Genomic DNA, 72,089 nt, shown 5'->3' with positions numbered 1-72,089 from the left:
GACTGCTTGTTCAGGAGGGGGCCACCATGCCACAAGGCCTTGCTCAAAGTGGGGTCAGAAGCCCGGGTTTCCTTGATGAGCTCACCTTCCAGAAAACAAAAACAGGAAGGGATTAGGACCTGCGGAGTGTAAGAAGCTTGTAAAGTTCCAAGGTTTTATGATGTCCCCACACAGGGAACGTTTTGGTGCCCCCGTCTGTTTCCACTCAGTGATTTGTGGAAGGGCCATGCAGACGGTGGGGGCCTCGTGCCTGTGTTCAGGTCTGTGAGGAAGAGGGCTCCTGGGAAGACTGTGTTCTGCTCTGCCAGTCGGCTGTTTAGTGCGTGTGCTCAAGGGACAGAGCATGGTGGCAACAGCAGAGCAAAGTAGAGGCTTGTAGAAGGAGGGAGAGGCTAGAGTCACACAGTAAGAAAGGTGAGGGCAGGCCAGACCCCGCAGGACGCCTTGCCGCTCCTGGGGCCTCCTGTTCCCTTTCGTTCTGTGTTACGGCTGCCTTTGCCCAGAGACCAAACTACCTCAGCTGCCTCACTGCCCTCACTCCTCGCTTCAAGGAAACCTGCTAGATTGACACTGGCCATTTTCTTCCTCAGGGATATCTGCAGTTTTGAAGATTACTAGGTGGTAAGAGGCATCATGACGCTTGTTGAGACTCTGGCTGGAGGCACCGTAGGCATCAGTTAAAGGCCTAAGAGTGACTATTTTACCTGCAAAGGAATTGCAAAAGAAGAAGGAGAAGGATAGTTTGACTTGGTGGATCCGTTTTTCAGAAAGACAAAACTCAGGCCAACACAAATCTGCTGTGCTGAGTTTATCCCCCTGCCAGCTGACGTATGCTGGTCAAAGGGCCTTCCCCGGACCCTTCAGGCACTACTGCATAGAATTCTGTCTCTTTTATCTGTAAGATCAGCCTTGTGCGCAGCTGGGCTGACCATGAAAAACTAAACATTCTTGTCAGATAGTAAATTCCACCCATTCTTGGGCATAAATTCTGAATGTTTAGTTCAGAACTGTGCATCTCATGGTCACTTAATAAATATTTGCTGACTTGTTGACATACTGCTCAGAAAAGCAGTGTCCCTGAAAATAAGCATGGACAGCATTTATGTGTGTGACCTTGGGCCAATTCTCTAGGTTTTGTTTTTTTTTTGAATTATTGTTTCCTCATCTGTAAAAAGTACAGTGCTTAACATTTATTGGGTTCTAACCCTGTACCAGGCACTGAGCTAAGCAGTTTATAGTCATGATCTCATTGGGTCCTTAAAACATATTTACAGAGTATGAACTATTATTACTTTACAGATGAGAGGACTCTAGCATAAAGAAGCCTGAGGTTGCTGAGCAGTTAAGTGGCAAAATGACAACCTGAAGGCAGTGGTCTGGCTCCTGAGCCCAGGGTTTAACTCACTACCCTGTAGTAGGAATAATGAAGGTACCTGTAACTAACCTATTTACACATTGATTCAATATGTCTCTGAGGTGTGCCCTTTGCTCCAGTTCCGCTAGAGCTCTGGCATGAATTCAGTGGGAGAAGGAGAGCAAAGCTCTTGGGTTAGGAATGCTTTGGCTGCAGGTAACAGAACACCCAACTCATGGTGCCTCGCAGGCGGTGGGCTTTCTGGGAGTGGTGACCCTGCTGTGTGTCCTTGGGCATTCACCACCCTGAGAAATTTCTGTTGAAAGGGAGTCTTTCTCAGGCTTCTTTGTGGTGGTAACAAAAACATGGAACAGCTCCTGTGTGAGCTTTGATTCTTCACCGACTCCATGCAAGCCACCGGGGTAAGGCCTTGCCTGCTCCCGTCTCCCACCTACCAGGCAACATGCCTCCTCGTGGGTGGGGAACACAGATGCCCTTTCACTGACGGAAGTGGAGGGGTCTTGGACTTTCCTATATTAACTTTTCATTCCCTGTAATGCCTGCAGCCCATTTCTATGAAAGTGGGCCAGGAGTAACTAACTAGAAAGGCAATGCTTTGAGATTTTAATAGTTACTGTTGGTGGCAGCCCCTGATGGCTCCCTTCATTATTTAAAATTAACTTTTTTTTCAGATGAACATTTGAAATGGGGAATGTAGTGATTAAATATTTGGCTGCTGACACTTATGAGGGTCTATGTTTCTCATTATTGGCTCTATTGTTTTCTATTAAGAGATATCTTAAAATGTCTCTTATACCCACCCTTTCTGTTCCATTGTTATTGCCAACGATAATGCTGTCATCGAGGCCCCCGTCAGCTTGTGGACATTGTGTAGCCTCTCAACTCATCTCTCCCCTTCTAACCTATTCTGTTCCCTACAACCAAATCAATCTTTCTGGAATACTGCTTTCAGATGTCACTGCCCAGCTCATAACCCTGTGTGCGGCTCCTCTCTATCCAATGAGTCACCTCTAGAATGTTCTGCCAGGCATTCTGATCCTCTGCCCTCAGGCCCCAGTTGTCTCTCTTCGTCCCTTTTCTCCCCAGGGAGAAGTCATTCCCCCACGTGACACAGCTCCTCGCCCAGGTCTACTCCTGCCCCTCTGCTCCGCTCTCAGGCTCTCCTACTCAGCCAGTGCTGAGGGCTCTCGCCTACTGTGTACGCTCCTCCGGCCAGCCTTGCCCTCCTCAGCAACCTCTCCTCCCTACTCCAGGATGTTCTGTGGTCCTTATTATCCGGGGACATTTTCACAGCAATTAAGGATTGAGCAAATGCTAGATGAGCTTATTACATATGTCTCCAGGACTTTACCATTTTCCCTACTTATTGTCCCAGCAGAAGTTCATTTTTAATTAGTGACCTTAAATGCTGACTTAAAGCCATGCATATGGAATTCTCCTGGGATGTTTCTTGAGTGTCAGAAAAACCAATCTTGTCATTTTTGGAATAATAAAAATAATAATAATATTTTTATCTATTGGTCATTTATTTATTCACTTACTCAGTGAATATGTATTAAGTATTATATATGATATAAATATGCTGAGTATAGAGTGGTCAGCAGAAACAGACATTAGTCATATAATAAAAACCAAATGTCAAATTAGACTACCCCGAGTGCTACTAAAGAGAGGGACAGAGGCCACCTTCCGCTGGCCTGCGGATCGCTAGTGCCCTTGACCTAGCTCCCTTCTGGCGAATCTCCTCTGGAGGAGGAAAACATTACCCAGTGTCTCAAATTTTCCCTGTCAAACACTCAGTCAAAAATAAGTGGACATCTATTTCCATTTTGTTCCTCACATCACTCACTGTGGGGAAACCAGCTGCTATGTCAGAGGGCTCCCAAACAGCCCTCTGGGGAGTCCATGTGCTGAGAAACTGAGGCCTTGGATTTCCACCAATAGCCATATGAGCGCCGTAACTCAGACGGGGACCCTGCAGTTCCAGTCAGGCCTCAAGATGACTACAGCTCTAGCTGATACCTAGAGAGTAAGCTCATGGGAGATCCCTAACTAGAACTATCTAAGTTGCCCTTGAGTTTGACTCACAGAACCTGTGTGATAATGAGTGATTATTGCTTTAAAAGAAATAACTGGGTGCTTAATAAAAAAATAAATGGGCCTACAAGAAGACAAGACTTGACAAACAACCAGGAGTTTTGAAAATGGCAATATAAATAATCCCACAGGCACTAGAGTATTTAGACATAAAATTTAAGAATAACTGTACTAAATTTTTCAAGAAATGATTACTGTTTCATTCTAAGTCCATGATCACCACCTCAAATGGGTCATTGATTCTGTTCAATAATACAAGTGTCCATACATGAGCATCAGTCAACCCAATCTCTTGTTTTCTATGACTGTACAGACCTTCTTGTCTGTCCTCCTCCCCCACTCACAGCCTCCCTGTCACATTCAGCATACGATCTCATTTGCTTCAAAGAGGACATCTAGCAAAGATGCACTGGCCTTCTGATCTACAAACCTCCATCATGCTTTTCTTGCCTCCTTTTATGATGGAAGAGCTATTCATTCTCCTGCCTAATGTCAGTTCTGCTCTTTGCTTTCCACCCCCTCCCATCTTCTTAGGAACCTCACACTAATAATTATTCCTTTTCTTTCATACCTTCAGACTCCTTTTCTTAAGCAAATTCTTCCACTGGACTTGTTAAATTACCTTAAATTACATAAAAATACTCTCCAACTTCAGTTCTACCTCTCGTTTTCTTCCCTTCACAGTAAAATTTCTAGAAGAAATTTTCCTAGATTTCTTGTTTCCTCTTTTAACTACCTCTCACTCAGTGTTCAACACACCCCAACAGGGTTCCTGCCCCGCCTTTTCAGGGGTGATGTTCTCACCAAGGCCTCTGTGACTGAAGTCAGTCAATGAACACTTCGTGGCTCTCTTCTTTCCTGTCTTGGCGATGCTTCTCAGAGTTGAGCACCCCTCTTTTTCAGCCTTTCCTCTTGGCTTCCACAGTGTTCTCCCAGTTTTCCTCCTACCTCTGTAATTTATCATTGTTAGTCTCCTTTTCAGGCTCATATCTTTCCATCTGATCATTAAATGTTACTGTTCTGCAGGTCTTGATCTTTTGCTGTATTTTGTATGAACTTTCTCCAAATAAACTCACCCAAGCGTGCAGCTCCATGCATATATAATTTATCTGCTAGTTTATATATCTACAGCCCAAGCTGCCTACCTTCACTCAAGACCCACACATTCAATGGCCTATTAGACCTCCTTTTCTGTATCTAAAAGGCTTGAACTCAGGCTCAACAGGTCCAAAACCAAACTCGCCATCTTTCCAATCAGGAATTGAGATGATAATAAACTTTATCAAAAGTTTATTGAAAAGAAAACTTTTATTTCATTTTTATTTTTTTACTCCTTGGGTGTGGCGCTTTGGGGTCTCAGCTAACCTCCTGAGGTGTTTACCAGGCAGGTCTTGAACTTCAAGTTTTGGATCCCCAGACCCTTGAGACCACCCAGATTCCTGCCCAGCTTCTCAGTCTCTCCACTGTACTTCCAGCATTGTAGGCGCCGACAGCACCACGGTTCTTTCAGGGTGCATCAGAATCAGCTGGGGGGTTTGCTAAAGCAGGTCCTGGTCTTACTCCAGAGTTTCTGATTCAGTAGATCTGGAGTGGGGCCTGAGAATTTGTATTTCTAACAAATGCCCAGATGCTACTGTTTACTCAGTGTCCACACTGTGAAATCATCCTTCTAGAGGAAAGGCAGCCTTAAATAGGTTTCTTTCTTTCTGGGATGTTGACAGAATGATTTCTCACTGCCACGGTAATTTTCCAATGTCCTCAAACTGATGTTTCTTTTCACATACTTCTTGTGGTCAGAGAGAGGGTTCTTCTGAACCACCTTTTCTGCTGTTGCCAGAAGATAAACTTCCAGTATGATGGTTAATTCTCACAGATTAAGTGCTATGTGTCAGACTGTCTGGCATGGCTGTTGATTGTACAACTCTAGGGGGCGCCATTCACACTGTGTTTTGTATGACTGGCTGCGGAGTGTTGGTGGAGCTGTGCAATGCAGCAGGCCTGTGTGGCCCGGCAGGTGCAATGAACTTTACATGTGTTATTTCATTTATTCTCACAAACTTCCTCTTATCCTTATTTGCAGATGAGGAAACTGGCCCTTAGAATGAGTAGCTTTCCAAGGTTCATAGCATTTGTCAACTGCCAGGACTCTGTTTCTTGACACGTGAGAAACAAAGTTGGCATTACACCTTGAACTTCCCACTTGCCCTACCTATAACTTGGGCTCAATGATATTTATTTGCCATCTCAGATTGGGGAGAGTGGATTAATGAGGCAGGGGCTTAAACTCTTGAGAGTTTTTTGGGATAAGAGAATTCACTTTCATTATCGTGGTTCTGTTCAAGAAAGTGGTTTGTTACGAAGGTGTAAATACTTCCAGTTGCTAAACCAGAAAATGAAGACGACCACCGAAGCAGAGCGAAGGCCAAGGCAGGTGTTTCAAATAGCACTGCAGAGTGAGCGCGAGAGGCATTCACCTCCCAAATGACACCTTGCTTTAAAAAGCAACAGCTTCATTCATGTGAAGGCATGTAAGACCAAGCCTGTCCTCTGGCTCTCCTCTTTCCCTTAAGGATATCAGGTATTCATTTCTTCTTTCATTGCTTCTGCCCCTTCAGTGACTAACAGTGTTAGTTTAAAAGGGAAGGATTTTGAAAGTCTCTATATCCTTCAGACATTTTTATTGCAACATAAAACCCTTTACCAAGGGGTCACAGGTTCAAATCTAGGCTGGGTCAGTAGTGACCACAAGTCCAGTGATTGGCCATCTATTGGCAGCTTCACAGTTTGTGTGAAATGAATTGATAGTCCCAATTCATTCACCAGTGCCCAGAAGAAGGGGCATTGCCAGACACTGGTTGGCATTCTCAGCACAGAAACCAAGACCTCAGTTGGAAGCTTTACCCCTCTGAGATTGCTCCTAAGACAAAACACACATGGGGCAAGGGAGAAAGGTGTGAACTGGTTGGGAAAAGACAGAGAGAGGCTGGTTGTCTGCCCTTCTACCTTTTTGACTACAAGATGCTACGTTTTTTTCAGATGTAGGCAAAAGGTTGGCTCCTGCTTGTCATTCACTTTTGGAACTTGTTCCAGCAGAGGAGAGATGACAATTGCCTGTAGTAAATGGTGCAGGTAACTTGCAGAGGAAACTGCTCTTGCTCTCTTGACTAAATAGAGGGGCCAGACTGGAGAACACACAGGAAGAGGAATAGGACAGGGAAGAACAGGAGTGATCATACGGAGAGGTAGAGACTTCCATTTCTTTTTTGCACAAAGAAACAATCATGCGAACCTCAAAGGCCAGAGAAGAGAGTGGTAGGATGTTCTGTTGTTTCTCATTTGCTGGATCCTCTCCCAGCTAGTTGCCTGCTCCCTGCAGGAAGGCCAGGTCTCCATGCACTGCTCTTGTCATCAAGCAGGGGGTCATTGTCAAAGACAGGCACCAATGCAGACATCCTCACTCCTACCTTCTCCATGGAGGTGCACTATTTATTGCCATCCTTGGGTCTAGGCATTTCCAGACTTAGTTTTGGCTCAGGAAACAGACAAAAAGGCTTTCTTTCTTTTTTTTTTCTCAGAAGGAGGAAGTTGAGTTTTAAGTTCCACTTTTTGTCCTCATTTACTGTATTGTCCCTATTACTAAAGTCCTTGACTGAATCCAAGGGCCTTCTCTGATTTTGTTGAGCCTCCATCTTTTCACACTGTGAATAGAAAGGAATATGGTGGAATCCACAATTCAGTGGGTCAACATGTGAAAGAATTTGGGAAGCTAGTAGTGAAGACCATGGACTATTCTCTCCCCTCCCCAAGAAATCTGGTGGCAGAAGAGAAAGGGAGCAGTAGGGAGGGTGAGGTGTGGCAGGGAGCTTTGATGAGGGAGGGCTGTGTGTATTTTCAGTTTGAGAGCTGGTAAGGAGGGGGAGAATAAAAATGCATGGGACAGGAGAAGAAATAATTTTCAACAAGTTCCAGAAAAGGGAAAAAGGAAAAGAATCAACTGCATAGGAGGAGGAGGTATTCCTGAAAATGATGAGTTTCAGAGGGAAGGAAGGGTGTGATGACGGGCACATTTCAAATGTGGAGAGGCGAGTCTGGGCCCTTCATCAATAACGTGCTCTGTTTTCTTTGTGCAGCAGAAGGAAAGTCTCTTCACTGAGCAGTGGCTGGGAGCCTGAGGAATGTGTCAAAGATTTGTGGTAAAAGGGAAAGGAGGCCACAGGGGACCAGAGGAGGAGAGCTCCTGGCAGGCTGGGTTCGGATGGATTTGCACCCTCTCTCTGTATGTTAGTGTTATCTTTAAAGCCATCCAGCATTGCTCGGCTTCACTCATGCTGCGGGATCACTGCTTTATATTACATAGAGGGGTTGACGTGAGGATTGGAGAGAAAACAGACTATCGAAAATTCCACCCAATCTTTACAAGGTATGGGGGGAAAAGCCCAAATGGGATTGTCAAAAAGTTTTTAAAGAACTTCACAAAAACTTTTCTCTTGTTTAAGTCAAAACAGCATGGAAAACAATAATGTGGCGTTAAAGCTCCATTCTCTCTGTTGGGGGTCACACTTGAAGAAAAAGGAAAGCATATTTTGTAGTTAGTCATATTTTAATTAGTCACAATATGAAGCAAAAGTTCAAACTAAATGCTAGAAATATCTCCCCTCCGGAACATTCAATTAAAATCTGTGAGGGGAAAAGCCTCAAAATGACATCCAGAGAATAACATCAACAAAGGTCACTGTCAGCCTAGAATTAGGAAGGCAGGTGACACTGACGTGAGGCACGTGTGCACACATGTTTGGGGGCATGGACTAGGGGCGGGCATGGTTATCCCAGCCACTCCTGGCTATGGCTCAGCCTTAGCCTAAGCACTTAGCATGAGCCCCCTGCAAGAGTGTTTGCTCCTAGCAGATGTGTGGTGTGGACAGAGGTCGTCCTAGCGCTGGCAGTCCTGCCTTTCCACGCCCTTTCTTAACCACTTTGCGGTCCCTGCCTTCCACCCTTAAGGATTGATCCAGTGCCTTCTCTCATGCCTTCACTCATAAAGGATTTGAAATGCATTCACACTAAGGTAAAAATAACTAAAGATAGTGAAGGTCTGTTACTTATCTCAGGAGTATTAGCCTAAATAAGGTGGGTGTTAGGTAAAATGTTACCAAACCCTGGCATCACGTGGATAGAAGCTTAGTCTGCTTATTAATAAAAGGCATTTTGAGTCCATTCCACACTCCTGCCAGCAAGAAGCCTACGTGGGATAGGTCAGAGAATTATTTGAGTTCTAGAAGGGACCTTAGAATTTTTAACATGTTGTATTGGATAAGATGATGTCAAAATCACCATGATAAAAACTAAGGGTTGTTATGCACAAAATGATCTATGAATTCTCAAGCATTTAACATTACTCTTGACAATACTTGTTTTGGTTTGGCTTTTTCCTCAAGGGAGAAAATACATGCCTTACAGGTGGGGTTCAGGTGTGCCCACATGTACGAGCACATGCACATCTGTGGCCACAGGTTTGGCAAGATCCTTGTACAGCACACATTCACCCTGAAATCCCCATGCAGAGTCAGACCCTGTCACCTGTGAGCTTACTCGGTCCTCACAGCCACTCCATGAACAAGGAACTGTTATCTCAATCATACAGAAAGGGAACTGAGACAGAGAACTTGAGTGACTTGTCCAAGCACACACAGCATGTAGGTGATGGAGTTGGGATTTGAACAGCTCTAGGAGGCCAACAGGGGTAGAGTGTCTGGACTCTTACCACTCTGCAAACTGGCTTTGAGGACTTGATTTGGACCTCACAGTGGCAGCTGTTTCTGAACTCAGTGTTGAAGAATGGGTTTTCCAGGTTGGATGGGGTGGGTGGGGTTTGCTTCATCTTCCACACACATGACAAAGCTGGTGGATTTGGGGAATGCAGTCACTCAGGTGGGCAGTGTAGGATGGACATGGAGGTGCTGGCTGTACATGCCCATGACAATCTGTGATCTTGACTATTCTCCAACATAATGACAAGTGGCGCCTGCTTTTACTCCCAGAAGGGTCTGGGTTTGGCTGGTGTTTCATGGTTTCCTCACCTATGGGGAACCTGTTCATACAGAACCTTGAATGGCATGCTGTGGGGTTTAGATTTTATTTTGTGGGGTAGGAGAACATGTTCTGTGCCCAGAATTGCTTGTGGTAAAGGACAGGAGTAGCAGGACAGAGACCTGTCCTTATGGTATTAAAGGCCTTATTTTGTAGGATTGCTGTGACAATCACATGAAATGGGCTGAGAACAGGATGGCGTGCAGTAGATGCTCAGTCCACTTACCCTCTTGTTGTTCTTCTTTCTCTCCTTCTCCCCTTCCTCATTCCACAACCTTCCCCACATCCCTTACACATCACTCCTCTTTTTTCTCCCTTTCCTGGTCATTATTACCAGGACCTGTAGCACTTCCCCCTTTTTCTCTGCAATTGTCCTCTTTGACCTTGTCCTGTCTAATTTCCCTTCCTTCATCAGTAAGCAGGGTCTGGTGAGTTTTCAGAGAGGCAAACACAGCATAGGATGGTGAACCCAACCTATGAAATAGAATCCAAGATGTACCTTAAGGTAGTCTGGAGGTGGGGAGCAACTTGAGATAGGAAAAATTCCCAGATCCTGATTTTTGAATTTTAAAAGCTCAGCAAACTCAGCTAAAGGCTGTTACATTGATGCTTATTCAGCCTCATCCTGGCAGCAGCAGGGAAAATGCCCAACAAAAACTGGAGCCCACATTTTAATTCTCACAGCTGGGAATCTGATAAGGGTCATGCTAAACAGCATAATGCCAGCAGTCTAACATTAATATCTAATAGATTCAGTATCACACATCAAACACAATTGTTTTTGAAGCAGATATCAAATAATATTTGATATCTTGATTATGTTCTAGGGTGGTAGAGAAGAAATGAGTGAAGCACCCCTGGCCACATTATTTTGGGAATTGATAACAGAAGGCTGAACAGTGAGTAAGGGAAGGACTGGGAATGGTTATTTATTGAACACCATCAAAGCACTGGAGACATAGTGTCCATTATGTTCACCTTGCCAATGGCCTTATGAGCAGGGATTACTACACCTGTTTTACAGATAAAGAAACTGTACCCAGATGTGGGGTAAATGACCGAATTTCCAGAATCTCCCACCTAGCCTTAGTTCATTTACGTATCAGGTGTTTACCACTGCAGAGCCTCCCAACAAGCTGGGGCAAGGGGTGGAGAGAGAATGGCCATTTTCTCCTCCCCTCCATTCCTGGTATGTAATTGGTCCGGTGTCTGTCAGCCACTAAGGACCTGTCAATGGAGTTCCTCCTGGAGGGGGCAGGTGGGAAGTAGAGACTGTAGCAAGGCTGCAGAGTGCGAGCCCTGGCAGAGCAGACAGATGGTGCTGAGCCTGGCCACTGAATTCAACAAGCTGTGAGCAATAAAAATGGTTCCTTCCAACATATCCTTTCCCTTGACTTATTTCAGTTTGACCAGTTTCATAGGGGGATTTGCCCCAGGCTAGGAACCCCCTTCCCCTTGGAACTACACCAGAGATTAAAGAGTTGATAGTCATACCAGTAGTAAGTGCTAGAGCTGTGATCCAACTATAAGTGCTTTATAAGAACAGCCACATTTTTGCAAGTACTAAAACCTTAATGTCATCAAAGTATATCCACAGATAATTTCATAGTGATGGGTCTGCCTGACATTGGACCTGCTTTTGGCTTATCTTCAGTGAGTAGGAGGGACATAGACACCATGAATTAAAAATTTTGAGAGGGGAACAATGAAGCCAAAAAGGAGTGGCTAAATTTGAAAACCCGGAGAAGGTCCCATGCTAAGCAAAGTAAATAAGAAAATGATAGAGTGCAACAGAGACTGTTGAGTGCTATGGAGAAAAATAAAGCAGGAAAGGGGTAGGGAGTCTGGGGGGAAACTTGATTTTATTTGAAATTAATTAACAGTATGCATATTAAGTGTATATCTTTATTCTTCCAGATTGTAAGCTCCTTGAAGCACCTGGCATAGGAGGCTTTCAATCAGTATTTGTTAAACGAGCAAATGAATGAACGTGCACAGGCATTAGGGTGCATATGCAATGGATTAGACACATTTGCTTGGAAAGCAATCTTATGGATGGTAAGATCCAAAGTTGAATCATGCGCTCTCTCCGGTCTTAGTATGGTTTTCCAATTCCAAATTCTGAAAGCTTAAAGGAAAAGACTACAGGAAGCATTAGGTAAAGTGAATAACAGGAAGATGCAGGGGCAAGAGACTGAAGTGCCTGTGGTGCGGGGCAGGGGGTGGGGGGAGGGAAGATGGCATTCAGGAGCTGGAGAGTCCTTGTCTGTTTTGCTTCCGAGAGAGTCCTGCTGTCCACAATGAATGGACCTAGTCCATCCATCCCTTTGCTATGGTCAGGAGAGTGCTGATTCTGCACAATGGCTCATTCAATTTACATGCTTCTTCATCATGACATAATTCATACAGCATGAATTTTATCAGTTCACTGGTCATGTGGTCCAGATACATAATCTTGGTGACTATAAGAAACTGATGTCAACTCAAGTCTTTTTGAATGACCAAATTGCCCATATTCAGGGAACTTCTTGATCAACTGGTTTCACTGTTAAAAAGTTGGCTCAAGTAAATGGCTAGAATCAGAATATGGCCAGCTCTTTGCTCAGTTGTGTGGACACTTAGATTGTTCATGCGTTAATTCATTACTTGTTAGCTCAAAACACAAAACTGACTGCATTTGGTTAACTTCTATAGATAAAACATCAACTATCTATCGCCTTGTTTTTTTCACTTGGAGAAAGTAGCAATATTAGTATGTGACAGGACCAGGATAAACTAAGTGAAAACAACAGTGCTTCATTGGCTTGCAAGGAATAGAGACATGAGCTGGATAATCCTAGTGATGGAAGGTTATTGCAGGCATTCAGAGGGAAGGAAAGAAGCAAAGACAATCATCTAGGTGTCCTTCCTATGGGCCTCTTGAAGCCATGGAACCTCATACAATGCTACAGAGTGAAGTGGGTTTGAATTCTGTTTCTTCTACTTGTAAGCTGTGTGACCTTGGTCAAAGTGCATGACCCTTTCAGTTTCCTCAGCTATTAAAGGGAACTAGTAGTATCTACCCAACAGGGTTGTTAGGATTAGATGAGTTAATGCATGGAAATATTTATAGTGTCTGGCATATGTGATACACCTTCTAAGAACACTGACCCTCATTACCATTACTGTCATTTTTCAGCTGGGAAAGCTCCCAGTACCAACATTAGTGATGCACCAGCAGCTCTGGCTGTCGCATTCTTGTGACTTTGGAAGTGGGTGCCCTCCTCTTGTCATTTGGCCGCATTTGACCTGAGTTGAACTCGACCTTGGCTCTGTGTCTCCTCTTACCACTTCTTCACTTCTCTGGTCAGTTTGCTCCCCACTCTGTGCAATAATTATTCCTCAACGATCATTTCTAGAAACTTCCCTTCCAGCCATCCTTCTCGCCCTCTCACACACATACACACATCCCATGAACACCACAAACACCAAACACACACAATCATCCCTTTATTTCTCAGAGAAACCAAAGGAGTCACAAAGGAATTCCCTCAAGCTCTTGCCAGTAGATTTATAAAACCCCCTGGCTCTCTCGCCATCCTGCCACCTTGCCTCTTTTTATATCAAAGAAAGTGTGCTTCCCACCTAGAATAATCCCTCACTGCACCCTGAATCCCATCTCCTCTTACTTCTTACAACTTGTATACCACCACCTGCTTGTTATTAAACCTCCTTGCCTTCCAGGATTCCTCCTGAACCCAAGTTCAAATTTCCCTCATCTTTAAAAACCTCCCCTGTTCATATCTCTCTTCTTTTCCAGAAAACATCTTAACATCTACGTATGTGAGCTGTCTCCATCCCTTCTCCCACCCTGACCCCAGTCAGTGCTTGGCCCCTCTGGTCTCACCTCCACATCACCATTCCATCCAAACTGCCTGCAGAAAGGCTCCAGCGATTTGGCTTTTGCTAAACCCAGTGTACACATTTCAGGAGCATTCAACCTATTTGACCGTTCCTTCATCCAGAAAGCACACCTTCCCTGTTGCTGGTTTCCTGCTCTTTCTCCTACTTCTCCAACTGCTGTTCTACTTCATCTTCTCCTTCAGGAAATTTAAGTCTTTTTGCCCATTTCCTTCTATCTTCATTGCCATTTCCTTAGTCCAAAGCATTAACTTCTTCCACCTTGACTGTTCAATAGGCCTTTGAATACTCTTAGCATATGAGTCCTCTACCTGAACTTGTGCTCAGAATAAAATGAGGTGATATTAATGATCCTGATCTTGGTACAGAAACCTCTACCGACATTGCCCCCTCTCCAGTTCTGTCTTAGGGCCCTCTACTCCTCACTGTCTGCTCCTGACACACTGGCTTTCTCTTTGTTTCTCAAATAATCACATTTTTTCAGCAGCAAGGTGAGCTTATCCCTTGGTCGAAATGCTCCTTCCTCACTCTTTGCCGAACCTATTTATCCTTCAGGAACAAAACTTCCTAAGGAAAGTTTCCCAGGTGACTGAGAACTAGGTCAAGTCCTTCTGTTAGAGCCTCCCATGGTTCTTTGTACTTCTCCTTCATGATAATTATTACAATTGGCTATTTATGTAGTTTTTAGTTTAATACCTCCCTGCTGTTGGTTTTTAAGTCCATGAGACTCGTTCAAGCCTGTCTATTTCACCTTTGTGCTCCGAGCAGCTAGAACAGTAGCTGGACCACGTAGAATAAATGAATGAAAGAAAACAGTTCACCTTTGATTTTCAAAACCAGTATTCTCAAGGTAAATTTGTAAAGCTGATGTGTATAATATCAATGTACTTCTAAGGTTTAAACTTAGGACTCCTGCCTTCCCTACCCCTACATCTTCTTAACTCCCTTTTTTCAATTAATTTCAGCACTTTATCTTAAAGTCTACCATCACCACCTAATCTATAAGCCTTGCTTTGAATATGTTTCCCTCCCAAATCCTCACCTTCTCCATTTCAGCTATTGGTGTCATCATTTCCTTCACTTCTTTAAAGTCAAAACCAAATAAGCTTTGAAAAGAGCATTTAGGGCACTTTTTTGATTACAGAAGTACTATATATTCATTGTAGGAATTTGAAAAGTATATTTATTAAAAAACAAGAAAATAAAAATCAATTATCTGTCTAACCCATGATAATTATAGTAACTCTTTTGGTGTATACCATTACCAGCTTTTTTTAAAGTGTGGCAGAGTTCTGCCTTCCTTTTTTAATTGACATTTCTTTAATGGTAATTTTCATAACAGAGAGAATGATATAATTAATAATTATCAACATTTTGTCATTCTTGTTTTATCTAATCCCCTTACTTTATTTTTGAGTGTCATAAAGCAAATTCCAGATTTCATGTAATTTCACTCTATAACACACTTTAACACTGAAAACTAAAAAAATTACTGAAATTTCATTGTCAAACTTAACAAAACTAACAGTAAGTACTCAACTTCATCTGATATTTTGGCCATGTTTGGTTTTCTGTGTCTCAGAAATATCTTTTTTACAGTTAGCTTGTTTGAATTAGAATCCAAAGTCCACATATTGAATTTGATTTATGTATACAGATTCTTAAAAATTGGAACATATTGTGCAAGCTGTTTATAGTCTGCCTTTTTAGCTTAACATGTTATGCACATTTTCCTATGCATTAAAAATTTTTCTTCAATGATTTTAAAGTCTATATAACATTTCATACTTTTTATATGCAGCATCATATTATTGGATATTTAGTTTATTTTCAGATTATGTCATCTATGAGTAAGACTTTGATGACATGACTCATGAGAAGTAGAAAACCTGGGCTCAAGATGAGTAAGTGTATTTGTCAGATTTTTGATATTGCCAAATTGCTCTCCAGAAGGCATACACAAATTTACCTCCTGTGAGCAGTGTATTCCTTGCAAACTCTAGGTATTATAATAGAAAAATTACTTTTACCACATTAACGACAAGAATACTATCTTGTTATTGTTTTTGTTTGCATTCCTTATGTGGCTAAATATAGCTTTGAATGCTTAACAGACTTTCAGATTTCTTTGGAAATTTCCATGTTCATAGTCTTTGTTCATTTTTTCTGAATTGTTTTACATTTTATTATTGATTTGTAAGGGGTTTTTTTTGTTTGTAAAGTTTACTGAGGCTAGGTTATGAATGTTGCAAGTAGCATATTTTTGGATTTTGTTGTTTACCATTGGAGAATTGTGTTTTATTTTCCCTCTCATATCCTTCATCAATTCTAATTTTTAATCCTTGTTGCTTCACAGTTTCTTAAATGTGTCAACTCCTCTTTCATATCACAATGCTGTGATTCTAACTGAACTTTTCTTCAGACTGATTTTTTTTTAAGTCTCCATTTTCTTTTCTAGTCCATTGTGAAGCTGCTGCCTGGTGAATATTTCTATAGCCACTTTCATCATAGTGCTCCTCCATTCATGACTACACAATGGCTTTTTATAGCACATCAGATGAAATCTAAACTCCTCAGACCCACATTTAGTAACATTCGCAGTTTGACACTAACTCTCCTTACTAAACTTATTTCCAATTCTTTTTTTGGCACAGGGGCCATCCATGGCAGCCCGGATGAAGCTCTCACTCACCCCCTCAGTTGAGTTTCCATGGTAAGACTCTTGCTTGTCCTTCCTTCACACCTTGCTCCATCCAAACCTTTTTAAGTTCAAGGTCATCTTCAAATCCCACCTACTCTGTGAAGTCTTCTGTGAGTTGCCTCAGCCAGAGATCTCTTCTTCCTCCATCTCTCCGAATACTTATGGTGAGCTCCATGTATCTTTGAGCATCTCCTAAGGTTCAACTGCTTGATTTAGGTCTCCTCAATAAAACCGTGATGGCTTTTTTGGGAGCAGGTGCTGTATCATCTTCTTTTGATTCTTCTACAGTACGGGGGCTTGACCCAGGTTTGGACACTGACTTACACCAAATTCTTGATGACTTGACTCTAAAACTTGGCACTACTCACCTGGCAAGAGCGGAACAGGTACTTTGGAATCACTTCCCTGCTAGTGATAAAAATGGTCACAGAATATCTATAATCTTTAATCCTGCCTTCCTTTTGACTAGTTCCATACATGCAAGCCATGAGTGATTGGATTGTATCTCCATTCAGTGGGACTGGAATTGAATTTTCATCTGTACACAAAGCTAACTGACTCACTGAAAGTAATTTAGTGATCTCAGTAGATGGACCGGCTGTGTCGAAAGGCAGCCAACAGATGGGGAGTGTCCCTATCTTAGCCAGGGGAGAGGAAAATATGAGATTCAATCTGGTTTCTTTAAAAGGTGAATGTTAACCTCAAAACAATGTTCAGAGAAGCTGTATTTCCATTGTTAGGGGGAAAAAAGACAGATGAACTCAACCCTCATTTAATTCAAGGGAAACATCCAGTAAGAAAGGGAATCCATCTGTTTATGCTCACATCAGAGAGCACCGAAAGTCAAGGGGGTATGTCCAGTGGTTTTGTGAAGAGGTGCCTCCTGAAGACCTTGACTGATTTGCAAAAAGTCACTGTCTTTCCTAGAGTGAAGGACAAATCATCTCCCAACTGGTCTTGTCAAGATTCCATGATGAACTCTACTGTGGGAAACGTCTGAATTGAAATAGAATCTTAAGGCCTCTAACTCTAAATACAAACTTAAAGTAAGAGAGTAACCTGCTCTGGTTTATGGCAGGTTTTCAAAGAAATTATTAGAATAGCTTTTTTTTTCAGAGTGCACATTGTTTTGTTCACTGAAGTATCCAGGTACCTAAACAAGTGCTTAGCACTTCATCGATGCCCAATACAGAGGTGCTGAGGTTAATTTAAACGAAGTATTTTTAAATTCTTGGGCCTATGGCCAGGGAGGTACACGTAGGTATGTGTGTATATGCATCTGAATGGAGAGAAGAACGAGCCCCTGCTCGCTCCCTGGGCTCTAAGGTTCCAAGCGCATGTGCTGATGATAATGGTGGTTTTCAATTTACAAAGTCATTCACCACTCATTCTCCCATTCAGATGATATTTACTGGGTGCCAATTATGTGCCAGGCACTGTGGATATCAGGGGCATAGATGTGGTGCCTGCTTGCATGTGTTTACCAGCTCGGTGGGAAAAACCAGTGAATGAACAGACAGTTACAGTGTCTGTGTCAGACACAGGGGTAATCAAGGGGACTTAAGGGCAGCTACCCAGTCATAGGGGATCAGAGATGGCTCCCCCAAGGAGGTGCTGCTCAAGCTGAGACTGAAGGAGGGAGGCCCCAGGGTAAGGAAGGCTGTGTGTCTGCCCTCCTGTCTAAAGAAGACCCTCATTCTGCTCTTTCCGCATCTGCCTCCGCCTGCTCTCCACTGGCGGTGAGATGGGGCCACCTGACATGGGATGGGTGGATCCCAATAAAGTGCTAAACCCACGCTGGTGCAGAGGTCCCATGTCTGGGAGGGCAGGGGTGGAGGCTCCCGTGCCTGGGAGGACAGGGGTGGAAGCTCCCGTGCCTGAGAGGGCAGGGGTGCAGGTGCTGGCTGAGGGTTGCTCACCATGTAAGTAGTCTCTCCTCACCTCCCCATCTGTGCTTGCCCAACACCCCCTTCCCATGGCGTGGCCCTCAGGACCCTGCCGCATGCTGCAGGGCAGTGCCACTCTCCCTGCCCAGGCGCTGTCCTGGGCTCCTGGGTCGCCCCTGCAGCTTCATGTCTTCAGAGCAAGCGCTTGCTCCCGGCCGCCATCCTCTGAGTGCTCTAAGCAGGCTGGCATCACTGGAGAGATGCCCACCTTGTTCTCAGTTTCGAGGAGAGCCGGGAAACCATGTGCTGTGCTCACTCACCTGAACTTGAGGGACCCACAGGTCGTTCCTGGGAACAGTTGAGGCTCTCTGGTGCCTTTCATCTAGCTCTCCTGTCTGGAGGAGCGACTCCATGAGTTCTGCGTGCCCCTGATTGACTGTCTGGAGTTGAGACTGTACAATCACAAAGGCCGTTATCTAGTGAGTACCAGGCCTTTGGGGATCATGAGCTCTAAAGACATCAGCAACCCCGCCAAGGAGCCATCGGTGATCAGGTGAGAAAACCGAGACCCCCAGAGTGTGCCCAGGGTCATCCTCAGGTGTAGACTTAGGGTTCAAATCTGATGCATTGCACTCCAAAGCATCATGTGGCTACCCTTTTACCCCATCATATCACCTCATTTCCCAGATAGTAGTCCTCTCACTGAAACCTTCACCGTTTTACACCCTCCTCCTGTGATAGCAGGAAAGGGGTTCTCCTCCAGGTCTTGTACAGCCCCCCACCCACAGCTCAGCCTACTCCAGGATACCCTGGCACACTCTCTCATGGCCTGGGTCCTCATCTCCCACCTCCTCACTTTTGGAAACAGTGGCAGATTATGGCTTTGTAATGCCTTTAAACCTCTGGCTTTATTATTAAGTGGTCGTGATGCACCAGTCTCTAGGAATGCAAAGATAAGAGATCAATCCTGCCTTCAAGCCCAGTAAGAGAGCCAGACTCAAGGTCGAATAACGGCAGTGTAGTAGAGAACATGCACCCGTCAGAGTACATATAAGGGGTAATGGTAAGAGAGAGGCAAGACCAACCGTACTTCAGGGTGGGGAGGATCCACTAAGAAGGAGCTGTGTGGGCCAGGCCACCAAGGTGAGCAGGCGCTGGGTCAGCAAATCAGGGAGGCGCAGGATACTGGAGACACAGGGAGTTAGAGTCAATCTCAAGATTCCATCCTGGCTTGGCCAGCATCACAGGCAAGATAAGACACTTGGCCCTGTAGGTCTCAGTCTCCCCTTTACAGGGAAAATATGCTGCAAATACACCAGCAGATCTTCAGTAATGTCGGTTCTGGCTCTGAATGCATGATGTGGCATCAGGGTAACCTGGGCGAGCACTCTTGCTTCCTCAGGAGCACGCACTCCTTAGTCCAATGCCCTCTGCAGTGGGAAGGGCATTCACCCCTGCACTCTTCCAGGAGTCCATTTAGTAAATGAATGCTGGAGCCGCCTCGGGATCGAATCGCAGTGGCAGCTGTCATCAGCTTAGTACTTCTCCTAGAGATGCACTGACATGAGGCTGCCCAGCAGCCAAAGAGGAAAACGGGGCTAATTACCTTCCCATTTCTTCCTCTGGTTATAGGGATTCTGCTAATGATAATGTGGGAAATGCAGCATTTCAAAAGGAAGGACAACTTAATGTTTTTAACTAACATTTCTATATCTAATTGCCAAAGTAACACAAATTCATTGTAGAAAAGGTTGAAAAGTAGCAGGCAGCAAAATATTAGCTATCAGTTCTTTATTAAGAGATAATTATATCAGTTTTCTGTTCCTCATGTACATATTTTAGAAAAATAGAGGGAGAATAATAATGCTCTATACATATGCTTTGTAACCTATCTTCTCCACCAAGCCATATGATGAATACATTATTTCATTAGTACCCTTTGGACGCATTATTTTTAATGGCTTCATGGTATTCCCTGCATTATATGGCTGGTTCATGATTTATTTAACTTGCCTTCTGTCACTGAGTATGGAGATTGTTTTTGAATTTTTCACAACCATAAACAACACAGTGATGAACATCTTGTGGCTAAATATTTGTGTGCATAAATGATTAATCTCAGGAAGGATGTTAAGCAGGCAGACTGGATTTAGAAGCAAGCCTTCTGCAACTCCTTGGACAGCAGCTTCGTTTAGAAGGATTTCTCTCTTGTTGCATGTGCTCAGGATGACTGGCCAATGGAAACCATAACTCCCCCTGCTGAGGTGGGTCTGCCAGCTGGCACCTCCCTGTGTGCTCTGAACCCCTGCCATGGGGTTGGGGACTCCTAGCTAGAGAGCCACCTCTCATGGTGGGACAGCACTGCGGGGAGAAACAGGAGAGGCCTGCAGCAGTTTTTCATGTCACCTGGCTTCTATTCAATGCTTTGGATAATTAAAAGTAAACCCTGGGCCAGGCCACAGCTTTAGTCTAAATGTACTGTGGGTGGATTTTGGAATTGGTTCCTGAGGGACAGGATGAAACACAGTCCTCTGGGGCATCTAAACTAGGTGGAGAAAGATTTCCAAAGTGCTGTGTGGCGATGGACCCTGTGCAGCCTGTGACCTCATAGGCCCTTCCCATCTGTAATGCTGGTGACTGTGATGCTGGTTGCAACTGATGTTAGGCTATGGTGGACTCAGAAGACAAACATTTAGCCACCAACCCAGCCTCTGTGGAACTGCAGGCACATCCTCTTTCCCCATATTTTCAGCCCGAAATCCACCTCCCTTCTTTCTGATATTTGGGGTTCGGGGGTTGGGGGGCTCATCCCATCCTTGGTTTCCCAGGCTGGGCAAGCTCTGCCTTCCTGCTCTGATGGCAGCTGCACCTTCCTGAGCCCACTCTGCCCTGGGGACCCGAGCTTCCCACTGTGGTCCTGCCAGAACGTGAGAGAGGGAATAAATTCATACCTAACCCCGCCACCTCTTACTAACTGGCCTCAGCACAACTGAGGGTGGGGGCCACAGACTGCCTGCTTCTCCCTCTGGAGGCGTGGTGAACAGCCTCAGCTTTGTTCCCACTTGGAGTGAAAACAGTGAGCCCAGAAGGACACCAGTGTGGTTGTGGCATGGTGAGGAGGCTCCAGTATTACTGCTAAAGGCCCTGCCTGCATCTGGCCAAACCTCATTCAATACACCTTTATCACTAGAATGGGATACGTTTCATCTATTTATCACTAAAATCTTTGAAGGCAAGAATCTTTATCTAACTTGTTCACTGCTATATGTGCAGGCAGGTAGGATGTCCTCAGTAAATATTAGCTGGACGGATGAATGAAGGTTCTACCTGCTAAGGCAAGGTGCTGCGCTAGATGCCAGAAAGCAATATGGATCAGTGGAAAAGCCACTGGGTTTGCAGTCACACCATTCTAGGTTCTGGTCTATGCTGTGACCTCCATTTCCTCTTCTAAAAAATGAGACTCACCCTGCCCACCTCACAGAGAGGCCGCGTGATTAAATCTGCCGGTCAGATGCCTAGTCCAGCACCAGGACTCGGCAGGTGCCGCGTGAGTCCTTATCGTCCTGTCCTTCTGTGCATTCTGGCCTGCGCATCTCCCTGCGGACTCAGCCAGGCTGGGAAGATGCTTGGGAAGGGAGGGCTGGCTGTTTCTATGTTCTGCTGTCATTCCCTTGTACCTGGTGGAGGAAACTGGCTGTACCTACACGAAGTCATCAATCTCTTTTCAGGCCACACACCTGGAACTGGGAACTGGAAAGCATCTGCTCCAGCGGCAGCTGGTTCATCTTATAGCTACAGCTCAGACACATGGAGAATTTAGAAAAGAAAGAGGAAGGAGGTTTGCATCCCTCTCCGTGAAAAAAGAGCAAAGCCTCACTTTCATTATGTACACAGGCATATTGGCTTGGCAACTGAGATATTCCTTTTACAGCATTGCTTTGTCTAAGACTGCATGCTTCCAACTTAGGGTGCACCAGAGTTTGATTACATTAAAAAGTCAGCCATGGAAGATGCCCCCTGTCCACATCAGAGAAGGAGAGACAGCAGCATGAATCACAATTCTTTGTACACGTATATTCCCCAAACTAATTGCTTATATGCTTAAATAAAAGGCTCCACATTGAGTACCAGTCATTAGCAAGTGCAAGCTGATTACATTTCAGGGAGACGTCTGAACTTCCCAAGCCTTGTATTTCATACCAGAATCCTAAGCTGAAATATTTTCCTGTAGTAACACTTTTGATAGAGGCAAAATAATTTAAACAAATAATTAGCCTTGAGAATAAAAGTGTACACAAAAGCACAATTAATGAATTTACTAATTGTTCCTCCCTGCTGTGGACATTGCTCAAAGTTGAATTTTAAGCTATTACATAAATATAAACTACTGTACCAAGCCACAAAACTGGATGACTCACCATTAGTCATTAATGTTGTCTTAAAAACAAACTCAAGCTCTCAGAGAGAAAATGTGTTCACCTAGGCAGACATTATTTTGAAAATAAAACAAGTCTTAGATGATAAACTGGTCTTTGAGTCTTTGGGAAAACACACATTCACACTAACACACACAAGAGATCTGCGGGTTTTAATGCCCTCTATAAATATCAGACAAGCAACATTTACCTTGTTTAAAATTCTCCACTAGCTGGACAGGAATGAATTTGGTCCGTCCCGACCATGTGGTAGAAAGCTTCCACCCCTCCCCTCTCCCACCTCTTGCTGAAACAGAATACAAATGTGAACTGAAGTGTCTTTTGTGTTCGACATGCTCTGTATGTGAAGGGGACAGCTTCTTCCTCTCCTCCCTGTCCTTCTTTCCATCTTCTTTTTCTCCTCCTTTCATTCCTACAGAAGTAGTGCTTCCTGGCTTTGCCTAGAAGGCTGCAAGCTATAGAAACTGTAAAACAGAAACTATTCTCATGTTTTCCCAGCCTGGGAACAAAAGTGAGAGAAGGCAACAGAGGGATAGTCAGGGGTTAGATAAATTCCTGGCCGGACTGCTGGGTGTTTCCTTAAACAGAACAACAACAAAAAAAGATTTTTGAATCCCTTAGGGTGATTGTTTTTAATACAGCTCCAAAAGATTATTTGTAATTTTTGTATTTTACATTAAATAATGCTCCAGCAATCACCTATAAGCAATGCACTTTAAATTAAGCCTTCTCTGTGTAAAGAATTAATCATTCATACTCCTGGTTTTGATGTCTTAAGGGATTGCATGTGGATTGATATCAATTCATAAACTACAGACACGAGTGGCGAGGCGGGTGGGGGCTTCTCTCACCTACACCTGATATGTGATACACTCTTCTATACTGTTGTGGTCCGATTTCAGTACGGACTGTTGCAAACAATAAGAAGCCCTAGAATGATGAGAGGACCTAATATTTGAGGGGGAAGAAAAGGAGGGAAAGCAGTCGGATGAGGGTGAGGGAGTCCGAGTACTAGAGCTTACCTGGAAAAGCTGCTTCCTGGTACCCCACTGGGTGGGAGGGCGGAGGCCCTGGGGGGCAGGGGGAAGGCGGAGGAGGAGTGGGGGCAGCAGCTTTTCCTCAGCCGGCCAAGTCCCCACCGGGTCTGCAGTGTCCTCTTCAGGGCACAGGGGCCTGGTTCCCGGTGTGGCTCGGCAGGGAAGGGGGCAGCGTGACAAGCTAATTGTAGGGGCTCCTGCAGGGTCCTTTCTCCCCACCAACGTGAGCTTTGTACTGTAAGGCTTTGCTCCGCTCCCCTCACCAGCCCCGTGCCTGAGCGCTGGGAAGCAGATGAGACAGGGAAAGGGGGGCCGCCCGCACGGGGCCTCGTGCCCCTCAGGCCGTCCTTACTGGTGGGAACGCTGGCGAGGTTGTCCAGACAGTACATTTCGGATGATTTGGGTAATTTCGGCAGAAAGGGGGGCCTGTGCCCCTGTGCAGGGTAGGAGAGGGAGGGTACCTGCCTTTGAGGGAACAAAGGACAAAGAAAAAGAAAAAAGATGGGAGAGGCAGGCAAGCCAAGGTATTTTTCCATCTTTGCATTTTGCTCAGGGCCATCCCAGTCCAGCAGAGCGAGGCCCAGCTCCCCTGAGATGGACTGGAAAGACATTTCTCCAGGCAGGAAATCTTAGCAGCCGGGCCCCTCTCAGGCCACACAGCTGGGAGCCGCCGCCACGGCGGCACCCTGTGGAGGACAGGGCCTGGGGGTGGCTGGGGCGCGGCCTCACAGCCAGCTGGGGCTCTCTTCCGATTCCTTTACCGCCGAGTTCTGTACTCAGGATCCCAGAGGAGTGACTGGGTGCCCAGCGTCCTGTCTTCTGCCTGCATTTGGATCCTGGCTCCTCTGTCGTCTCCCACTGGTGGGACCTTGGGGCACAGTTTTTTACCTTTCTGTGCCTCAGTTTCCTCCTCTGTAAAGCGGGGATAGTAATAGGACCTACCTGATAGACCTGCTTTAAAGATTAAATGAGATAATCAATAGAAAGCACTGGAACAGTGTCTAGTACCAAGTGTTATAAATGTCAGCTAAATTCCCACTTGCGTTCCCCCCCCACAGAGTTCAGAATGCACCCTTATATTCAAGAAGAACATATCAGAACTGCTCTTTTTTTTTCCTGGAATGGTTTCCAGAATCATTTGGCTTCTGGAGAGGGAATTATAAGGCAGCTGAACTTCTCTGGTTCTGTCTTCGACTCATTACCATGCAGGAGTAACACAGGTTAATCGCATAGCTAATTAAGAGATAACATTAATGGAATCTGAGTTGGCGCCCTGATAAAGCCGAGCTCTGGCAGGTGAATGCTGAGGAGGAGCCAAGCTACTTATTTGAGGAGCAGCAGGCCTCCTATCAGGGCACCCACTCTGGTTCCATTCAAGTTGCCGATATTACACCCCCAGCTAAAACCATAAGAAAATTCAGCCCATCTTTTTCTCTGTTTCCTTTTTTCTGAGGCAGCCCAGAAGTAGCAGGACCACTGATAAAACGTTAAGAACAGCTAGGCAATATGAGCCCTTAAAATTGAACAACACACTGAATAATGAATTAACAAATAAATGAATGAATGAACATTAAAGAAATTCATTCAGAGCAAACACCACTGCAATTAATATGCTGCCATTGGCAGGGGGATGTTGACAGGGTGTCCAGCAGACCCGATCCCTCCCTGAATCGATCAGTTGTTTTTTTTTTCAGAGCTTTGCCTCTGAGCAAATCAATGAAGGACCTGAAGTACCGTTTCTATATTTCTCCTGTCTCCTCGCAGTTTACCTGATGAAAGGCTTTGGGAGATTTCCTCTCCTCCTGGCTTTAATAAATTCTCTCATGGCTTCTTTAATTGTTGCTTTTTTTTAACCTTTCTTGGGGAGTAATGATCAATTACTGCATTCAGCAAGCTGATGGTTGACAAATTCTATCTAACATAATGGAGCCATGATTTAAAGACAGAGCCGTCTGTATCATGGCATATGGCTGCTTCAGGAGGGGCAGCAAGGGTTACATTGTGCCATCCACGAGGGCTCGGGCATCCTGCACTTAGCCAAGGGCATTTCAGAGAGCCACCAGCAGCCTGAAATATAACCGGACTCCAGCTCAGGACACTGACCTCAGCGCGCTGTCATCTCGGGTCGTGGGCTTGCTGACCACCTCACAAGCTCCCGCACCCAGGCTGCTGTTGCTCTTGACTCTGCTCCCTAAAGCCGCACTGGAGCAAACTCCCTTCGTAGTCAGCAAGCTCCAGCAAAGGTCTGGTGGTGACTGAAGCATGTGACTTTGCTTGGCATTGCTGTGCTGAGAGTCCAATACCAATTCCATGATAAGAACTGGACACCGGGGCTCTCTGGGGACCAGGCATCAGTAACATGACTCGAAGTCAGTCTGGATGGTGTCCTAATGCCAACTCCACCACTTCTATAAACCTGAATTCTCTGAGCCTTGAGAGAATATCCCTAAAATACAGTGTCCGGAGCATGTAAACACTCAACAGAAGGCCCTGTTACTGCCTTAGCTGGGATCGCTGTTATGGTCACACACAGTGTTCTACAGCCCAAAGCTTAGTGAAAGCAAAGCCAGATTCCAAAGGGGTGTAAACAGGAGAAAAGGAATCACACTGTCCCTGTGGTTAACTCGCAAACAGGAAAATTCAATCGAGACTGTTTGATTTTGACATCCTGTATCATGACTTCAAGTGAGAGTAAATTTAAATTCCAGGAAAGTAATTTTGTCATTTTTTTCAGCTATATAAATTAAGAATAAGTTGAAGATCGAACATTCACCCACTTGGTGTTCTTCTAAATTCCCATGTACTGAGTCCCCAAAGCCGATCGGTTCGTGTTAGCAATTTGCCAAATAAATCTGAGCATACCTGAGACACGGAAACTCAAGGGGAAAATCCTTTTTTTCTCTCCTGAAGTTTTAAGCAGAAATTTTACAATAAGATGAGATGCCAGAATTGTGTTGATATACATGAAGGTCTGTTGTTTAAGTCTTATAAATGCAGGATTATGCTATTTATTTCAATTGCCTCATTAGACAAGTAACTCATAAGTATATAAATATGCAAGAACAAAAATACTCTATGTAAACTATGTATAGGAAAAACAACAGGCAAAATAGACACTCACCATGAGAAATTAAATCTCTAACTAAAATCTACACACAAAGCAAGCTGGAGTTTTATGGAGATGGTGACCTACCTTGCCTATGTACTAAAGAGTAAATTCTATTCTGTTCAGTCCTTGATAAATACACACAATTTCTATGCTGAGCTAACTCTAATTACTGACACTGTCAATATGAGGTACGTGCCCAGGAGCGCAGAGCAGCTAGTGGACATGAGGATTTTCTTGATTTTTTTTTCCTGGTGGGAGTAGGATACCAGGGTACAGAACTTGTGTTTTCAAACCCTAAACAAGCAGTTCCCCTCTATATCCCTCCACATCTCGTTCCATTTGGAATAAGAACGCTGTACACAGATGCAGTGAAGATGCTATACAAGCATGGCTATGTGGGCAAACAGAAACATCTCTTTGTCAGAGAATCCAAGACATGCCAGAGTCAGAGTGAGAAGCCGATCTGCTGGGAGGAGTCAAGCTTCTATTTGCTGTCGTTCTCTGAAGTCTTCATTAGAGCCAGCTTTGCCTCTGTCTCCTGCCTCAGTTTGTCTCTTTCACACTTTGACTTCCACAATATGTTGGCACCATCTGTATTCTTTCACCTACTTCTTTGTGATTCCTTTCAACTCAGTTTTTATTTACTTCATGAGGGCAGAAACAGTTCCCTTTATTTCTCCCTATTCCCTGAGCCAGATGCACAGTCTGTAGCAGGGAGAAGGTGTTTCTGAAAGTGTTTATTAAATGGGATTGCTGAATGTGGTCCTTGGATCATCTCTTCTCCATTCTATTGTGTCTGTCTCCCCTGGGGTTCCCAAATGGAATGGGTCTGAAACAGTGCCCTTCCTAACTCCTAACTCACTATTACCCCAACGCCTGCAGCTCTCCTGGAGTCACAAAAACGTTCTCAGCCCTCCTTCTTCTCTTCCCTCACATTTTCTCATTGGGAAACTGCTTCTGTTTCCTTTGCTCAACAAACCCCCTGAATGGCTTCTGGGCCAGCCTTACTTTCTCACCTATGCCCACCGTGGCCACTGTGAGTGTGAAATAGTGAGATGCTAAAAACCCCAACTTGCTATAGCTATGGAGGGTTTTAATGGTGACCCATTGAGGATGTGGTAGCCTCAGTGAGGGATGCTTCCTGAGCCTTGCTCTTTGGCAGAGGTTAATCTAACACAGGAGCAATATAGACCCATCTTCTCTCCATATAGCTCAGGTAGACATATAGGCCATCCACAGAGCAGAAAGAAACCATTCTCTTAGTAATACTTGTCTTGCAGCAGGGGTTTTGAAATGGGCATTGGAGAGAAGGAAATGCTCTTTAGCAACATACTAGTATAGTCTCTGTTTTTTTAATTAAAAAATCACATACACCCTATAATCACTTTCTGCGAGTCACACTGTGCTATATCAAGCCTGAATCCAGAGAAACAGAGCATACATCACTTCAGTAGAGGGAATTTTATATGGGCTCCTGGTTACAAAGGCATTGAAAAAGTTGAAAAAACAAAAACAAAAGCAAAAATAAAACAGGAGGCAGGAAGGCAAACCAGAAATTTACAACGGCAGGAAGCCTCTAGGGCTTGACGATCCCAGGGATGCAGCGGTGTTTCTAGATCCAAGAGTTCAATGGCAACTAGAGTCACAGAGGGAGGGCCTGTCCCAGGGATCTGGGACCACAGAGGAGATGGCAGAAATGCCACCAGGAGCAGAAGAGAGGGAAGAAATGCTGTGGATTCCCTTTCTCCCACTTCAAATCACCCAGAGTCATTTAGAACCCAGTCCAGCCAGCACTTGATAACAATTCCAGGACAGGCATCAGTGGGCTGGACAGTAGGTGGGTCACATGTAAGAGGTGCCAAAGCGCTTGGACAGGCAAGAAGAACATAAATCTCAACGGAACCAGAACAAAGACTATTCTATCCACAGCCAGCTATGAGATATTTTTTAAACTGTTTCTTTTATGAGGAATAAATAGAACTTGATAACAGACATCCGGTATATATATGGTATATATTCATTTATGGTTTATTGCATATCATTATTTTCTATGGTTTACCACACATAGTTCTCATTTCACAGCATATGTTCTGTCATTTCCATTAATGTTTTTATGGTCTTCATAAATTCTAGCAGTGAAGGATTCTTCCAGGTGTTGTCACAGATAGATATTTGAAGAGGGTTGTCCCTTCTTGACCGTTATGGGAATAATATTGGTGTCCTACTCAAACAAATAGGAAGAGGCCTATATGATGTTTGATTTTGACTGGAAAAGCTACACACTACACAGCCACGGACAATGTTTCTCACTTCTCTTCTTTGGGACAGGCCATCTCTGATATTTCATTTCATTAGACAAGACAAATGGAAATTTTTATGGTCTCTTAAAAACTTCCCCAGCTCTCCATCAAAATCTGAGATGCCCGCATGATCCTGTTCCCCCAGAGGGCACCTACGGTCTTCTTTGCCCCTGTTTCCTTCTCTTCCTTTCAACATCTCTCTCTCTCTTCCAAATGAAGTGCTTATCCCAAGCTCTGATTTTCTTGTATCTGAACTTTTACTGTTTCCTCCAGAAACTTCCTTTCTTGGTCACTGATGACCTAGAAGAGCACGCCATCCCTTACTAACCAAACCGATCCTACTGTTCAGTTTGGAGTTCCCAGTTTTGGTCCCCTGCGGTCCCCACCCCATCTTGTTCCTGCTCTCTCTCCCGCCCCGTCTGCCAACCCCAGTCCCTGGTCTGCCCATGACCCCACACTCCCACCCCCCAACTGGGCACCTCTGTGGTTTGCTCTGTCCTTTGCTGCTTTCTCTGCGGCAACACCCTCTCCCTGCCCCCCACCCCAACCATGCTCCAGACAGCCTCCTGCCTCTAGCCAGTCTCTACCCAACACAAATTCCAGAACCTGACTCTGCTCACAGAATAGAGGGAAAACATCCCATGCTCTGAAGTGTCACAGAGGGAAAATCTCCTTTTCCATCCTTTCAGGAATATTGACAAATCAACGTGGCCGTCACAGTGAACATTTGGAGTAGGCCACCTTAATGGCTTCGTGCAAATGAGCTTCATTTCATAAAACAGCCCCCTTTCCGCTCTTCTTCTCTCCTGACCCAATAGCTGGCATGTTCCCTAAAGCACAAAGCAGAGCAGCAAATCCAGGGTGAGGCAAGCTTGGTGGTGAGGCAGAGCCCTGCCCCAGACCCCAAGCTCCTCCAGCTTCTAGTCCTGGTAGCCGAGGAAGGAGGGTGCCCATCATTTCAAGGGCGGGGGCCTCTGTGGAGATTCCTCAGCCTCTCCTCTTAATGAGTTTAGCTCCAGAGATGGGCAGCTAGAGCATTCCCGCCGAGCATAATTACCCTGACGGGGCACCTGGGGAGAGATTGTCACAAAGATAACTGGGTCTCAGGCTATTTAACGCTTTACAGATGAGAATAAGGTGGTGACTTGGAAAAATGAGGTCTGGTTTGGCTAGGAAGACTGCTATGGTTCATTTTCCTCCCTCCTGTAGAAGCGTAAACCGTTGTGTTTCTAATTGATGTACAGAAGCCCAGGGCACAAAATGGACTTAGGTGAGAAATCACAGGATCCCAAGGCCGGATGGGAGAGGAGGGGTCGTCCTGTCTGCCCCCCGCCTGCAGGCAGGACTGCTCACACACCATCTCGGAAGGAGGGCTGGCTGCCCTTTCATCACAGCCTCTGGAGGATGGAGCCTGCGGGTACCCCATGGCTGCCCGGGCACCACCACACACTACAGAGGGCTAGTCATGCAAGCCTGCTCCAGCTCTCCTTGCTTAAAAGCCCCACCCAGGGGCAGGGACCAGTCCCTCACAGGGGCAGCTCAGAGCAGTGACCTGAAATGTCAAAAATTCACCTGGCAGCATAAATAGACTGAAGAACACACAAAGAAAATGTATTGAATCATCTTGTGCAAATTCACACCTCGCTGAGGAGCGGAGAGAGGACGTGAGCTCTTGCCCACCATCACAGTCTAACTGTGAGCCGCAGGATGGGCTGGGGCTTCTGCTTTCCCCAGAGAAAAAGCCCATGGAGGGTCTAAATGGGGACCGGTGGAGGGGGGATTTGACAGGAAGCCCTTAGGCCATTTAGAAGCTGATATTCAGACACCTGCAGAAAGCAACCTGCTAAGCACATGTAGGGGGCTTGGGGGCTGCAGTCCCCTCTCAGGCTTTAGTTCCTCTCTTGCCCATATTAATGTAACAAGGCCGAGATGACCTGATGCCAGTGAGCCAAGGGGTGTGTTTTAGGGCCTGGCAGAGGGAACCGACCATCTCCTGGGGCTGGTCAGATTAGATAAGATCCACCAGGAAGCCTGGACACATTCCCAAGGTTGCAGGGTTCAAGGGAAGTTTGAAGGCAAGGAGGCCCTGCTCCCTGCAAAGATCCTAACCCTTCTCTCTGCATGTGCGACCTGGAGCCCCTGGACTTCACATGCCTCTGAAAACTGAAGAAGATATTGGGGAATCCATTCTCTTGGGAAGAGGTGGACAAACTACAGCCCATGCTCTGGAAGAGCCCAAACGCTAAGAATGGTTCTTACATTTTTAAAGGGTTGGGGGAAAAAAAAGAGAATATACAACACAGACCATACCTGACTCACACAGCCTGAACCATTTACTATCTGCCCTTTGCAGAAAAAGCTTGTCACCCTGGCTCTAGGGCGCTGGTCCTCAAATTTCCACATTCATAAAAGCCACTTAGAGCACTTACTGCATATTCCGATTACGTCCTCCAGACAGCTGACTTAGCAGATCTTGGGTGGAGCCCCCAATATCTGCATTCTAATAACCATGGAAGGTAATTCTAGTCTAAGTGAGCACAGGATGACCTTACAAATGTTCCCTTTGAACTAATCAATAAGTATATATTTTACAATTTCTATGCGGCCAGATCTCTGCTGAGTGGAGAGGGAGACACAGCAAAGAAGATAACTCACCTCACTCCGTGGAAGAATCTTCAGAATGAGCTGAAGGAAAGCTTCTTAAATGAAACTGCTAGAGATGAGTAAGGGGCAAATGGCATGGGGCCACTGTCCATGACCTGGGGTTTTGGGTGCAGCGCCGTCACGCGGGGTCGTGGTCACGCCGTTTGCAGAGTGGAATGGAGTGCCTGAGAAAGAGCCGGCAAGGTTTGGGATGTGGGCAAGAGTTGTTTGCAGAGGTGCAGAGGAGGAAGGGGTTTCTGGAGTGAAAGCTGCTGATGTGTGGGCAGAGAGCAGAGGCCTGACCCCCGAGGACAGCCTGGAGAGCAGAGCCCACGGGCGACCTCTTCACAGCAAGATCTACTCAGAGGAGCAGCTTCTCCTCCTTCCTCCTCCTCTTCAAGCCTTGTTAGGTCCTAAGCCAGAGCTATGGGGATTCTACATCATTCTACCTAAAATTAATTTTGTAATTTCCCACCCTCTCCCCACCTGCATCCATATATACTCTGTAAGCTTATTAACTTATGTCTCTGTTTCTTTACAGAAACTATTCTTATAGACTTGATTGTTCTTTCCATTTCACCATCTTATTTATAAAGAAAATCCTGTCTCATTTCCAAGACCCAGCCCAAGCATTATAATTTCCTTAAAGCAAAGATCTCTCCAATTTCTTTCCCTCCTGAACAGAGCTGAGCAATTTTTCAGTTTGCACCAACCTGGTATCTTAAACAAAGTAAAAGAATAGGGCTCACACCATATTAGAACAAATTGTCTTCATTTCTATCTCTCTCCTGTACAAGACAATGACCTCTTTGAGGTCAAAACCATGTTCATCCACTTCCATTTCCTCAGCACCTGCAACAGTGCACATCGTAGCTGGCAGCAAACTTCCCTTCCAAGGATGACTGAATAATTCAGGAGCAGGGCATTTTTAGTTTGTGGAGGCCCCTAAACATCAGAGAGTGGTGCCTTCAGCACCACACAGGTTCTTACATAGGGGGTGACATTGCGATTCCATTTTAGGTAACTTGTAAAGAAAATGGTCATGGAAAGTAGGAGTCTGAAGACAGTTTGTTGAATAGGTTGGAAGGCTGGAGAGTCTCCCAGAGGAATGCAATGACTTATTTCTTTGATAAGAATTCCTTGGCATCTCAGCATCTTTACATTCAGTTAACAGCTGCCGAAGAAGGTCATGGGTGGGCTCTGAGATGGGCACAGTCATACACTGTGTGTCCCAGGTAGCACATCTGCTATTTGATCACCTGAGCTTTCATATGGCTTATCAGGAACCCTCCTGGGGCCCTGAAAGGCCAGGATAAATAAAAAATAATAACTTTAATATTGCTTACAGTGCTAAACTCAGGAATTTTGTCAAATTACAACAGGAAATTGGACACAATGGAAAGAAGTTTGGTAACAACTAAGGCAAGTGATTCACCTGAAGGACAGGAAGCAACACTGAATGCACAGGAACTGGAGGAGCTCCAGAGACCAACCAGACAGCACAAAGATGAAGGAAATCAGGGCTATGCAGAAAAGGGAAGAGATGGGGAGCAGGCTGCACTGGGCCAAGACAGTGGAAACGAAGGTTGAGTTTCTGAAGCAATAAAGAGGAGGCCAGAGTAGGTAGGAATATAGAAACATTTCCCACTGGTGGTCCTAGGATTCTGAGTTTACTTGTCAGGACAAGTGGGTGTTATTTGATGGGAATGTGGCAAAGCCGACTATCTGAATTCCAAAGATACCTTACATTTCCCTGAATCCTCACATCTCCGTGGGGCTAAATTATAAATGCAAACTGATGGAGTGTGAGCAGAAGTAGTAAATGTCACTTCCAGGCCAAGGAGGTCAAAGACTCAGTGTGCCTTCCCAATCTTCCCTTCTGCCTTCCAGGCCCTGGATGCATGTCGGAAGCACCTCAAAGTGGGAGAAGCCTGGATCCTGTGTCATGGCTTGGAAGAGGGCCACCCAGGAAAACTGCCAGAAGAGGATTATCCCTGTTGGTCTTTGTGTGGGAGAAATAAACTTTCATTGTGTTAATCCTTTGAGATTTGAGGTTGCTCATTGCAACAGTTGGCCTGTCATTATTACTTCATTGTCGGAGGCTAGATTTCCAGGAAATTTTCAGGAGTCAGCTAAGTCACAGCCTAAATTGTCATTTGGGGCAAGGCATACATATGATAGGAAGTGCTTGGGGTGGTCTTGGGGCAGATGCAAACATAGAGGGAATATAAGCCAGTGGTCCTTTCTCCTCCATTGATTTTTGCTGGGGGCAGGCAGACTTCGACACATTGATTTCAGCTGCTGATTAAGTCATGTTCTGCAGTCTGTCAGCAGTCACTTCATTTCCTTTCATCTCATGTTTTCACCTGCTTGAAGCTCCACAACAATCAGCATATTGAGTTTGCAACTGAACATGTCAGAAGGACCTTACAAATGGCTCCCTTCCCTGATGGCAGTGTTCAGCCTAGTCTCTTCCTTCCTCCTCCAAGACAGTTGTTCTCAGGACTGTTGCCTGTTAGACAGAGAGAAATGCTAACACTGGAGGCAGCTGATGTTCACGGAGGCTAGGGCAGGGCAGTGTTCCATCTGGAGGAAGCTGGCGACCTACCGGGAGTTACCTCAAGACCGAAATGCTCCTTTCTCTTCCACAGAATGAGCTGTGAAGATACCCAAGACCCAAAGCAAGCTTTACAGTAAACAGGAACTAAAGAGCATACAGCAGGTGGTAGCTCAGATGCCAAAGCAAACCTCATTCCAGTTGAAGAGGGGGCACAAAAATAGAATCTAATATGGCCCAGAGTGCTTGGAGTGGGAAAGAAGATTCGAAACCTCAGGACAGATGGGCGGGAGAGAGGGGGGTGGAAATATCCTCTCCCTCTCCCTCTCCCTCTCTTGCATTTGTGGTTGCTTAAATGAGCAAGCACAACAAGATGGCTGCTGATGGATTGCTAGCTCCTGAGCACCGGCTGACGCACCTACGTGCCAGGTTTGCCCAGCTGTACAGATGCCACAGTTGATCCGTCTGTTGTGTGTGCCACACGCCGCTGCTGATCAATCTGCACATGCCAATTGCTTGATTTAGAGCAGGCTGGGACTGTGTGCAGAGCAGGTGGAGAATCGTTCTTGGATCCGTCTTGGCCCCTGTTCTCCTTTGTCCTGAGTACGCAGTGAGGCAATGGTGAGAGCTTCCCCTTCTCTGCATGGCTCCATCTTCCATGGAACACCCCAAGATGATGCTTGGTGCCCCCTCCACCCTGCCCCTGAGGAGGGACTGGAGAATCAAAACAGATTGGAAGCTGCCGTTAGACAGAAGATGGGGCTCCCCTTTGTGACAGATGCAAATGCTGTCAACAGGCAGGGGGGCAAGCAGACCACTGTGCATCTTTGTCAGGATTTCTGACACAAAGAGAGATCGTGTGCCCTCGTTTCCCTTCCTCCTGCGAATAATAGGCAGGCCAGAATGCTAACTCCCTGCCCTGCAGGCTGGAATCTGCTATCCTGTCTTCTCCAGGAGGTCAGCTCCCTTGGCAGCCCAGCCCCAGTCATGGTGGAGGGGGTGGAGGTATGGCCAGTGTTGGACTCGGGTGTGTGTGAGCATGTGCACGTCTGTGTGTTGTACACAATGGTGTTTAGTCAACATGTCTTCTGGACTTTTCATTATCAGTTTGAGTAGCCATCTGAGGGACTTGCAGGGAAAGCAGGCTGAACCTGGCAAGGGAGAGAAGCCCCAGGGTCTGAAAGGTGGTCTGTGGGATGGAGAGGTCCTGGAAGTCATGGGTATGTGCAGGCCAGCCAAGCAGCACACCCTGCCTATTTCTAGGCTCTCATCTTCTCTCCTCCTAGAACTAATCCTGGACAGCAATTGCAGAGATCTTGTCCTTCTCAAACCCAACTCTCCTCTCCTCTCCCTAAGCGATGGTTCATGCATCTCACATACAGCCTGGAGCCTGGCCTGTGCTGCCTGCGTAATCTCCTCTGGCCACCTTGGCTGGAGGTGCCAGTCCCTTCCCTCTCTGGAGCTTATTGTCTGAATATCTCCCACAATTCTGCCATGCATAAGATGGTGTGCAAACTTCTCTAGGTGATTAGTGCAGTGGGTGCTGGCACCCTGTCTTGTATATTTTGCCCTCCCTACATAGCAACCATAATACCACTATTCAACTGTTAGACTTGAAATAAATTTTGGCTAAAATGAATGAGTTTCCTGGAAATGGCAACTTGAAGATTTGCCTCTGCAAACTACATGCCTCAGAAAAAATATTAGCAACAAAGACTTTTACACATATCCCATGCTTGCCCCCCCTCAGATCTTCCTCAAGGGCCAGGACGTCCTATTGAGTGATGAACCCCACTCAGCTCTTCCTTGACTGTTGCCCTACCCGCCATGAAACCGCTGGGTGCTTCCTTCATTTGCCAGCATTTGTCATAGGCTCCGAAGCTGGAATCACTTGCTGCTAAGTTTTGGTTTTTCAGGCTCGTGCAGAAGTATTTTCATTTGTGTCCTTTTCCATCTGACTCTTTAAACTAATCCTTCTCAACTTCAGATCTTTACACAAACCTCCCGTGTCATCATTGGGGAGCTCTGAGCCCAGAGCAAAGGTGGGAGGCAAAAAGCCCCAAATCTGCACATTTTATTTCATTGGTACATGTATTTAATCCATCTGCAAACTGTTCATTGGATAGCATTGCAGGCTTCTCTCTCTGGGAACACTAAGGTATGTGTATTCAACAGTGGAAAATAAACATAAGATTTTATTACAAAGTGCCACTGCCGCTCCTGGCATGAGTAATTTGTGCACCTGCATTTTAAAAATGTTTCAAAGTTTTTCCCCTTGGTGGATTCCGTGGTAACACACACTAGCTTCCCGGCTGTCACAGCCCACACTTGCAGGCTCCTGTCTCTTCTGCCCACGCTCTCCAGAAGTCCTGTTTTCAGAGAAGGGAGCGAGAAAACACGGAGACCACCCATGCAAGCCTGTGGGAGCACAGGACCCTGCTTTGTCCTGATAAATGCCTCCCTCCCAAGAATTAGCAAAAGTGAGGAGCATTAATCCCCAGTGCCAAGGGGTAGGGGACAGATCATCAAGGGAAGAATTAAGGACAGGATCTGCCCTACTAAGATGTGACAACAGTTTCTGGAGACGAAAGCAAAGCTGATCCCCTCTGCCATGCTCTTTGCCTCTCAGCCTGCTTTTCCTTCAGCACACAGATAAGTCCCTTGCAGCTAATCACTGAGTTCTTCAGCAAATAGGGCAGTCCAGTACGAACTGGATGGAACTGGGACACCCCATCAGTGAGACAACCTGGAGAACGGCACAGAGGCAAGGAAGGGAGGGTGCTATGATTCAGAGTGCAGTCGGCAGCCGGACTTTCTTTCATCGTTTTCTTCTCCTTCTTTTGCAATGATTCTGATTTTTGCAGGTGTCTAAAGTCAGTCTGTGTGCACAGTACAAACGAACAACCTCCCCTGTGATATCTGTAATCTCCTGGAAATGTTCGTCGATTCCTTCGAATGTCCCCCATAACAGCCCAGAAGGCTGGCAATTCCAAGTTATCTTAGGCATGATGATACTCTCTTCGAGTCGTATCGCAGCATACTGCACACTTCTCCCTCCAACGGTGGGTCTCAGAGGAGCACGGTAATGACCCATGATCGCTAGACTCTCTGTCTCTATAAACAACACCAGGCAGATTACTTGATCTAAAGAGTATTCATCTGTCCAGTGCTTCAGAGAGCCCCACGGATGGCATCGCTGAGTGTGAAATCTTCATTGTTTGGTACCATCGAGAGCAATGGAATGCTTGTTTCCTTTAAATAATACCTAGTGTTCCGACACTGCACGCCGTCTGCCTCAGGAGCTGTTATACTTTTATATTCCATGTGAAATATCCAGATAATTGTTCCAACCACAGATAATTGTTCCAGTTCCCCCCTCCTTCTCATGGCATCTGGGTGCTAATGGAAGGAACACTTGTAGAAGGGCCATGTCCCTGAAGTTTTCTTCATGGGTACAAATGCCTTACCCAAGACCAGTGGCCTCAAGAAGAGTTATTATGAAAGCAGCTGATTATAATTATGTTATGACCACACCTGTGCCTGAGGTGTTTCTCAGTCTCCACCATGTTAGTCTGATTTAGTGATTCTTTACAGTAACCAAACTTCTTTCACTTGCATTCTGAAGAAAGGCACTATAAAAGGTAGCTATAAATATTATTTTACTATGTAGTTTTAAAGATGTTATATTTTGAAGCATTACAGGGCATGTAACGATACCTGAATCATTCTCAATGCCCATTATTTAAGCACTTAAACTTGATTTTGACATCACTGCTCCAACACAGCGCTTCTGACATATTGGATACACAGTATCAAAATCTTAATATTTTTTCAGTCATTCTAAAATATTTCTTATATTTACGACTTGTCCTGTCTTTAGAATTATGATTGGAAACAAGACAGTAATGAAATGATTTCAAGAGTTTTGTTAAGTGAGTTTCAGACCACTTGGAATAGAAGCTATATTGTTCATGGCTCCAGTTTCAAATGTTCATAAGCATCCATGCCCTTGTCCCTGGAAGAAATTTGCTATAGTCACTACTCTCTTCTAAATACACTGCACAAACAAGGGCCTACTTCTCAGGAGAATAACCAAGCCAAGGACATCATGTTGCATCTTTACGATGAAACGCAGATTTGTCATTAAATGGCAAATTCTTCATTTCCAAATGCTGAATATAAATGATGCTTTAAAAGATTTTAGTTAATGAAATTTAGCCCCAACTCCCCCCCAAAATGAAGAATTTACAAATATACTCTGGAACTTAGCCCAGAGTGTTTCATTTGGTTTCAACCTACATACGTTTTCTTTTACTTCATGATCTTGCCTTGTGGTATTTTGTTGTCTAGAGGCTAGCAAATAAATATCCATAGCCTTATAGAGTCCAGGAATACAGCCTGCTTGGTTTGCTTATTTATTTCCATGTCTCCTGGCTAGTTAAGCGTAACCTTTGTGGTTTCTGGCTGTTCCAGCTGGGGAAGACGCTGCCCCACTGCACTGGGGTTCTGCAAGCTTTGTGGCAGCCTGATCCTCTGCCCTGCAGCTTTTCCCCACATTGTAGCCCTTCTCTTCATCTTCTTGGAAGCAATTTGTACAAGAGGAGACAGAGCAGCCTCTTCCTCTCCAACATTTCTACAAGCTGACTTTTCAGTCTGGACACTGTGTAGGGGGTTTCCAGGTACTGAGGGTTTTAAAGACTCTTTCCCAACTGACCAGCTAGTTCTTATAGGCTTCAGTTTTCCACAGCCTCCTCAGTCAGTGTCCTGCAAATGTCCAAGGATGAAAACCTCCCCTCACTTCCTGTTTCTGCTCCTATGGCCTGGATGAGACACAGAGGTTGGGGGTGGCTGTGGAAGACCGACCAGGGAGGACTGAATGAAAGGAACTCTAACTCCATCCAATGGAGCTGCCCTCCAGTAACCAAAGGCTCATGTAGAGGTGGTAGCCCCATTCAAAAGGAAGTTCCTCTGGGGAAACTGCCAGCCCTTCGGGGAGATGCAATAGTCCTGTGGCCTGGAGAGGTATCCTCTTTCCTTCCTATGGTGTGCTGGGCAGTCAGGCATTAAATATTGTTTTGTGCTGTATTTTTCTGCTTTACTACAAACTCCAGTGTGACTTTGGGAAATTAAATTTCAAACTGTCCCACACATTCCTCACCCTTAAGACTGGGAGTGGAGAAATCAGACCTGGTTTCATGAGGATGATGGTGAAGTGGAGTGGGCTGACCAGCGTGCTTTCCCGAGGCTTCTCAATGCTGAGGAATGCAGGCAAGGCATCTGTTACACTAATGTGGTGCCCAGTGATGGTCTGTGCTATGGCTTTGCGAAAAAAAGCCCACGGGGGGACAAGTGGTGGTGACCAGAGGACCATAATCTCAAGGCAAGGCTGTGTGGCTCCCCTTTGATAGAAACTGGGATGAAGGAAGGAACTGAGTGACTTTCACAACCTGAAGGGATTCCATTTCATCATTTTGTGCACATACATTCATGATGTACTATATGTTATATATAATTTACTACAGCATGCTTTTAAAAATAGATTTGAGAAGCGTGGAGACCCCGAAGCGTATGTTATTGTACTGGGCTCGAGTTTCTTTTTCCCTCCCACAGGGGACCTCTGAGGGTCTATTTGAGGGCATGAATATGGAAAATCCAGCTCCAAGTCCCCCGCTCGGCTCCCTGAACAGCACTGCAGAACTATGCTAAGCTCTTGTGGTTTCCAAAGAACAGATGCAAGAGACATAATACGTATAAAAGGAATTTGGGGAATGGGTCCTAAGAATCGCCACATTTGCTATCACTCTCAGACAAGGCATCTCACTCCGGGGGCACTGTGCATCCATGTGGCTCCAAACCACCAATTATTTTTCCAAGCATCGTAATTACAGCCTTCTCCTGAAAATGCCAAACACCCACATCAAATACAGCTTCAGAAATTTTCACTCAATAAATTGGTTCCAATTACTCAGACCTGCTTTGGCCCCCCAAAACTCCAACGGTCAAGTTCTTTTTACTCATCCTGGTCACTTTTTCCAGGATGTGTATACCTGAATTCTACATATTTTGTTGTCACAAAACGGATCCAGAGCAGGAAGTATAATGGAAGGAGGCAAGGAGAACACTGTCCCAGCACCCACAGCGTCCCTTTGTCTGTGTGGACACTGAACGGCTCACAGGCCGCAGGCCTTCCTCCTGAGCCACTCAGAATGCAGACTGCTGCATTTGGCTCACTGAGTGTATATGCAAGTCAGTGATGGTGAGTATGGATTATTTATAAGATGTTCACTTCCAGTTGGCGTTGCAGAAAACGTGCCCTTTGGCTTGGCCCACACAGCGGCTGCAGGAGCAGTGTCTTCTGAGGTTGGGCAGATCATGGCTGGCAGCAGGAGAGCTGTTAGTCAGCCTCTTGCTGAGCCATTGTGTGAAGCCTTAGCTAAGGTGACATTTGGAAGTAGCCCTGTGTGTAGACAGATTCTCATTCTATATCAACAACCCTGCAAATGACAAGATGAAAGGCATGTAGGGATACACTTTCAAAGGGCTGCCTGGGAGCCACACGGACAGGCCCAGAGACCTTCAGCTCCTTCTGGCCCATTAGTCCTCAAGTGCCCGCTTGGGGGATTGACCACGTCTCCCTGAGGACCTGTGTCTGCCTCAGGGGGAATCCTCATTTTATAACCACTAAGGAAGAACCGCTAGGGAAGCATCATCGCAAAGGAAGAAAGGGCACCGGCTTTGGAGGCATTCAAACCCTCTGAGCTGCATCAGCTGATGGGGCTCTCAGCCAATGCCGGATGAAGGGGAGTTTTCTGACAGCGACACCCGGTCACCGGACATCCGGGCAGGAGGAGAGCCACTCTGGGCTTCACGGCAGCCTCAAAAATGCTGTTGACTGAGGAGTCGTCTGATAAATGGAGCGGCAGGCCAGCTACTGGACAGTGTGGGTGGGCCCCACGTCATTTCTGTTTGGCACTGGGGTGCCCTGCTGCAATTTTAATGGACTATGTCCTTGATTCCTAGAATCCCCTGAGTTTTAGTCTAAATAACAAATTCAGTCTTTGAGCAACTTTAGGAGAGACTAGAGTGCTGACTACATCTCCTTGTTCAGAATGCCCCTCAACTCCCTTGCCAAGAAAAGGTTCAAAGCACCAACCTCGGGCCCTGTCAGGAACACGGCCCCCGGAGGTAAGGAGCCTATTAGGATCTGAGCCTAAAAGGACCCCCTTTTCATCCACCTTCTGACTCAAGTTAACGAGGGTTTCATTAAACTCAGCAAGTGGGTTAATTACATTTGGCTAATTAGATTTGGTTAAAATGGGTAAATTAAACTGATTTCCCCAGTAGCTCCTTCTATCACACCAGATCTTGGAATTAAAAGTCAGTATCTGTGAGTTTCCATCACATTGAAAACTAAACTGGAGCCAAGACATTGGGTTGTAATGGAATGTTCTTTTGTATGATCCACTGGCCTGCTTTTTTCTTTGGTGGAGAATTAGCACTGATTCGTGCATGTGATGAATCATTCTTGTGAGCCTACTATGTGCAAGGTGCTTGGAGATGTCACCAAACATGATTCATGCAGTGAGCCGACGTGCTCAGCCTTATCTTCCAAAACCTGTCCTCACAGGACGGGGGTAATTTCTTTCCTGAATGCCAAGCTTGTTCCCAGCAGGTAAGGAATGAGGAAGATCTCTGCACACCTGCAGAGCGGAGGGGCTGGGTGGGGAGCTCCCACAGTTGGAGGACAGGGTGTCAGGACACGGGAGCTTGAGGGTCCCAGAGGACAGAGTATCAGGAAACCATGAGAGTCTTTCTTAGATTCAGATGAAGGTGAGACCAGCTCAGGACCGACTGGGCCAAGAGTAGAGGTTTGGGCACATCACACACATCACTGAATACAATGGGCTCAAGATCTAGGGTTGAGAGAGGAGGGTCCCAAAGCACATGAGATGACTTCTCCCCTCCCTTAAAGTTGTTGCTTCCTATCCAGCCCTCCACATCCTTGTCCTTAAGGTAAAAGAGCAGAAATGCAAAGTGAAACATTTCTGTACTCAGCGAGTCCCCACTCCCTTCAAACTTTTGTACAAAGAACGTGCCAAATAGATGAATAATTTTATTCCTGATCCACTAAGAGGGATGGGAACAAAAAGCAACCGAGTGCCACGGGAAGTATTTCCCTAGGACAGAACGACGGCAGTGGGAAAATACAGTAACAAGATTTGGATCAGATTTTCAACTGAAGAAGTGCTTTGTCTTTATTGATTGTTATGAGTCTTTTTCAAAAGAATTTTCCTGGGACTTTAGAAAAACTCAATGAAAATGCATCGTTTATTTACTTATGGGTAAGGATGGCCCTTTCTTTTCCTAGGCTAAAAAGAAGTATAATAAGATTAGACATTACTTGGGAATTTGACAATACATGGAATATAGTTGGGGAAATGTTTTCCTAAAATTAGCTTGTCTTTTAGAAAGTAGGCTTTATCTAAAATGCGTCAAGTTTTCACTATTTCATCCATTATCCAGAAAAATGTCCCCAAATAACTTTCAGCCATCATTCAGAAGCAGAAGTGGTTTAGGTATGCCAGAATTGAAATAATTCTGTTACTGATTGAACTGATAAAGTGGTACTCCTGTGGGGTCCTCTTTGTTTTCCCCCTGGAAGGTCAGCAAAGTCAAGAAGTTATTCATGAAACCAGTATTCATTACTATTATTTTAAAAGAGTAAAAGCCATGGGTCTTGCCCTCAGGCAGAGAGGAATCCAGTTAGTGAAGTAAGACCCATGCAAGCCCAAAAGTTGGTCCCACAAACTGCCAGCAATGGGCAGATGAAGGCAGTACTGACCTCACTGTGCAAATCAGGAGAGGACTGATCACTTTGAGGAGTTTAATATCACGGAGGGCCATCAAACATAGAAAAGCGTGATGCAGGAGTGATGATCCGGAAGGGACCTTTGAGGCCATCCCCATCCTCCCTGGACCCCAGAACTGAGGCTTTGAGGGCCAGTGACATTCTCAAGGCCACAGAGCTGAGTGCAAATTTACAGTTCTTGACAGAATTCCAGAGCTCTTATTCACGTTCACAATTAAAAGTACTTTTTCCCTTCGGCTTTCCTTTGTGACATTCCTTTATAGGCTGGAAGAGCTCTGGGATATGCAACAGAAGGCACATTCTGATCTCAGCTTTGCCATGCGTGTTTAGGCAAGACACAAAGTTTCTCTAGATTTCAGATTCCCCAACTGCAAGGAGAGCCCATTAGGCTTTCCCAGTGCTCTCCACACTTCTCCACCAGAGGACCCCTCATGGCACAGCAGAGCGGATGGGCACTTGAGTAGGGGTTTGGAGGTATGGCAGTAATAAACAAGACGTGAGCTTCAAGTATCGGAATTTGTCTGTCTCAATAACTTATGTGATTTCTGCATCTTAATAGTATATCTGTGTTTGTTTTACTGTGAGAATGTTTGAAACTTCTTACTATCATTGAAAGTTGACTTGCAAGGAGGGCCTGCTTATCCTGGGGAACAAGGACTAGGGGGTTTTCTGAGGACATCTCTCCCCTCATTGAGCCTATGTTCTGTGACTGGTTCCAATAATACAATAGCTTTCTCACCACCATATTCAAAGATTCTCAGGGGAGCCGGTTGTTTGAGAGAGCTCCTGAAGGGAAAACTAGCAACATACACAGAGACTAGAAAAGGACATGGACATTTGACAGATGGAAACAAGTGGGTGATCTAGAAATGTTACAAAGACTGGCTCATCAACCTGGCCTCTACCCCCAAGGAGATCTGCTTTGGTGTCTAGTCAAAGTGTGATCCTTTACCTCAATTCTCTTCTGGAAAGAAGTGGACTATGAATGGGTATTTGGGTTTATGAGGAACTAGATTAAACATTTTTGAAAAATGGAAAATTTACATCTGATTCAGATACAAATCTTCTGAGTACCTCAGAGTGTTTTGCCGTCTTTCTAAGTCAACACCGAAGATGAGGGCCAATTTCTAGCTTTGCTTTACTTTGCCCAGCTCTCTGATTATGGCTCCCATTACCTTCTGGATCTGTGAGGGGGACCTGGAGCATAAAGGATAAATCTAGGGGTGCAAAGGGAGATGATTCTCACCCACTCCCTGGGCAGTTATCAGCAAAGAGAGGGAGGTCTGCCAAATGCCTTTGTCTGCTATAGCAGCAAAAGCCTTCTCCCCAGTGGTTTTTCCAGATGGAAAAGTACTCTGAGCTTCTGACCATTTCCCAGAGGATAAAGTGAATTGGGTAATGGGGAACTTTAGTTCTTCTAAGCAACTGAGCCTGCATGAATCATGCTGTTTGGTGACATCTCCAAGCACCTTGTACATAGTAGGCTCACAAGAATGATTTATCACATGGACGAATCAGTGCTAATTCTCCACCAAAGAAAAAAGTGGGCCAGTGGATTATACAAAAGAACATTTAATTACAACCCAATATCTTGGCTCCAATTTAGTTTTCAAATCCGTGGATAGTTACAGAATAACAGATTTAGATTGATCTAGGTTACGGAATCATAGTCTTACTAATCGGTTTCAGCTCTGGTGCATATTTGAATCACCTGGCAAGCATTCTAAAAACACTGATGCCTGGGCCCTACTCTAGTGCAACTGAGTTAGAAACTCTGAGGCAGGCCTGGAAATTGTTATTCCTTTTTTAAAATTCTCCAGGTGCTTCTAGGGCATGAGACTGCGAATGGCTCATCTAACCCGGCAGGTGAAGTGGTTTTCCCAGGATCTCACAGAGCCGGGGGCAGAGCTGGGAGGAGCACCCAGCCTCCCCACCCGGTCCTGTGCTCTTTCCCACACACCACATCGGTTCTCTTTAGCCCTGTGGCCTGTGGGATAACTTGCACTTTTCCACTGGGAAAAGGGAGCAGTAGTTGACCCACTAACCCCCTGGAAACAAGTGCTTCAGTACCATGGGAATTTTCCTGGTCCTATTTGTGGAAATAGTCCAACCTTGGATGTTTTTCCAGGAAAGGATATTATGAGCAGGGTCCCTTTGGTAACTGCCTATAAGCATTATTTGTAAGGCATGGGAAGATTCTAGCCCCAAAATATCCCCTGTGCCTTCAGTTACTTATGCTGAAAGGCATCTCTTAGGAATATTTACAGGGGTTGAGATGTATTACTTATTAGAATATAAATGAAGCTATGTACAACCTTTTCTCAGCCTGCTGGTCTAAATGCAGAACTGGAGGTTTGAGGACCTAGCACAGGGCTTAGCCTGAATAGTTTCAGAATATATGTATGGTAACCACCTTTTACTACGTTCTTATTATGTGTAAGAAAACCATTCTGGGCCTTACGTGCATTCTTTAATTTATCATCCCTGAAGTAAGAGGTAATTATTATCCTTGTACTAAGAACATCCAGTCTGAGGCTCACATTCTAATTCTGAGGCCTACAGGTTCCATTTAAACTGGAAGACCCCCTGAGCTCAAGACTAACCCCGTCTTTACATGGCAGGAAATGGAACCTAGGCAGGTGGTGTGATTTTGTTCCAGGAATATATAAAATATTCAAGTGTATATCAAAGATTCAAGCCTTATCAAAGTCAGTGAGTTAGTGTCTTTCAAAACTGGAAAAAGAAAGGCCTTTGAGTCTCTCGGTTCTGCATTTAAATCCTGGTCTGACCATTTTCTGACTGTAGAAAGGTTACTAACCTTTGGGAGCCCCACTTTCTGAAGGGAAGGAGGAAGGAAGAAATAGAGGGGGGCAGGGAAACAGAGAGGAAGGAATGCAAGGAAGACGGAAAAGAAAGAGAAAGAGGAAAGAAAGGGAGGGAGGTCGTGAGGAAGGGAGCAGGATGTTTAGAGCCCAACGGCGAGAGATGCTGGAGAGGCGGCCTGGCTGTGCCGTCACCGAAGGTCGTAGGATATTTGGGATTCGCTTTCTAAAGGGCATTATTTTCTAATCCAAGATCCCAAGCAGAAGACCAGGACCAGCTGCAGGAAGGAGAAGGAGGCCTGGAATAAGGATGACTGGATGGAGGGAGGGTATCAGTGAGGGTTTCCACAGAAACAGGGTAGAGGAGGGACTGGATTTATTCTGGAGAATTTCTGTGACAAGAAACACATGGAAAGAAAAGGCAAATGTTGGGTCACTGAAGGCTCTGAGGGGCTTCTCTGTGGGGCTCACTTAAGACCTGGCAGGAGTCAAAGGCATGAAACGGATCATTTCCACCAGAAGAATATCCTTCTTTGAAGCATCCCCCCTACAAAAGTATGTCGTGGACTAGAGCTTTTGAAGAAAAGAGAAGGGAAGAAATGGGTCGAAGTGAATCAAAGGAAGTGATAAAGCTCTCTGTGCCCGTCTCCTGAAACAAAGTACATGGAGCTTAATCAGTGCATTAAGCCACCCGACCAGAAGAGCCTCTTATCCAAGCCCACCTTTGGGGCCTCATCTGCTTCAGGAGTTCTTGGAAGATGAAAAGCTCTTTGAAGTGCTGGCTCTGATGGTGGCCACGAGCTCCGTTCACTCGGTGGGGAAAAAAGCAAAACCACCTATTCGATGTGTTCTGATACTTACGAGCGCCTTGTGGAAGGTGGTGTCCTCTGAATACAGAGACACCTGTGGTGAAATGAAGAAAAGCAAGCAGGGGATGGAAGGAGGTGGACTGGTACAGGCAGGACCAACAGAATTGTCCATTACTGTCAGTCCTGGACAGGGAGGGGAAGGAAGGCCAGGCAGGAACAGGTGGCCAGGGTGGGAAGGAGGACATGCCAGACGTGAGATGTCAAGTGTGAAGCTCCGAGTGGAGAAACTGAAGCCACTCTGAGACTGGCCACGTGAGAAGAAAGGAATCGTGTCACCCTGAGGCAGGAGTCATTAAATTTCTAGGGAGAGGACGTCACCTACAAGGAAAGGCATCAAGCCCAGGTCTTTACTATTGGCCTGGGGAAACAATGAAAGAGGGTGTGAATGAGCAGTACTGGCGTGGACTGCTCCTCCTTGGGGGCTGTCTCTGTGTTTCCGCTGTCTCTGGGGTCCTCTCTCGGACTCTTACCAAAGTCAGCTGGAATGAGCATTGGCAATATGCAAAAAATTTCAAAGCAAAAAGTAAATCACGAGCAAAAGTGGAGACTTGTTTACATGGAATCATAATTATTTCTTTTTTTTGCTTAAGGAGGTTTCTAAGATAATGACTAGACCCTTCAAAGACTGAGAAAATGATGGCCAAATAGATGAATAGATGGCAGAAGTCGTGATTCTACTTTTAAATACAATTCTGAATTTCTTTTCATGATTGGATTTAAGAACATAAGGCATTCCTGAGGTTTACTCATCTCTCTGGGGGAGACTGAAATCCACGGGGCCCGCCCTGCAGAGCAGGGCAGGCGGGGGGCATGTGGCGCGGTGGAAAGAACATGAAAGGGGGGTCTGAGGCACTGGACTTTTTTCTCTGCTCTTTCTGGAAGAGCCAGCCTTGGCCTGCCACCAAATTAGAGGTTTCACTTTTTTCCCGTTTGTATCAGGACTAGTGTAACCCAAAGATCTGATTCTAAAAATGTATTGTCCTAAATTGGTCTATCATCAGGACCTGGCTAATAAAAATATGGAGGTTTGGTATTTTCATTATCTCCTGACATCTGTTTTGAAAAACTGCTTTCCTTTTATTGGCTTATGAATCCAGAAAAAAATAGACTAGGTTGTACTTAAGCCTTACTTTTGCTAACTTTCTGGGCAAGAAGTGGTTGAGATTTATGCTTCTTTCTAGACAGCCCCAAAGTAGTCTTGGAGAGAAGTATGCTTCAAAGCACTCTCTCTTTCCTGTCCTCATAAAAAAGGGCAAGGAGCCACTTCTCAAGTGCTCCTGGACCACCTTTTCCTGGGTGACTTGTTGCACATCCATTGGGAAGACTGCAGAGATTGGTGGGCAAAGAGCTGGTGCCAGTCTAGGCTCTGCCACTCTCCAGTGGTGTGACTGGGCCAGACTATGCACTTTCTTAGTTTCCTCATCCATGAAACAAGGATAATAATTGTGCCTCCTAGAGTTGTGTACATGAAACGAAATGATACAGAGTAAAAACAATACATGTAAACTGTTGTTGTAAGGTCACTATCAGTAATACAATTACCAATAGTCTCAAATTAATAATGAGTGGTCTCAAGTTAACAGCCTGCTCTGGTGGTTTATGACTCATACTCCTTTTTTTACCCTGCCCTCTCTGATTTTTATTGCTGAGTAGTTTTTTTGTTTAAAATGTGCCACACTGAATGTTGTTTAATAGCAACAGTTAATTCCAGATAATTACTTTCTCTCTCAGTCTTAATACTTGAATTTATCCTACCTGCCTTTCCACTGGGGTCTTCAGGGTTAATCAGAAGCAGCTTTGTGCTTGAATACGCGGTTGATCACCAAGTAGAATGCTGGGAGAAAGCTACTCCGATGCTTTCATCTTAGCATCCAATCCCCAGGAAACCCTGGAAGAAACAATTGACTTGTCTAAGGCCTCCTATAGTAGGCGGCAGCTATGAAAGCTGGTTGCATAGAACAGCCTAAGTATCACATTGTAGAGCTGTACTTACACACGCTCCCCTCTAGGCAAATGAACCAGAGGCACTGCCATGTATTTTTGAAGCATAAAGCTTTGTGCTAATTAATTATATCAATATCAACATGTTGATATTGATATAATTAGCACAGTGGATGACACTGATATGATTAGCACAAATATTTACTCTTCAAAACTGTCAGTGCATATGCATATAATAACCTTAATAATAATACTGAGCACTTTCAGCACCACTTTCTCTGAGGAGCTTATAAAGTATATAAATAGCAAATAACTGAAATTCCAACTTGACTGAGAGTTTCTATAGTGTCATTGAGCAAAGTTAAAGGGGTTTATGCAGTCAGAAGAAATCCCATAAATGTATTCTGACAAGAGCCTTTTTCTCTAAATAGAAGTGAATCTCCAAGCAGCTACCAAGAGGTATAAAATTAAGAGATACACTAAATTATGTAATTGAATCAAAATTGAATAGGGCTCCTTCTCTTTCTTTGTTCTGGTTAATGTTCAGCTAATATTTGGTTTTACAGAACAGAAGTGGGTAAAAACAGGGACACTGGAGAGTAAGAAAATATATGTGGGTCTCCTTGTCCCCAAGGTCTTTGATATAAAAAGTCCATGAGCCCCCTGTCAAGGAAATGTGCCCCCAGGTCGTCTCTCCATTGTTTCATGATGCAGATTCTATACTTCTTCACATAACTGTGACAGAAGAGAGGGTTTAGGGAAAATGTGTGTTGTATCATGAGAAGAGAGGGTGGGCATGGTGCCTAATGGTTCCATTGGCACTCTGCTGTCAGGGGCCTATGCGAACCAACTTTCCCACTGTGTTTGTGATGGGAGATATTAATCTCAACCAATTTCTTAGTTCTTTATTTCTGAGTACAGGCTAATTGGGTTACACATTTTCTTACCACAACAGCTATCCTGACTATACTATTGACATACTCTTCTGCTATTGCACCCAGAAATTCTTAGCTGCCATAGTTTTGAAGCCAGTGTAGCACATGTACACAGAAGCACTCACATACATAGCTGCACATAAAAATACACAAACAACACATACAAAATAAAACATAACCTGGAGTTCAAATGAACCCACTGAAGGAGCATGAAAGATAAGCACCAGGAGACTTTTAAATATGTTAAATTTTCCAAAACACTGACCTACTGGCAAACATCTGAAAAGTAAGCACGCTTTTATGGACTGACAGAGAGAAACATAAGTTATTTTAACCTTCTTTTTCTCTGAGCACTAACTCCTCTAATGGAGCATCCCAGATGTTGTTCTATGTCTTAGTGCCTCTTTGGATGTGAAGATCACACAGCAGGAGACAACATCTGGGGAAAAGAAGGAGAGAGATTGCAAGAGCGACTTGGAATATTGGTGTGTGCCTGGGTGTGCTTCTTAAATATGTTTCAGAGATTTTTTTTAAAGGCAGAGCCTTTTATAGATTATCACTTCTAATTTCTGGGTGCAATAGCAGAAGAGTATTTCAATATTTGTTCTTGAATATTACCTTTTCAATTTTCTGAAGAAAAGAGTTCTTTCTTGTTTTCATGCAGTTTTAGAATTCCAGCTGTAAATTGAACTTCCTCCTTACCGTAAATCATATTGTTCTGCAACTTCTTACATAAAACTGTTTTGGTCCTTCAATAAAGGACTTCATTGCTGTCATACTGAGAAGAAGTAGATAGTCTCAGCACCTCGTGCACATCATTGCTCAACAGTGTTGGATTCAGGGGTTTTGAAGTTTAGCATTAATGCCTATGATTGTCACATTTCATTTTGACATTGTAATTGAGACAAATCTCCACCTATTTCTTCTCCACCCCACTACTTTTTTGCTTTCAAGTTTTATCTCCCACTGCAATCGGAGCATACCAGCGCTGGAACAGGTGCCTACTCAGAGACACACACTGGAATCATTTTGCATTGTTGCCTCAATTCATGACATTTTGCTAAGCAGGTACCCAAAGGCACACACTGCAATCGTTTTGCCAGCATAATCTTGCCTTTTAATAGCTTCCTAACAGGGTATCCAAAGAAACACTCTGGAAACATTTTGCCCTCCTAATTTCATGTTGTAATGACATAAAAATATCATAAAGCAATTACCATCCCAAGCACAAAATGATCTTTAGAAGTCACTTTCTCCATAGACTCATTAACTTTTTTCTAGCTTTACTATTTTGATTATTTTAAAAAATGTTAAATACTAATTGAGAGACTTCATTTTAAACTGAATACCATTTATTTAGCACCACCTCTCTCCCTCCCTCCCTCCATTCCTCTCTCTCTCAACCAAATTGCATTTGGCTGACAGAACCCTAGATTTATAGATACACACACACCTTTTGACCTCTCCAGTTAAAATTCAAGTGAAATTGATCTGATACAAAGTAAAAAAATGAGCATAGGGCATGGATGGCTTTGGGGACAAAGGGTACAGTAGATTCTGGAGGTATCCTTAATCTCAAAAGTTTCTGTAGTGCCTGGAAAACACTAGGCTGGGTAGTCATTAGCTAGCCTTAGAAAATGTATATGGGATGCTGGAGAAGTTCTACATGTCAGCACAAACATCTGATTTCTACTACTTCCATTTCTAATGACTGAGATCTGGCAGGTATATTTCTCCAAATGAAAACTGTTAATCAAGGGAACAGACAATGATAAATTGGATCAGCCTCATTCCTTCATATAGGCTGTAATGTCAACTGGATGCTCCTGAATCAGCTATAGGAGGAGTTTGAGGTCATGTTTTTCTGTGAGCCATCTGAAATAAATAAGGAATGACAATCAACCTCAATAACCTTCTCTAGCATGAGCATAGGAGCCAATTTGCTCGTCCCATATGTGCCAGGTAATATTCATAACTTAACGTTTAATTCTCCGAGTGCATTCTTATCTGAATAGTGGAAGGTCTGGAAATGAGCTCAAGTAATTTGCATGAAGCAATGCCAGACGTTGCGGTCTCTCTACTCAAACCAAGAGATAAGATGGCCTCTGACTTTCTCTATGTACTCTCTGTCCATGACTAAATAACATAATTATGTTCTTGCCAAAAATTTTCTTCCGAGATCCCTCAAAGGTGACCTGTGGGGCTACTAGCAACTAGTTTGATCATTTGCTGGTGGTAGAGAGGCAGAATGATTGGTTCAGTTGTTTGAAAATAAAGCTAAAACTGGGAGGAGCTATTTGGCTAATAATAAATAGCAAGACAGATATATGAATAGAAATAAGCACCTTAATGATTTACATTACTATGAAACCAATAGGCTGGTGATCCAATCCGATATCCGCAAATTTGTATAATCCTCAGGGTAAAACAATTTAATGGGCTGTCTCTTTTATAGTTACAAAAGGCCTTTCATGTGATCAATTATACATAAGAGTACAATAAATGTAACTTTCTTCATACTAATCACATCTAACTTAAATTCTCTTGTTGGTCTTTGGAGTGTACGTAGCATACCCAATAAAGTTTTTAGTTCTGACTCTTATCAAAAGTTAATCTGCTCAGAACTTCCAAATAAATCATCCATATGAGGGACTTTCTTTTTTTTTTTCACACTAAATAAAATTGTTCACACAATACAGTTTGTTCGGAAACTGCCACCACCCCCTGTTCTAGCCCCTTCCTCAACACAACAATCTGCTGCTTGTCAGCCAGTGGGCCGTGGGGGTTTAATTTGATTGTTTTTCTTCTTTTTGGTTTTGTTTGCATTTTTTTGAAAAGGCATCCTAACACTGTGTTAACACTGTCACCTAAGGCTAACAAAACTTGGCTAAGAGATGGAGATTTCCAGTCCTCATTCAAAGGACAAGTCCCAGGAGGCACCGGGACCCTCCTAGGTTCTGATAAAGCCCAAATGGCCATCTGTTTTATTATATGTTTAATTAGTTTGCTCCTCTATGGAACCAGAAAGTAAAATGAAACCTCTCATCATGTGCCACTTAAGTTAGGGGTAAAGGTCACATTGACTCTGAAAGTCAGTGTAAAAATAAGAAATGACTAAATTCCCCAAATTGCCTTAGCCAACCAGTTGATGTTGGGCTATGAGTTAGTTGGTTCAATAAATATTTGTTTACCTACTACTAAGGAGCAGACACTGTTTTAGATGTTATAGATACAGTCATGAGTAAGAATTAACTGTATGTGTGCTTCCAAAAATAGAATGAAATTTAAGGCACTGTCCTGTTCCTATGCACCCACGGATATTCATTTCAACAAACCATCTCAGGACATAAAGGATAGGACTGAAGAAAAGCATAGAGAAAAGTGGTGGGTATTGTTCTTCAACCTTCAGAGAAGAAAATGAAAAATTTCTAAGAAAGGAAATTTCGTAAGGTCCCAGTCTGACAATTAGTTAGTCCCCTGAGGATTCATTTTGGGGGCTGCACATCCTGAGAAAGTCACATAGAAGTGAAAATTTGGAAAATTCAGACCTAACCACTGAAATAGAAGATGGAGGAGTTTGTGTGTGTATGTGTGTGTGTGTGTGTGTGTGTGTGTGTGTGTGATTTTTCTGTGAGTATCTAAGGAAACATATTGTGAAGACTTGCTTATTGCTGCCTGTTCCATGATTTTGGCCTCTCAAGTGTGGTTTGCTAAGGAAATCTGACTGCCAGCAAAGTACAGCAAATTGGAAAAATGACCTGGAACATCATAATCTACTTCAGCTATAGCAAAAAAAAAGACATCTGGTAGACCACTTGGAAGTCAGCCAATGATGAAGACTTCAATTAAAATAAAGAACATGTCCTCAGGAGAGCATCTCTGTGCTCAAGAAGTTATAAGTCCAATGTGCTACTTGAAAGCCAACTACGAGAGAGAAGTCATTTTCAAATAAAGCAAGACAGAGCGAGCAAGCCTTGAATTCTTTCAACAAACCTCTTCCCCATGCACAGTCCTAACTGATGACTTAACAGGAGGTGGCAGTGCTGTCACCCAGTGCTGGAAATAGGCCATCACACAGGAAATTAAGCTGTAGGTCTGCCCATAATGTTTCCAGGGAAACTCAAATATTAGCACAAAGTGTAGGGAATGCCATGGCATAGCTGAGAGTACCCTGGACCAGGAATCTACCAACCAGGGTTCCTGTTCCACCTCTCTCACTTTTGATCTGTGAACTTCAGGCAAGAGCCTTCATCCTTGTAAGTCTCTTTTCCAAGATGAAAAAATGAGGATACTAAAATTTACTTCACAGAATGAAGGGGAAAAGTACATGAAATATTCTATGGAAAGGCACTTGGTATAAGGGTTGGCGTATAGTCTGGCTACAATATGTTAGTTAAATAGAAAAAAAACAGAAGAGAAACATCATCTTTGCTAAGAATCTGGTATTAATTTTCATATTAGAGAAATGCAATCTGATCTAAATAGCATCTATGAAATAAACTCCCTGAACCACAAGATAATGTTGCCTTTTTCTGAAAGAAGACTCATGTGGCTATGGAGGAGAGAAAACAATTTTGAAGAGTCCCGGAAACAGGTTCAAGGATCGAACATGGAAACTGGACACGAAGGCACTCAATCTGCACTCGGGAAAAGGAGTCAGCAGTCAGTGTTCGCGAGGTAATGAGGGTTCGGCAAACTGGAGTCGCACAGAAATTCTCAGCAGACACACAGTCTACTTACAAGTTTCTTGGTTTCTCAGCAGCAGTGTTTTTATTAATTAATAGTCTTGATATTGAGTTTCTGACAAGAACATTTCTATATTGTAATTATTCCCAGAAATGCTGGATAACCATGAAATCAAACATCGTGGTGAATTCAAGATAACAAGCATGGATAATGCCCCTAACTCTTGAAAGCATAATTCTTAAGTAACCATCAATTAACACCTTAGGGGTAATTTGTTCATTGGGTCTTTTTATCTTAATTCAGCCCAAACAAAACCCAAAACTGCTGAACCTTTTGTATTACTTTATTATAGCATTTATAATTACTCTGTGTGTGTGTCTTTCTCTTCTACTAGTCTGGGAGTGTCTGTCTCCATATGAATGTTGTCTCTTACTCCTCTTTAGATCCTCAGCTTCTATCACAGGCTGGCACATAGCATATTATATACATATGAAAGAATGTGCCTCTAACAGTTCGGTAGGAGCAATGCCTTGTGGGAGTGATATGTACAGGGAATGAGAGCACCAGGGGGGCCCACAGTAGGCCTGGGAAAGGAGAGATGATGTTTAACAGAGGGTAAGCAATGGAAATAAGACTTGCCTTATGCCTCAGATTTCAGCTGGGAGGAGCTGGTCCTTACCTTCCTAATTCCCGACAATTGCTTTGTTGGGCTTTTGGCGCCAGGAAAGCCAAACTTCAGTAGTAAACACCATCTTCCTTTTTGGAAACTGATGGATGAACTCTGGAATGAAGAAAGGCATATGCTGATTCTCCAACACTAGTGACTGCAAATTACCCTAGGAGAATCCCCTCCCCACCACCCGAGACAGCCTGAACCCTTGAAAACATGGAGAAATAACTCTTTCTCTCTCTTTCTCTTTCAAAGGGACATGAAAATCTTCTGGCCTTGAGAAGTATGAGTAGGTTTTCTGTGAAGCCAAGAGTCAGGGAATTCCAGGAGAAGTTGAGTCTGCCATAGAACTGGTCCCTAACAAATAAATGATTATAACAAAAAAGGCAAGAGAGAAGACACCTGAACCCAAAACAGAGTAAACAGCACAGGAAAAAAAAAATGAAAGAAGCTAATTTTTGGCTGGCTTTCAATATAGTTTTGAAGGAGAGGAAGAGCAAGTCCAGAATCCTATTCTTCAAAGCCTACTTAAAAATGTCTACCCTCATTACCTGTTCCTTTTGATTTTTTAATGGAGAAGGACACAGATACTAAGCAAGTCTGCATCATCAGATAAACTACTCACATTCGGGCTCCTTTCCGCTTCTTATTCTCGGCTACTCTCCTCCAGTTCCAGGAAGCCATGTGCGCAGAGGCCTTCTCCGCAGGAAGGGAAATCAAGAAACAGAGAGTCATCGTCTGTCTCACGGCCTTGGCCTTTAGCAGCCAAGGATCACAAGCCTTCCTGTTACAGGTCAAGGGCTGGTGACTTATCTTGAGAGTGGGCAGGAATGTCGAGGGGGAAGGAGAGACGAAGGTCTCCTAAAGTGTCTCGTTATCACTCTTGGGACACGGCCCTGAAAGTGAGAACCAGAAGCCGCCTGCACTGAAATCATCTTCAGAGAATGTCACAAGGGCATGAGAAGGTTTTCAACAGTGAATTTTCTTGTTCTGTGAACATGTCCTTCACTGTAGTTTGCTTTATGACCATACCCCCTGCATTACAGGACATGGAAAAGAGTCCACATGGTCCCAGGATCTCATTCTGACTTTGCGGTTAACCTGCTCCATGGATAAGTTAGTCACCTTCTCCAAGACTAGCTCAATCTTTGGAGATTGTGTTACTTCTCTCAAGGGTCACTGGGAGGATGGGATGAGTGAGCCTACGTGGCAGCACATGGTAAAATCTGAATAAATCTGAGTTTCCTTCATGTTCATGATCATGTTCTGGACAGTACTATTCGCTCTGCTGGACCTCCCAGACCTGGCCTCTTTATTCCCTATTTCTCCCCATGCCCCACAGTAACTGGTCATGGAAATGATCTGCGAGAAGTCACCCAGCCCACATCATCACCTTGGTCCCTAGTCATGTTCTAAAATATCTGTTAAGAAGTCTGTGGACTGAAGTCTGTGAGTCCCTAGGCTGTCAGCTAAGTGTGGTAACGCTACCAAACACATCATCATCCATGATTTTGGAAGTTTCTCAGCTCCCTAAGGTAATAATGTTCATGACAATAATAATAATAATAGTAATAATTAATAATAATACCCTGCTACTTTGAAGAGCTTAAAATGAGTTTAATACTTGCTGAGAACTAAAATAATTATGATCTAATTGAGCTATATTTTTGAGCACTTATTGTATCCACTGTAATATGTGTTTTACCTAACAACGATCATATAAATAATAATAGCTAACACTCACTGGGCACTTAAAATCTGCCCAGTTTTACTTGTATTTATCTCATTTAGTCTTCCCACTGGTATAGGAAATTGAGTCTCAGAGAGAGAGGTGACACGCTTAAGGCTACACAGCTCCTGTGCAAAGCTGGGATCCCAATTTAGGTCTAACACCAAAGGGGTGTTCTTTTAACCACTCTACCTTACTGCTGCTGTGAGAGATCATAGTTTTTGGGTGGGGCTATTATTTGGGAACATGGAATGTTCCCATAGTCTTAGAATGACTTAGGACATTTTAAAGAGCTGTCTTACATCAATAGTCAATATCTACTTTGGCCCACTCAAAATTTGGAGGCCCTGAATTCCACCTGCCCTCCAATCTGTACTCCCAAAATAAGGCCCTTAGTGTGGCAGTGGCTTCACTCTGAGAGTGTGTCCCTTGATCCACCCCATAACCAGAAACCTTGGGCCAGTCATGGGAAAATACCCATGCCCACCTCTCAGTGTCCACCAACCAGCCTACTGTGGGATGGAGTGTGTGCCCTGGTGGGGATTTGATTTCAGAGTAAGTTCAGTGATGGCAGAGGTGCCATTATTTATTCTTGTAATTTCCAGGAGCTGGACGAGATTTCCCTTTTCCAAAATGCCTCCCCACTGATAAATGTCTCACGAAAGGAGACCACAGGGAAGGAGGGATGGAGGAGAAGGATGGGCTGTGGATTCCAGGAGGCGATGGGTTCTGCAGGCCAGGGGGTTTCAGAGGCACCTCCAGAAGCAGCTGAGACTCTGCGTGCCTCACTTTCACAAAGCTTCTTAACGGAGAGTATGATGCCTTTGCCTCTTATTCCCACTGGAAACTCAGCCCCCTCTGCTCCCACCCGGTAGTTCAGTGCTGTCATCCCTGTTTGGATGCCAGAAAGACTGGTGGGAGCCTGGGTGTCCTTAGTCAGTCTTCACCTGCTGCATCCAGGGCCAGCCCAGATCTACTCGTTCAGGGATGGCAGCTGGCTGTCAGGGTACCTTGCTCTGGCCTTGCCCCTGAGTCCTGAGAAAACAATCAGATTCTTAAGGGATGTGTTACAACTCTATTCTTTTTCTGCTCCAGTAACAGCATTTCTGCAAAAGTTGTTCAACCTCAGGATGATCTTTTCACCATCTTCTATTTCTGCAGGTTGAAGCCTTCCTGTAACACATCCCAAGCAGGCTGGAAGTCAAGTGGTGTATCCCTTACAAATTACCCAGAATGCTGGGGATGATGTGCGATCCCGAGCCGAGCCCTGGTGATGGAAACCAGGTAGCTGTCTGCTTTCAGTCACACGTGGCTCTTGTTCAGAGAGCGTGGTGCCAGACAGCTGTGCAGGACCTTTCAGAGGAAGAAAGAAATCACTTTATAGGAATGAATAGGACGGAAAGACTGTGGAGCCTGGACTCTCAGGGAGTTTTCTCATAAAACCAAGAAATACAGTGCCAGCCTCCAGAGCAAGGTGCAGCATGTGACCTACTTTATTGCTGTGCCTTTGAGCCCAGTGAGTCACCATGTAACTTACGGGGCTCTTCCAGGCTGACCTGGTGCACATGTTGCTCATGTCCAAAGGGCTTTGTAGTTAACACAGGGAGCTCAAGGTGTGTATCTGGTGGAGAAGCAGTGTGAGACTTGAGCTGCTAGGCCCTTCTTTTGTCCCTCTGTCATTCCTCCTGTGGCTAAGGTACCGTTTATGTGCGCTTCCCCCATGCTGCCTGCTGCTTTGTACAGCATTATGTTTTTTGTGTTTTGTTTTTTATAAACTCTACTAAAAGGAAAGAGGAGGCTTCCAAGAGAGAACCATTTAGGTCCAATCTGATGTCCATGAGGGCAGGATTGTGGTCTAACCTTTTTCCGTTGTGAGTTCAGCACCTAGAACAGTGACAAAATCAGAGTAAGTGTCAAATGCAAATTTATCATAAACTAGGAACTCTCAAGCCTCATTATCTAAAAGTACAAATTCATGAAGTTTATTAGGACTGCACCCCATCCCTCTTTTTAGGCCAGGACAGATGTAGATCATCCTCTGTGAGAGTTAAGCTTCACTTTCAACTACCAGCTAAAGAAAGTTAAAATTGCCGCAAAATAAGAGACACTTAATATTTCATTGCACAAACACTATGTTATCTGCTGACTGTTTGTTACTAGCACCCCTTGAAGACACCTTTGGGAGATAGCTACCTTATGACTACTAGGTCTCTCCTATCTTGCTCTGACTGTGTGTCACAAGCCCCCTTCCCTCACTTGAGAATCAGAAAATGCCCCATTTCTGCTGACCAGAGGCAATTCTTGGAAGGAGTCTTGAGTGATGCTCATGTATAACAGGAAGTCTGGACGTGGTAGTAAAAGAACATGTCACAGTCGTCCAGGGTCTTAGGTTGCATTCCCCAGAAGCAGGCCCCGAGGTGAAAGTCTGGGTAAAGGAAGGTATTAAGGAAGTTCGTGGGGGGAACCTGGTAAAGAAATGAGAGGTCAGGGTGGAGAAGGGAAGGAGGTGAGCAATGGGCGATCTCAGCTGAGTCCCAGAGGCTGGGCTTCACCCCACGCTCTTGGGAGCCGTATGCCTCATTGTCCTGCTTGAAGTTAAGGGCTCTCATCCTGATGCCCCCATTAGTCTCCAGTTAGGGGATGCCCCAGGGAGGATGTCATCAACAGGGGTGGGGCAGGCTCCCGGAGCCTGAGGGCGGCCCCCCAGGGGAGAACCGCAGGTGGACTGTGTGAGTGCGGAGGGCCGATCCAAGGGAATCTGGGTGGAGTGCCTGCAAGCCAGCACCCAGCCCTGGTTCGCCTGTCGTCCTGCAATGCAGCTCTGAGTAAATAACAAAGGCTTTTCAAACAAGTCTCGTTCACTGAATGTGCCAATTCCTCAGGTGACTCTATGGCCTTATTCTCCACAGTCCTAGCCATGTCAGCGCTGTGAAACAGCCTTTCCAGAGCTGAAGCTGGTATGCTTTTCCCATCTGCCTAACTTCTGTGAGCACCTCTTAATCAGTAGGGAATTCGGGAAAGGATCGAATAAAGGTGATTTGGCCTCCTCACTCCAGGACCGTTTTGCTGACTGCCAACATTGGCTGTGGTTTTGTGAACCTGTTTCTCAGAAGTCCAGACCCCAGACAGACTCTGAGAGAGAGAGAGTGAATGTGAAACTTTTGGTGCAGAATGCTCCTGCCTCACCTCACACACCTTGCACTGCTCTCACACAAATACTCTGATTCAACAGTTTAAGAGCTTTGCCTCCCTGAGTTACACACCTGTAGAAGGAATCTGGTCCCCTCCTCAATGAGCGACTGACCAAGCACAGTCCTTATTCCATTCTGTCCTCTCCGCCAGGTATGTTCCATGATGGCAGGTCTTGTTCAGTCCTTGCTTGCCATTGTGTGTTCAGAGGCTGGAATAGAGCCTGAATCAGACGGAGCACATGGTATATTTATTTTTTTATGTATCTGTTAAATGAATGAATGATGTCACCTCAAAGCAAGCTGCATTATTTAGCCAGTCTGTAAGTGGAAACCAATCTTGGATGATTTTCTCTACTTTTCAGTCAACTCAGCACTGTTCTTTAATGATTCAATCTCTTGAAAGTAGCTTCTAATGGGTTTGGTTATTTTATTTATTCTGTTTTGCTCAATCACAGATAAATTTGCATTCAACTGGACCTAAATGGTTAGCAAAGACCCATCCTTGGCTGCTACCCCACCTACCATAACAAGACAGGCTGAATTTGGACCTGTCTGCACAGAAATAAAAGTATTTCCCATATATATTCAATTATTCATTTATAGGTGGACTATTCTGCTTGGACATGATCTCTGTGCTTTGATTTTCTTCTCTCTTCAGTTCCAGCATTTGAGCCTTGTTTCTAATAAATGGTTGTAAGAGATAAGAAAGGAGATGCAACCTGACGTTCATTTTGCCAAGGAAAAGTGCCTCAGTTATCCTCCGCTCCTTCTGCACTGAACTCTGCGTGCTGCTCTCTCCCACCTCCCTGCCTGCCCCACACTGACTGAAATACAGCCCACCTGCATATGCAAGCCCAGCCCTTCCTGACTCAGGGCAGGGGTGGTTCTCTTCACGAGAACTATGAGCCTACAGAGGTAGGTGCTCTCCCATCTCTCTGCTCCCAAAGGCACCCGGTTTGAGTGTCTCTTAGCACTTACTGCATTTTGATGGAACTTCATCATAATGAATAGGCTCTGATCCAGACTTCCTAGGTTCAAATCCTGGCTCTTCCCTTTCCTGACTGTGTGACCTGGGGCAAATTACTTTATCTCTCACTGCTTCAGTTTCTCATCTGATTTTAAAAAAGGAAAGGATAATAGCAGTACTTACCTCATAGAGTGGTTAGCATTCAATGACTTAATATCTGAAATAAATTACTTAGAATAATGTCTACTGTGTAATCAGTGATGATAATTATTAGCTCTGTAAAAAAGCATTATTGTTCTTTTACTTGTTTGCCTCAGCAATTAGATGGTTATCTTCTACAGGGCCTGATCTACGAATTTGGCATCTTTCTACTTCCAAATCTTAGAGCAGTATCTGGAACACAGTTGAAGGACTATAAATGCTAGATCAATGAATAAAAGATAGCCATTAATTTTACATGGTGGTAAAAGTGAGGTGTTGGCATCATCTGAGAATCCATTGGATCTCTTGGAAACTGTGTAAGGGCTGACTTCCAAGTGACCACAGTGATGGCCATGGTGCAATGGCCTGCTCCAAGCCAGTCTGCTGGGGAAAGGCCCACAGCTCTGAAATGGGACTGGAGTCACATCCAGGGGCTGGGCTTCTGGGCCCATTCAATTCCCACCCTTACTCATGGTGATGCTAGACTCTGAAGCTTCTCGTGAGGTCAAGAGGGGTGACTTTGTCATGTGGGCTATTGGGGGCTGATGTGCTCAGTAAGCTCGCCAAGGCACTTAACATGCACATAATGCTGGCTGTTCAGAGGGGCTGGGTCGGGGGCTTGCCTCTGCCTCTACAAGGGTTAGCTTTACATGCAATCGGAGGAGTTGATTGCTAGTAAACTCCCATCTCTCTACGGCAGATCTCCATTCTCCCCTTCCTCACTGACAATGTAACTATGATTTTCTTTTCAGGTCAGTGATAAGTTTGGCCCAAGATGCCCAATGGGCCCACAGCATGTGTGTGAAAGTGACAGTGTGTCTGTTCTGACCCTCAAGAGCCTCACCTTTCTCTCGCCTCTTTTGCACTTAGTCCATCTTGATGAGCAGAAATAGCCTACAGGCTGCAGAACGAGAGGCACATCAGGCAGGCCAGAAACCTACCTCCGGCGAGCCGAGCCCAGCACAGTCCCCTCAATTCCCTGCTCCACACCAGGGCCTGCAGCTCAGAGACCAGCCTAGTTGAGCCAGACCCACCAGACGACTGCAGATAAGTGATGAGGAACAAATGCTAGTTGTTGCAGCCACTGAGGTTTCAAGGTTGTTTTTATAAAATAATATTATTGGACAAATGCACAGGCAATTAAGGAAGAGTAGAGGAGGCTGAAACACAGGGTAATTTTACCTTTATACATGCTTGATGGCTGCCCCAGGCAAGGCCAGAAAGCCCTATGACCCAAGGCTCATAGGGAAAGGGAAGCTGCAGCCTGCCTCTATTTCCATCTGTGGCACATATGAGACTTAGAACTAGAAGAATTCCTCAGACACATTTTCTCATGGGGGGAGGAGGAGAAAGAGCATCCCTTCTCAATGAAAAGTGTCACTTGAGATGTCTCCACCACACATTCTCAAGGCACGTTGGAAGTGATGCCATTTGGTTGGAGTCCTGAAGGGGGACTGATTGCTTCAAGCATTGTGAGTAAAGCCCCAATTCTTCTCCAAAAGTAACATGGTGGAATGGAAGGTATAAATAAATCTGAAGGACTGGAATCAAAATGGGTTTGGTTGAAATCCTACCTCTATCAGGCATGCCCACAGCCAAATGATTTAACTTTATATGGTGAGACTCAGTTTCCTCACCAACAAATTAAGAGAAGCAATATCAACCTTGCACAGTTATTTTGAGGAGCAAATGAGTTAATTCATGCAGATTCTAAGTTCAATATATGGTCACTAATAAAAAGTCACTTAGTGATTTGTATCATTTTTCACCAAATTTCTCATTGTTCCTTCCCTATACCAACAGAGGAGAATTGATCATATGACATAGAAACATGTATATGTTATAATTCAACGATTTCTGTTGAATGGTAGCATACATCCAGTTTTCCCAGCAGTGGACCAACCTGGCTCCATTTCAGATGGTTTGACTGGGAAGTGTGCGTGACACGCCTTCCCTACGCGCTTTGAGCAGCATGGTGGGAGGGGAGGGCCTTGGGGAGGCTGCCGGTAGAGCCCTAAGCTTCCCAAGCATACAGAGGATTTTGCCAAGGCAAAGTGCAGCATTATCAAGATTAACAGTTTTCAGATGGAGTCAGCATTTCCCACTAACTGACGGGCTGGTAATGATGTTCATGAGATGCCATTTCCTGCCAAACAGTGAGATGTGGAATTTGTTAAATTAAGCCATGTGATGGGTCTGAAATGTACTAACTTAATCCATAATGAATGTCATTCCATCCCTTTTAACATGCTTCCCCAATTAAGCTTTTCAGGCCTCAGATATCTAAAGAAATTGAGCTGTCTCACTTGTTGCCAATTGGTTAATTCCTTGATGATGGATAAAAGCTATTAACTGCTTTTGTTTTTAATTCTATGTTTTCTTCAATAATAGCAACCTTTTAATCACCTGATATAAAGAAAATGCTTAAAATTCCATAAACAATGCTCAAGAAAGTCAAACAATTAGAAAGACAAATGTAACGAGGCCCTGTTCAGCTGTCCTGAGCACCTGTAACAAGACCCAATGGGCTGCTGTTTACAGTCACATGCCACACAGCCAGTTGGCCATTTTTACTTGGTAGCCCCATGTTTGGACACACAGGAGATGCTCAGTGTTTATCAGGCTGATCTGAACTGAACTGTGGGATATTCTTAGTTTCTAACAAGTGTTTCTCCACAACACAAGTGTTTTGAGATATCAGGATGCCCTTCCCATTCCCAGGGGATGCGAGAAAGCTTCTCATTGGGTGCAGTATGCCTCTACTACATCCTTGGAGAGTGCGGGCAATCCTTCAGTAGGCAAGCAACGACCACATGTCACAGGTGATATAGCCATCTTGGCTGCCCCTGCCTCAGCCACCAGGGTGGGTGTGATGCATTACAGATATCCTGGGCATTATAGAATCTCCTGGGCCATCACTGTGTGATTTGTCCACAAATACCTGGTGCGATTTGCACTATGTGGCCTATAGACAGATAATTAGCTGCAATATTTCAGTTTGTTAATATTACCTTAAATGGTAGAACATGCCAATTTGAAGGAAGCCTTTAGACAAAAAGCTGTCCAGTGTGAAATCAGCTCCTGAGATAAGGAACTAATGTTTCTTTTGTTTTGTTATGTTTGCACCCCATTTGACATTATAAGATGTGATCTATCAGCAAAGCTTATTACAGGGAAAGCATCCTGGTGGGGAATCTCTGGCAGTTTTTATCAGGTGTTGGCAAACTATAGCCTGTGGGGCAAATCCAGCCTGCTGCCTGTTTTATAAATAAAGTTTTATTGTAACACAGTCATACCCATTTATTTATGTTACCTGTGGCTGCTTTTGAGTTACAATGGCAGAGTTAAATAGCTATGACAGAAGCCATGTATTTCACAAAACCTAAAATATGAGACTTGCATCAGACTTCTGACCTACAGAACTGTGAGACAATAAATTGTGGTGTTTTAAGCCACTAGTTCGTGGTACTGTGCTATGGCGGCAATAAGAAGCTAGTATAGGGTCTTACATCTGACTTACTTTGGCTAAAGTGATGTTGAGAAAAAGGATTCAAGTAGAGGCTGAAAGTTTTCCAGGACTTTCTACCAATACCATTACAAGTACATTTGGAATTTCCCCATCACCATAAGAAGTACATGATTTGCTGGGCTAAAGAGGATGGGAGACACATGGAACAGACCTGGACCCAACCTGCAGCTTGGAGTTGAACCCAGTTGAGCCCAGCCTTGATCAGTCAACCCCCAGGCAACCCGCAGATGCATGAACATTAATATATGATTCTTTTCAAAAGCCACTGAATTTTGTTTGTTATGAAACATCATGGTGGATAAATGATGAATATAGAAATAGGTTCTGGAAATGGGTTATTCCCCCAATAAAAATGTAAAATATGTGGCAGTTGTTTGGGAACCAGACAGTGACTGATCTGAAAACTATTATAGTCAGCAATGCTGATCTGAAAAGTACTATAGGCAGCTAGATTGAGATGGAAAAAACAAACCAGAACAAAACAAAACTACTCCAACCTGGTAATGGAGGCTGAAAAATAGAACTCATGTTATGTGGTGGTGAACAATGGTAAAGGTTGCCTGCAGTAATGTGGAAGGTAGGTGGTGTACCTAATTAATTTATAGATTTGAGAGAGAAGATCTACGGCAGTATGTGGAAAGCTGAGCTTTGCTACTAGCTGCCTTTGGTAAGCTATGAGAAAGGGAAGAACTTAGAAAAGAACTGGCTATTTTTCCAAGTGAAATTTTAAACGAATATAGAAAGTTCAGAAATCTGAGTTTTGGAAATAAAACTGAATCTCACTAAATCAAAGGTGTGGCCAGTATGATAGAGATTGTAAAAAAAAAAAAAATCAGATCTTTGAAAGAAAGATAAATCACTAATAGAAAGACCAAATCAGAGGGGTAGCTGTAACACCTCTGTTTGACCAACAAAAGAAATAATATAGTGCTTAGTATATCATCTCAGATGAATGAAAAATCTTGGAGAAAGTCCCACAGGAGTCTAATGAGGCTAACGTACTCATAACTGAGTCTATACATTCAGTCAGGCCTGTGTTATAAATAATCATTCATGTGTTCTGTGTGTTCTTGGCATATGGAGTTGACTAGAATCAAATACACAGAAAACCCAGGCAGCTTTTGAGAGACCTATATTGTCAAAAACACTCTAGCATGTAAAAGGACTGAGATTTTTCAAGCTGTAAGCCATTCTATGGGCCCCAAGTTTCTAGAGACAGGAAGCAGCCTGAGGAAACTGCTCAGCCTTTGAGAAGTGTATATTCTTTATTGGTTTCATCAGAAACAGCCAGAGAGGATGTTGGAAAAAGAAAGACCATCCAGAAGGTAGAGTCAAGAGTTACGGAGAACAATGGACACAGACCCACAGGGAGCAGCCCTGGAGTAAGATCAGAAAACATTTCTTATCTCTAGGGAAAGAGCACTTGACAGCAGTTTCCCAGTAGACCTTCAGACATGCTATGATCAGTGGCAGCTACGTGCCGCCCATTCTTTCCTTTTCGAAGAAGAGCAGTCCTGTCTGTCCCACCATTGTGCATTGGGGTGGAGGAAACATACCTCATGCCTTTTTAGTTCTTTGGTCTTTGAATTAAGAGGAGCTAAATCCAGACTTGACTTGGTCCATGAGACCCTAGGCTTTGAGCCTGATGCAGTGACTGGATGACACTTCTTGGAACAGGCATCCTTCCCCTAATAGCTACCTTAACCTCGGGTTTGACCTTGCAGTTCACATTGCTCAGTAGAGTATTATCAGAAGCGATGCAAACAGCAATGTGAAATGTCCTTACGTGCTTGACCTTATTCCTTTGAGTTTCTGCCACTGCCGAGTGAATGCCCTGGCTGGCCCCCTCGTCCAAGAATGATAAAAGACACATAAAACAGACCTGAACCCAAACTGAAGCTTGAAATTAAGCCCAGCTGAGACCAGCTAACTTCCAGATGCTCCACAGATACCTGAAGTTTGTTTTAATCTCCTGAGTTTTGGGGGCCTGCTATAGCATTACTATGGCAAAAGCTAATGATAGAAGGATTTCTTTTTTCCCCTCCTTCTCTCAAGAATTTCATCACTATGAGTGTCAGTGCTAAGTCCCATATTTCCTGTTTCTTTTTAAAATGCTTTCTCGTTAGTCATGTAGCTGACAGACCTCTACTTTAGGAACCAGAAAACCTAGTTTTAAACACCAGCTCTGCCATATACTGGTTATATGACCTTGAGCCCGTAAATTAATATTCTCCAGGTCTCAATTACCTTATCTGTGAAATAATGATAATCATCCTAACTTCACGGAGTTCTAAAAGGATGAAATGAGACAGCAGATTTGGGAAACAGTGTGCTACCTGACATAAAGCAGGGCCTCGATATGAGGTGAGCCTAAATAATTGGAATGGGCTACTGGGTGATTTCCAAGGTTCTTTCTAAGCCAACAATAGCATAGCATTGAAAGACTCTTCATCTCCGACAGAATACCTACTTACTGAGACTTTTTTAAGGATGATGACCAACATTTTTATTTCACTATTTGTGACGATCATTACATGGGGACTATCCCTGGAAAAGTTAACACATTGACTTAAATTCATATTCTGTGTGAACGACTAACATCAGAGTACATTGTAGTAGAGATCCATGGGAAAGACACAAAGTATTTGGGTTCATGACTGGGTTCCTAGCACATATAACATCCATGTGTGGAAAGGACAGAGAACACATCTCAGTTCACAAGCCAAGCAACAGTTGTGTTTTGGCCATCGTCCTAGAGAAAGACATCCAGTCCTAGAGAAAGAATATGTAAATATTACAGAAAAGTCACCATAACAACTTTCAAGAAAACAACAGTCTGAAGCACCCATCCAAAAAAACTAACAATTGACCCCAAAACTAATTTGAATTTATATTTGAAATGTGCTGTGTATTTCTTAGCAAAATTTTAACATACCAAAACCAGAGCTTTAGATTTCTAAACTTAAAATATCTTAATTTTCAATCTTTTCATTCAATCTTTACTGTTGAAAAACATGTGTATGGCATTTATTTGCCTTCTCATTGTAGGAAATTAAAATTAGTAAGCTTATTTATATTTTTATTTGATAATTCTGGGGGCTTCTAGGTCTCTGGGTCCTTACTGTAAGTGGGAACTCTCATAGTATAGGACGGAGGCCATAGCTGGCAGCAGAGGTAAATAAATGTCTACTAACTACGTTAATTACCTTAGAAATGAAGTTTTTGATTAAGCCCCCAACAGCACCTTCTTTTGCTATGACTCTTCCACCCAAAGTGAAACATAAATAGAAAAACAAAAAACAGTAACAAATGAAAACGTGGTTCAGGCTACTTGAGGATTCTGGTCAACTGGGTTTCAGTTAATGGCAGTTGTGCTGTATTTCCTCACAATGCCATTTTTCCTTACCATAACTCTGTAGATTGCCAGAGTGGACTATTTCATGCACAATTTATTGCAGAGACAGGCAGTATTTATCAGTTCTTTCATGGCAAAGAAGAATCATCTGCTTGAAGGCCATCACTCACGCTGCTGTCAGCAAAGTGGTGAAGAGCTGAATAATAAAATAAAAGAAAAAAATCCCCACCAATACTAGATCTGTGATAACTTCATTAATTTGAGAATTAGGAGACTTTAAAAAATGAGGGGAGATCCCAACCTTTTAGCAGAACATCCCAGATAAGATAGAGTCTAAGCCTTGGCTCATCTGTCATGGTTTAGAATTAGCTTTATGCACTTGACCTTAACCATCATTCTTTTTGTCAAGCCAGGGTGTCAATACAAAAGAAACTGGTTCATGGAGGAGAGTACCGGATGTGCATCTCATCACCCTTCTTCCAGGCGCTTACCTTCTCACAGTAAGGGATCAATTAAAACCAAATGGAGCAGATTTCTCTGGATATCTGGGTCGTCGATGTGGAATGCTATGGTTTGGGCAAGGAAGCATTTAACTGGAGAAGAGAGATTCTCCTGGCCTGAGCACAAACAGGCCAGGCATGTATGTCACAAGCTGTGGGATGGAAACATTCAGCACTGGACACAAAAGCACAAGGACACAAGAGACCGTCTGTCACCTCACTACCTGAATATCTAGCTGTACTATTTATAAACCAACTTGCAGCAGATGTTGCCTTTTTTCACACAAATTCTTTTTCTAGGGCATTATGCATGAGGCCTAATTGTAAATGCCTATATTGTTTCTTTCCCCCACTGATTTATTGTTCTATAGACATCTACATGGGAATGCAGTGTGGAACTGTGCTGTTTTCTCTATTAATTATTTTCACTCTTTGATTACTAATTTCAGAAGACAAACTTTTCACTGTTGACCTCCTCGGGAGTGGATTGTTTTACAACGAGGCTATGTTAGGGAAATGAGTCCCCGGTGAAAGCAGAAGGGCATGAAAACCTTGTGTCTTATTTACATTAACCCAAACACAAATTTCCCAGTCATTTCCCTCTTAAATCTTTATCTACTCGTAAAAGAAAAATGCAGAGATCCAGGCACAGTGATTCCACTGGAGCTATTGCACAGTACTGGAGCTATTGTATTAAAATCAACGTCTGCAAAAAAAATATTAATTGATTCCTGTTTGACAATAGGACACTTTATACACATTTCTGCACCAAGGAAGCAAGATCACCATCCCCTATACTAGGCACATAGCAGATGCTCAGAGATTGTAAGTTTCTTTCAAATTTAGAAGCTGGCATGATTTCCAAAGCAAAATTTTAAGTTATAATGAGTTAAAATTTGGAGGAGAGAGTGGAGTACTTTTCCAGAGAAAATTTGAAAGATTTTTTGTGTGCTGTGGGATTTGATTGGTTCCTCTGACCAAATGCTGATCTGCATGTGTTATTTCCCACTCACCTGCCCACTGGGAAAGAACAGAAAACCCTGGTGAGCACTAAGGGATACTGGTCCTTTCTGTTCCCTCCATCTCATCTCTGCTCAAAAAGGGAGATTGCTACAGACAAGCTGGAACTAGAATGCAGAAGCCAGTGGCTGCTGGGGCAGTTGTCCTGAGCCTGGGGGGAGATAGGAACAGACATGATCGGGGAGCATTTGTTGCTCATTTCTCATGCTGCTGGTCTCTGGCTGGGCGTCACACGTTCCTCAGGAGTCCCTGCTGAACTTGGTGGAAACATGTGAACTTCGACTTGGAACCATCAGACAGTCTAACTCAAGTCTCTGACCTGTGCAGCATCCCCTTCTACTCCACATCACTTAAATAACCACCCTGCACCTGCAGGGATGTCCCAGAGAAAGCAAACAGACTCCTTCCTGAATTAGCAGCTCATTCCATTTGTAAGAGGTCTATGGGTCAGGTAGTCCTTAACTGCCCCAAGGCTCCGACCAGAGAGGCCCTGCTCCTCCACCATTCTGCCTCCTGGAGCCGCAGGGAGGTGGCCTACCCACTCCTCCTGTGACAGATCTCATCAACTATTTGATTGGATGGATGAGATCTGGGGCCAGATTTCATTCCTGAGCACAGGAAAGAGTCCCTTTCTGCCCACAATGCCTCGTCCCTCTAAACTCTGTCAAGCATGGTCAGAGGAGCTCCCACCTTGTGGGGGGATAGAGCAGGTGAGTCTGGTTGAGGTAGACAGGCTGCCCACCATTCGGAAAGAGGTTGAAGGAGCAGGAAGGAGGTATGAAACTCATGTTCCTTGGAGCTCAAGTGGATGGATTATCTTGAAGCTTGGTTTTCCCCAAACTGATGTTCTTTATTCTACTTCAGCAAAATCATTCCATTTCAGGTGCTACGGCCTTACAGGCCTGCTGCAGTTCTGGTGGAGAGACACGGGCTTACAAAGTCTTGAAGAGGCTTTGTGTGTATAAGATCTGGTGGCCTTACTCCTGCCATTGCCAAACTTCTCACCTGCCCTTCAGACGGGGGGTGAGATGAAAATACTGATACTCAGGACCCCAACACTGGAAGACACTCTCATTTTCATAATCAGGGTGGGTTTATGGTTTAAAGGCCTGCTTGATGATCAAATGTACCAGCCACCACATATGTTTAGGTTCCCTATTGTATTCCAAACCATTAAGCCACTTTGCTATAAGGTAGAAAACTGATTCCCTGGCTGCCCGGTTGGTGAGATGGGGCCTTCATTCTTTCTCACATTCATTCCGTCTTTATTTAACATCTATTCTCTGCCACTTGTATGGGAACCATGCTCAAAACAGACCCTCAGTACCTGCTCTATTATTAGGCCCTCCATAAAATGTTTAATGAGAAAAGTGTGCTCAGATCCTGCAGACTTTTTGGAGCTAAAGCATACACAGGATCCATCACAAGGTCCTGAATTCTGGAAATAAAATGCTTTCTTATTCTCGCTACTCAATATTTAGAACTGCTTGTTTTGAAGTAGTGATAGATTCACAGGCAGTTGTAATAATAATACAGAAAGGTCTCTGTACCCTTCCCCAAGTTTCCCCTAACTGTAGTATCTTACATAGTGATGGTCTAGTATCAAAACCAGGGCGCTGTCTTTGGCACAACCCACAGAGCTTATTGAACATCTCATCAGCTGTTTATGCACCTATTTGTACACCACACAATTTCTGAGTGTCTGGCATCCACTCGGGCATAAGACTGTTATCTGGCATCTCAAAAGAGCTTAAGACTTTCAGATGAGCACCTTTCTCCTAAGGGTCCATTTAGAGTACCTTCTTTTGTAAGCTAACTCTCAAGTTCTCAGAGCCATCACATTCTCTCTGTCTCATCTCTTTCTCCCCTTCCTGTCTTTGGGCTCACCTCTCAGGAACATGGGCCAATAAAGCACTGAATGATCTGCAATGGGAGATAAGAGGAGCTAGAACCTGTCACTGATGATGAAAACGTATGATCCCTAAGACAGGCACAGTCGCTGGGGGGTCATCAGGTGAGAAATTGGGGATCAACAGAGGTGAGGCTTAGAACCTCACCCCCCCTGTTCTGAGAGAAATCTTCTGCATATGTGGATGTTTTATTGCCCTTGTCTAGCTTGGATTAACACATAGTCTACAGGCACACACCTGATCATATACATTTGCTCTCTTACAACACTAAACTATGTTTTCTACCTTTATGTTGTATCTACCTACCACTTCAGCATCTTATTAAAAATAATAAAGAGAGAAATGTGGTATCCACATATAAATCAAGTATAAAAATCAAATGTGTATTCATATTTGAACTGACTGTTTATAGTTCATAATGCATGAGCAAAACCATAAGTTTCTGTGATGACTGCCCTTGTACTGTTCACCATGTAACTTATTCACTATGTAAGAATTTGTTCTCCATGTAAGAACTTGTTCGTTATGCTTCAGAAGATTGGAGACTGACGAAAATTAGGCTTGGGGTGGATTAATGATTGTGCATTGAGCATTGACTCCCCTATACAGAATTTTATTGTTGTTAACAACCATTTGATCAATAAAAATGAGAGATGCCCTAACAACAACAACCAAGAAAAAGTACACACTTCCAAGTGTAAAATAAATAAGCAACCGGGATGTAATGTATAGCATAAGGAATATAGTCAAAATATTGTAACAACTTG

General features: G+C 44.2%; 1 long non-coding RNA gene across 2 annotated transcripts; it reads right to left on the bottom strand.

Annotated features, from left to right (window-relative positions):
• Nucleotides 1-31,549: 31,549 nt before the first annotated feature.
• On the bottom strand, nucleotides 31,550-55,757 carry LOC118920998 (uncharacterized). Of its 2 annotated transcripts, none has more exons than XR_005028154.2 (3): nucleotides 55,546-55,757; nucleotides 54,930-55,031; nucleotides 31,550-31,756 (listed from the first exon to the last, which is right to left on the bottom strand). It is a non-coding gene; the product is annotated as an uncharacterized LOC118920998 (long non-coding RNA). The 2 variants fall into 2 exon arrangements; XR_005028156.2 differs by lacking the exon at nucleotides 31,550-31,756 and adding an exon at nucleotides 48,453-48,576.
• Between the last annotated feature and the right edge of the window lie 16,332 nt (nucleotides 55,758-72,089).

Source organism: Manis pentadactyla, chromosome 6 (genome assembly GCF_030020395.1).
Source record: "Manis pentadactyla isolate mManPen7 chromosome 6, mManPen7.hap1, whole genome shotgun sequence".
Lineage (NCBI taxonomy): Eukaryota > Metazoa > Chordata > Mammalia > Pholidota > Manidae > Manis > Manis pentadactyla.
Note: the sequence above shows the minus strand (reverse complement) of the source record. Positions and strands in the feature narration are given on the sequence as shown.